Source organism: Castor canadensis, chromosome 3 (genome assembly GCF_047511655.1).
Source record: "Castor canadensis chromosome 3, mCasCan1.hap1v2, whole genome shotgun sequence".
Classification (NCBI taxonomy): Eukaryota; Metazoa; Chordata; class Mammalia; order Rodentia; family Castoridae; genus Castor; species Castor canadensis.
The window spans coordinates 133256947-133329035 of NC_133388.1; the positions used below are offsets into that span (position 1 = coordinate 133256947).

General features: G+C 38.5%; 1 protein-coding gene across 1 annotated transcript; it reads left to right on the forward strand.

The window, feature by feature from the left end:
• Window positions 1–9191: 9191 nt before the first annotated feature.
• On the forward strand, window positions 9192–42625 carry Lypla1 (lysophospholipase 1). The gene is made up of 9 exons (XM_020178030.2): window positions 9192–9367; window positions 10250–10281; window positions 26971–27036; window positions 27599–27646; window positions 29187–29257; window positions 34866–34939; window positions 36868–36969; window positions 38025–38201; window positions 40902–42625. The coding sequence occupies exons 1-9, from the start codon at window positions 9299–9301 to the stop codon at window positions 40953–40955; spliced, it is 693 nt and encodes a 230-aa protein (XP_020033619.1). The 5' UTR covers window positions 9192–9298; the 3' UTR covers window positions 40956–42625.
• Window positions 42626–72089: the final 29464 nt, after the last annotated feature.

Genomic DNA, 72089 nt, shown 5'->3' on the forward strand with positions numbered 1-72089 from the left:
TCCAGGTGGATGTCCCACGGCTTACAGACAAGGTGAGGAAGGCTTGGCTATGGCAGGGAGATAGACCCAGGCCTCACCACCAGCAGCACAGCCAGGATTCAAACTTGACTCTGCCTCCTATTATAAAACTAGTATTTTCATAAGTTGGATTTCTGTCTCAAATACACACATTATTTTAACTCCCAAAATAAGTGGGTTTAAAGATACTTGTCTTAAGGGGCCTTTAATGTAGAAAAGACTGTTTCTTTTAATTTTCTTTTGCTATTTCACTTTTTTGCAGGGGAGTTAGTCCTGCAGGTTCTTACCAGCAATCACAGTTAGTAAAGGTGAGACAGTTTTGGGAGGATGGCTATTTCTGTGTTTAACTAAACTTTCTGAAGTTACTTTAAATCAGGTATAAAATAGTATATAAAGAAAAGATTACATTCATTCCTTTAAGGAATATTTATGAGCAACACTAAACTTACTAAAAACATTAATGGGTGTGGGGTATGGTGGTACACTTCTGCAATTCCAGCACTCAGGAGGCAAAGACAGGACGATTGAGGCTTTCCAGTTCCAGGCCAGCCTGGACTTCATATCCAGACTCTTTCGGAAAAAAAAAACTTGAGTGCCTGCCTAGCAAGCATGAGACCCTGAGTTAAACCCCAGTATGCCCTCCCCCCAAAAGCATGTATACATACACACACATACACACACACACTCACAGGTTGTTTGAAGTTCAGTAAGGGAGAGTTTTTAATATCAGATGGGTTTTTACTTCTTGTTTTGTTCTGGTGAGATTGGGGTTTGAACTCAGCATCACATTTGCAAAGCAGGTGCTCTACCCCTAGAGCTACACTATTACATTTTGCTCTGGTTATTTTGGAGATAGGATCTCCCAAACTATTTGCTCAGGCTAGCCTTGAACCACAGTCCTCCCCATCTCACCCTCCCAAGTAACTAAGATTATAGATATGAACAACTAGTATCCAGCCAAAAAACATGTTTTTTAAATGTTATAAAAAGTAGGCTCTTGTAAACTAGCAAAATTAGAAGAAAAATATAAATATGAATTCTGTAAATCTGTCAGATGATATGAAGGTAAAGCCCAGACTCTATTTAGAAACAGAAAATAGAAAAAATAAAAGCTAGTTCCTGGAAGTCCAAATGGCCAAAAAACACATGAAAAAATGCTCACCATCCCTGGCCATAAAAGAAATGCAAATCAAAACCACATGAAGATTCTACCTCACTCCTGTTAGAATGGCTAACATCAAGAACACAAACAACAACAAATGTTGGTGAGGATGTGGGGAAAAAGGAACCCTCAGACACTGCTGGTGGGAATGTAAACTAGATCAACCACTTTGGAAAACAATATGGAAGTTTCTTAAAAAACGAAACATAGATCTGCCATGTGATCCAGCAATCCCACTCCTAGGGATTGCGACTCAGGTTATTACAAAGGCACCTGCACAGCCATGTTTATTGCAGCACTATTCACAATAGCTAAGCTATGGAAACAGCCAAGATGCCCCACTACTGACCAATGGATTAAGAAAATGTGGTATTTATACACAATGGAATTTTACTCAGCCACAAAGAAGAATGAAATTTTGTCATTCACAGGTAAATGGATGGAACTGGAGAACATCATCTTAAGCAAAGTTAGCCAGCCTCAGAAAGCCAGATATTGCATGTTCTCCCTCAAATGCAGATTATAGATCTAAAACAATGCAGTAATATTATTAGACATGGGTCACACACTAAGGGGAGAACGCAAACTTGAATATGGTTGATGCGCTCACTGCAGAGGAGCAAATAAAGTAATCTTAAACTGGCAGAGGCCACTGTGGGAAGGGAACCAGGAAGTAGGGAAGAGGTTTGGTAGAAACAAACCAATGTGGGTTGCAATACATAAGTGCATGGAAGCAACACTAGGAATCTTTTTGTATAGATATCTTTATCCCAAACTAGTAAAAACACTGTGTCTTTCATATTATCTCCTGTGTTTTCTCTTCAACAAAATCAGAGAACAAGAGGGCGGGCCAGGTTCTGCCTGGAAGGGGAGGGGATATGTGGCGGGACGAGGGGAGAGGTGGTGTAAACCATGTATACATATGTAAGTAAATGTAAAAATGATAAAAAAAAAACAGAAAAAAAAGCTAGTTCCTGCCCTTAATTATTAATCCAATAGCTCCCATAATCTTTTTTATTAGAACTTTCATACCCGTGGGAAGAACATTGCAAAATATAATTACAAACTGTGCCTAATCTACAGAAAGATACATGATTTTGTTCTCGCTACAAAATCATTATTTATATTGAATGATGAATTTCTGATTGAGAATTAATACCAATAATCTTTATCATGGTAAAAATTCATATTGAGTAAATGCAATACATGAAATGTAATGTATGACACTTCTCAGAGGTAGACATTATCTTTGTTGTGTGGGTTATGTAATATTATGGGTGAAAATAATAATTGTTTGCAGTTAATTGTAGGTTACATGTTTGTTTATCTCACATTCAATGTGTTGATTAAGCATATAAAATTCAGAATAGTTTGAAGAGTTTCATCTGTGTTGTAAGAATATAAATTAAGGGAGTACAGTAAAAAAGTGAGCAATCCTTTAAGTCTATGTCATCATTGTTATTGTACAATTAGTATTTATTACACACCCACATACTTGGGGTGCTCTAACCCCTGTTTAAATCAAATTAAGGAGGACTTGTAATTAGGAAAGGTTTGTTTCAACAATTAAGGTCTAGCCTGATTCCAGCCGCCCCAGTTAATAGTGACTCCTGAATCATTACATAAGAGAATGAAATGAACTGTGTAAAGATGACACAATTTAAAGTTCCTTGGGTAGGCCTCACACACTTCCAAATAATCTTTCCCCATCTGTACTAGTGCCTAATCCTTATTAACAGGGATCAATTCTTATGAGCTTATTTTTTAAAATTCCCAAAGTAAACAGAGAATGTGAGTGGGGGATTAAAAATAAAAGGGAGTAAGTTTGTCACAGGATGTGCTTTGCATGAACAATAATATACTACAAAATGAAGCATTATCTTTTATGTAATCCTCTGTTACTAAGATTTAAAAAAAAAAAAAACTGCGTTTGGTGGCACAGCCTGTAATTCCAGCACTCAGGAGGTGGAGGCAGGAGGATTGTGAGTTTGACAGACCCTGTTTCAAAAAAAAAAAAGACCAACAAGAACATATAATCCCCCCATCCCATCTCTCCTAAATCAGATAACTCATTAAACAATATCCAAACATTCTAACAGGGATATGAGCAGGAGGAGGAAAAGTTTTCAGTTGTTAGATTATTACAGAATATTACTATAAGCCAAGAACAAGGCAGTTGTAGAACTAGACCAAGAACAGGCTGGTTTGTGATAATCAACACTGAGGTGCAAAACAACTGGAGAAGTGATTGTTCGTTAGTGAAGGTAGGAGGAATCTGGGAACAAGAGAACAGTGAATCTCTTTGATAGTGGGATAAAACTAATATTGAGAAAGGGTCATGAAGAGGGCATAGAAAAGGCTAGAAGAGTTGGAGGTGTAGCTCAGTATAGAGCACTTGCCTTAGCATAGCACGCGAGGCCCTGAGTTTGACCCTTAGCACCATCAAAAATAAATAAATATGGAACTGGAAATACTTGTTATTATTGTAAAACCTACCTATTTTATCAATGATTGGTCCCAAGTTAAAGGTTGATTTACTTCTAGATAGGGTTTTGTTTTAATTTTTATTAAAATATGGTCATTGCTACATATATTATGAAAAAAGTCAAATAGTACAGAAGGGCTTATAATGAGAAGCAATAGTTCCTACCTCGTTTTGATTTTTATACCCCATAAAGCAATCACTTTAACTTTCTGTTTTTGCTTCTTCTGGTGGTTGCCTTTACCATGAGGTCCTCACCATAGCTAAACCAGTGCCGTGTCCTGGAACCTCCAAAACCGTGAGCTACAAAAGCCCATTTTCCTTATACATTAAAAGTAAATAAATACACTGAATACCTGTGTGCCTACCACCCAACTTATGAAATAAAATATTATATATATATAGTTATAGACCCTGTTATACTTCTATCAAGTCCTTGATAATCTGTCTTACGGTTTATTAACGCTATTGATCTCAAATAATCTATTTTTCATTTAATTAGTTTCTTTTTATTTTATTGATTTCTTCCTTTTGCTATTTTTTTAATTTTGATTTTCTTTTGCTCTTCTTATTTTAGTTCTTCCCTTGAGTTTAGGTGGCTGAATTGAGACTTTTTGTCTTTTCTAAAATAAGTGCTTAATGCTTTAAATTTCCCCCTTAGAATTGCTTACCTACAGCTCACAAATTTTGCTTTCATTTTCATTCCACAAATTACTAATACTAGGAATGAGAGCAGAGACAACACTGCAAAGCCTTCAGATATTAAAAGCATGAAATACACATTTAGTGGACAACTTTATGGTTTTATCAAGGTTATAAACACCATTAAGATGTGTATGGTTTTTGTCTTTCAGTATTTTTATGATGTCTTTGTGTTTTTAAAAAACTTGGTCCTTTGTTCTATTTGACTAAAGTTACTGAGAAATATTTGGGATGGGTCTGACATTAAATACAATCATAAACAGAGTATCTCCTCTTCCTTCCTGTCTTACTATGTGATCTTTCTCTCTTGCTTAGTGCTGTGCCACTGCAATGCCATCTACCATGAGGTCCTCACCATAGCTAAGCCACTGGCATGTCCTGGAAACTGAATCTTATTTTTAACACTATTAGAATTAATAAACAAATTCAGTAAATTGGCAGGATCTAAAATCAACATTGAAAAACTAGTTGCATTGCTAACAACAAACTATCTGAAAAAGAAAGTAAGGAAACAATCCCATTTATAGTAGCATCAAAAAGAATAAAATAAGAGTAAATTTAACCAAGAATGACATCTAAAACACTGATAACAGAAATGAAAGTGGTCACAAATAAATGGAAAGATGTTGCATGTTCATGGTTTAGAAGAATTAATACTGCTAAAATGTCCACACTACCTAAAATAATCTACAGGTTCAATGCAATCTCTATCAAAATCTCAATGGAATTTTTGTACAGAAATAGGAAAAACTATCCAAAAACTCATGTGCAACCGTGAAAGACCTGGAACAATCAAAGCAACTTGAGAAAGAACAAAGTGATTTTTCTTGATTTCAAATTACACTACTAAGACTAGAAGCTAGGCGGTAGGGATGGGTCAGGAAGGATTAGGGAAAAGGGAACTTAAGGGAATTTACCCTTGGCTGAGAGGCAAGAAAAACAGGATTTGGGAGTCTTGAGACTGCTTGCTGACACCTTGAAACTTCTGTAGCCCCGTGGACCACTCATGATTTAACCCCAGGACAAATTAGAGTTGGACAGAAAAGCATACATAGTGGACTGATGTTATCTACTAGTTGAAACAGGTATGTGATTTGAATGTGCCAATGGTATTGGGTCATGGTGAACTTCCCTTCAACCAGGACATAAGAATCTTTATAAAACACCTAGACAAAGGGGCCTCCAGCAGATCAGTCTTTCTGAGACCCTTCCCTTAAGGGGCTTTTCTTCTCTTCTCCTCTCTGCTTAATAAAACTCTGCTCTTCTGCTCACCCTGTTGTGTGTGACTTTCATTCTTCAATGTCATGAGACAAAGTTCCCAACTAGTACAGCACACGAGACCACTTTATCACTACAAAGCTACAGTTACCGAAACAGTACAATACTGAAGTAAAAATAGTCACGTTATCAGTGAAGCAAAATAGAGAGCCCGGAAATAAATCCATGCATACAAAGTCAATTTTTCACAAAGGGTACCAAGAATACACAATGGGGGAAAGGACAGTCGCTTTAATAAATGGTGTTAGGGAAACTGGATGTCTACATACAGAAGAATGAAATTGGACCCATAATGTATACAAGAATCTACTGAAAATGGATGCTAGTCTTAAATGTAAGATTTGAAATCATGAAACTTGTAAAACACGGGAAAGATGCTCGTTGACATTGGTCTGGGCAATGATATTTTGGATATGATATGAAAACACAACTAACAAAATAAGATTACACGGATGCATTTGCAGACCAAAGAAAATAACAAAATGAAAGGGCAACCTATAGAATAAGTAAAACTATTTGAAGATCATTTATCTGATGAGTTAATATCTAAAACATACAAGGAACCCAAACAACTGAATAGCAAAAATAACAATAAAAATAAACAAAAATTCATGTAACCCAACTAAATAACAGGCAAAAGATCTGAATAGACATTTCTCAAAAAACAGAATGTGAAGCTGAGTGATAAGAGTGCTTGTCCATGTTCAAGAGCTCTGGGTTGGATCCCTCACAAGGAGGGTATGAAAAGATACTCAACACCATTAATCATCAAGTGTATGAAAATCAATATAATGGGCTATCATGACATGCCTATTGGGATGACCATTATCAAAACAGCAAGAGACAACAAGTATTGGCAAGAATGTGGAGAAAAGGTAACCTTCGTATACTGCCAATTGGAATGTAAATTGGTAGTTCCAGTATGGAAAATGGTATGGAGAATCTTCAAAATAGAAGGGAGGGCAAAGTGGCTCAAGTAGTGAGGCCCTGAGTTCAAACTACAGTACTGCCAAAAAAATTAAAAATAGAACTATCATACTACTTCTGGGTATTCATCCAAAGGAATTGAAATCAGCATCTTAAAGAGATATCTGTAGTCCCATATTTATTGTAACATTATTCACAATAGCAAAGATATGGAAACAAACTAAATGTCCACTGACAGATGAATGGATTAAATTGTGGCATATACATTCTACCAAATTTTATTCAGCCTTTAAAAAGCAGTAACTCCTGCCATTTAAGACAATGTGGAAAGACCTAGAGGGCTTCATGTAAAGTGAAATAAGCCAAATACAGAAAGACAAATACTCTGTGATTTCACTTACATGTGGAATCTAAAATATTCAAGTCCACAGAAGCAGAAAGTAGAATGATGGGTGCCAGAAGCTGAAGGGAGAAATGGGAAGGTGATATTTAAAGGGCACAGAGTTTCAGTTACACAAGATAAATTAATTCTGGAGATATATATTACACAGTATAGTGGCTAATAATACTGCACTGAATACTTAAATTGTTAAGAAGGTTGATATTATGTTGAGTGCTCTTACTAAAACTAAAAGCCTACAATAATGCTAAAGAGGTTACTGGAAACATTTGGGAGGTGATGGATATGTCTGTGGCCTTCCTGATGGTGAGAGCATCACAGGTGTATGCTTCTCTGCAAAGCCATTGAAATGTATAAATATGCACAGCTACTTATATGCCAATTATACAATACAGTGGTTTCTTATCTTTGCCTGTGTATGTATTTTAAATCTTCTATTGTATTTTTTCTTCTATTAGATATACTGACCAGCTGTAGTTTTTACCTAGAAAACCTGAAGCAAGCTAGGAAATAGGGAAAGAAGTCATGGGACTTTCAGGTGCCACGTAACTTTTTCCATTTCATTTCATGTTAGACACTCTCAACTCAATTCTATCCTTTATAGTTGTAATTTTTTTTCAATTGTAAAATCTTAGCAGCTGTAGAGCCCTTTTCCATTGTAAATCCTCTGTGGTTGTAAGACAGGAAGCCTTGAGGAAACTCCTCCCTCTATTACCTCTCAGGTAAAAGCTCTTTGCTTAAAACATGAATATTGATCACACCAAATACATGCAATAAGATACCTGAGAGTTAACATAAGTGCATGCTCAGATGCCCCATATTGTAAGACAAGACCTTGTCAATCAAATCTGTCAATCACCCTAGCCCATCTAGCAAAGACCGCCCAGATTTTTCCAGCCATTTGCCCTCAATTTATAAAGGCCCTTTGAAACAAAGACCTCTTACCTGGCCGGAAGCACACTACTGTTTTTTAGTAACTTCCCCTCACTTTCAATAAACTTTACTACATCTTCGTGTCTTGCTTGAATTCTCATACAAGACTTAAGTGCCTAGGAGTCTTCTCACCAGTGCTTTATAGAGGACCATCCGGTAACAAAACCATTCTTCTTTGTATATTGTTTTCTTGTTAGTAACTTTAAAATTGCTTCTATTGAGTTTTCCTTTGTACACTTATATCGTGTAATAATTTTGCCTCTTCTCCCCTCCCCCCCATTCCATTCTCTTACCTGTGGAAGAGAGAGATCATTCAGAACAGTGAAAACAAGCTCCTGGGAGGTTGTAGGCCTGAGGCAAAAACAGTGAAGGAAGCAAAAGGTGGCACTGTGTTGGGAAGAGGTAGGTTACGTACCTCAGTTTGAGCTCTCCTACTCCCAACAGATGGAGTAAATTGACAAGAGTTGCTTTTTCTATGATGTAGAAAAATTCAACATAATAGTGATTTACAATATGTAAGCGCTAAAGGCAGTTTTATTTTCTCTTTACCATCACGATGAAATGTAAATGCATACTGGTACAAGTCATATGAGTTCCATTATTATCATTTTGAACAAAATATTTTTTGAATCCACAAAATTCTCGCTCTTCAGGTTCAGGACAAGACCCCAGATCTCGCAGTACAGTGGTTATCGTGTGGAGTGTGGTTTTTTGCTCATCAACTCTTTCTCAGTCTTACCCAATGCTCCCTAAGGATTGGATATAGCCTTGACGTTTCGTCACCAGTCTAATCTTGTGCTTAAATCGGTACTGTGGCGATCAATACCGTTCGCTAGTAAATAGTGATGACTAGGTTAGGGAAGTTGTGGGTTCTCGACTGTTGCCTCCCAACCCGACCCCTCTGACTTTAGGAATGAGTAGATTCTGGCAGAAGGAAGCAAAGGCACACGTGGAATCGGGGCAAAGGGCGTCGGGGCTCCCGCTCCTTGCTACAGCGCCTGCAGAGCAGAAGCCTAAACTAGCTCCACCGTCCAGCCCGCGGCCAGGGCTGCACAACGCCGGGGGCAGCGAAGGGCGACTCGGGCCGCCGCGCCGAGCATGCGCGGGAAAGAGAAGGGGTGGGGCAGGGGTCAGCTCTGGCCGCGCGCGGCCCCGCGCAGGGACCAGCGGGGACATTGTGACGCGCGGCGGCGGCCGTGGAGGAGGCGCAGGGCAGTGGGCCTGGGAGGCGGGCGCGCGGAGCCGGTGAACTGCGGCGCGGCGCCGCTTTGGCGCGCACGCGCCCGAGCGCGCGCCCGGTGGGGCGGGCCGGGACTCGCGGCTCGCACGCCCTTGGGCCGCGGCCGGGCCCCCGCTCTCCCTTCCGCTTCCGACGCGCTGTCCGCTGAGCCGGTGGATGTGCGGCAATAACATGTCTGCTCCGATGCCCGCTGTCGTGCCCGCCGCCCGGAAGGCCACCGCCGCGGTGAGTGGTGGCAACCGGGTCTCGTAGGGCCCAGTGGGCCGGGTGACCACCCCTCGCCAGCGTCTTAGGCCGGGCCGACCGGTGAATGGGGACGCCCAGGTTGGGCGGGTGGTGAGCGCGGCCCGGCCTGTGCTGTGGGGCCGCGGGGTCGCCCGCTCGGAGGACCGACCCCGGCTGCGGCCCAGCCTGGACACCGGGTCCTGCCGACGTTTCTGCACTGTTCGTGCAGCAGGAAATCCAAGCCTTCCAGAGAGCCAGTCGCCCGTGTCCTACCTTGCGCGCGTGTCCTGGATGAAGGAAGTTGAGATTTAGTGTCTTCAAAGATTAGACGTGCTGGGCTTTACAAACTCTCCTATGAGAATCTCAAACTTACTTTTGCTCCCGGAAACTCCTTTTTATGCCGTATATGTGAGACTTTCGTGGTTTGACTTGAAAAAGACAAACTAATTTTCTTAGAACGTGATGATTTGCACTTGAGATTGTCTTAGTGGGACCTGTAAGTGCTTAAAATTTTTTTTAATTATCTTAGGAAATAAAGGGAGAGAAATTAGTTGGAGTGGTAGGGCACGCCTGTGATCCCAGCATTCTGGAGGCTGAGGCAGGAGGATCCTGAATTCCAGGTCAGCTTGGACTATATAAAGAGATCTTGTTTCCCAAAAAGAGAGAGAGAGAGAGAGAGAGAAATAAAAAGTTGACTCGTATTTTTGCCATTTAAAAAGAGTTCTATAGAGATTAATCAGCTTGCCCAATATAATATTTTGAAATTCTGTCATAGATTTCAAACACCTTTATACCAGTTTTCTCCTTTACCCAGAGCTACAATGTGTAACAACAGTTCACTGTGTACTTACTTAGGCATTGATTATTTTTCTTCTCTTTTAGGTTATTTTTCTTCATGGATTGGGAGATACTGGGTAGGTACCATTACTAGTAACTAATGAAACGGGGTCATGCAACTCAGCTTACTGGTCAAAGGTTTATGTTTAAGAATGTTGAAACTGTATAAATAAGGATTGCTGCTAACATTTCTTACAATTCACTGATGAGAAAGTCTTTTCTGTTTTTGAAACTCCAACATTTCCCCCTCGTCTTAACTTTATCATTTTTCAGCCCCTGTTTTTGGAACATTTTAAAATTGTAAACTACTCCCTTGGTTACTTTGGTTATTGGATACTAGAAAAGAGTGGAGTGTTTGTAGAGGCAATGCCCAATTGAAAGCTTTCTAGGGGCTGTAAAATTTCAGATCAGGTTGAGAGGAACTAGTTGATTTTCTCAAGAGAAGTAGTAGCATCATAAGGCATGTAGAGTTCTGAGCAAGGGGTTAGATGATACTTTAAAAGGGAAAATCATTGAAGGGCAGAGGTGGTAATTCAAGATTTATTTTGAGGCTTATCAAACAAATTTTGTGTTGTTTTTGCAGTTCTGGGGATAAGGCCCAGGGTCTTTTGTGTGCGGGACATTTTATCATTGAGCTGCTTTATCCTGGCCCTTTATCAAACTTTGATGTACTAACTTTAGATTATGATTTATCTTTTACTCAGGCCTTTTCTACATCAAGAGCTTTTTTTTTTAGTTTTAAATTAGTGATTATGTGAATGTCTTTTAAAACTGCAGTTAAGGAAACACAGAGGATAAATTTTGATGAAGTAGCCTAAACAATACTAAATCCTCTTTAAACTGAGGCATTGAGTGGGCATGGTGCAGTGCAGGCCTATAGTATCAGCCACTCAGGAGGCTGAGGCAGGAGAATCCCTCAAACCTAGGAGTTTGGATCAGTCTGGGCAACATTTCCAGATCCAACCTCAAAATTAATGAATGGATGGGTGGATTAATGAATGAATGAGGCATTGGGCTAGATTAGTTCTGACCTCCACTCTGTTTACCTTGCAGATCAGGCAATATGAGATGTGTTCAAGATGATAGAGCTGTACATATGGGCTACACCAGTTCTCAAAAGTGATTTTTCATATTCTTTTATGCCTACCTAGTCTAGTACAGAGTTACAGAAATGGTTGTAGGACTTTTTGTCAGTCAATCAGATGAAAATGACAGGCTTATTTTACTGAAAGGAACAACTTAAACAGCAGAACTACAAGCCAGGGAGATGCTTACTACCTTATAACCTGGCCTATAACAAGAACTGCCAGGCCTGAAGGACCAATCCAAGTAAAAGAAACTTCAGTGTATGCAGATTTTTTGTGGATTTCAAAGTAGCCATATTCCATACTGAAGTTAAGAATGAAAATGGGGAAGAAAGTTAAGGTTAGATAGAAAATACCTAGGGGCATCTATGACATCTGGCTAGAGTTAAGTTTATATAAAAAAATTAAAGATTCTCCATTCTGAAAATACTGTGTGAGACATTGCTAAAGAAAAGCTGACTCTAGGTTGGCTCTATGAATACGTGATGAAACTCAGAACAAGCCAGTCTAATAAGTGGCAATTTGTTTAAAATGGTTTCAGAGAACACAAGTATTTATATTTATAACATGTATACCAAACTGTGAAGTTAGTATTCAGAGAAGTACATGTTGGCTATACTGTATTGCACAAGGTCAGTTTTCCTTCTTAAATAACATCTTTTGTGATTTTGAAATTATTACATTTGTATTGTAAAAAATTCAAAATGCAAATTGTCATAAAGAGAAAGAGATGAGTTGAAGTTATACAACCCAGAGATAGCCTATTTATTTTTATAGTGTTTAAAATGTTTTCTCTTGAAATATTTCCAAATTTATTGATGAGTTTCCAGAATAGATTCCTCAATACCCTTATCCAGATTTACTAATCTGTCTACTTGCTGAATATACGTTTTGTTTGTTGTACCCTATGAGGGTAAGTTGCAGATAGGATTCTTCTGTATACTTTACTATGTATTTGCTGTATACCATGTAAGTCACAAAACCTATATATAAATTGAATGCTATATGATTATATAAGGAAAGTCTCTCACATAATCGCAGAACAGTTATCAAATTCAGGACATTTAATGTTTCTAGTACACTGTGTATGCAAACTTCACCAGTGATATCCTTTGTAGCTGTCAGTTCCCTCCCTGAGGTTCAGTTCCCAGTCACACGCACATCTCTTTAATCTCTTAATCTGGCAGAAATTCTCAACTTTTTTGTCTTTCATGATACTGACATTTTTGCAGAGAACAAGCTTTGTTTGATATTTCTTGTGATTAGATTCATTTATGTATTTTGGTACGAATATTATGCAAGTGATTATATGTCTTAGTCATCACATCATATCAAGATGAATGATGCCATTGTCTCATTTTTTTTTTATCATTCATATGTGCATAAAATGTTTGGGACATTTCACCCCCCCTTTCCTTACCCCCTCCCTAACCTCCCCGCCCCATCCTTCTCCCCCCTAATCTCCTCCCACCTGGCAGAAACTATTTTGCCCTTATCTCTAATTTTGTTGAAGAGAAAGTATAAGCAATAATAGAAAGGACCAAAGGTTTTTGCTAGTTGAGATAAGGATAGCTATACAGGCAGTTGATTCGCATTGATTTCCGGTGCATGTCTGTTACCTTCTAGGTTAATTCTTCTTGATCTCACCTTTTCTCTAGTTCCTGGTCCACTTCTCCTATTGGCCTCAGTTGCTTTAGTATCTGCTTTAGTTTCTCTGCATTGAGGGCAACAAATGCTATCTAGTTTTTTAGGTGTCTTACCTATCCTCATACCTCCCTTGTGTGCTCTCACTTTATCATGTGATCAAAGTCCAATCCCATTGTTGTGTTTGCCCTTGATCTAATGTCCACATATGAGGGAAAACATATGATTTTTGGTCTTTTGGGCCAGGCGAACCTCACTCAGAATGATGTTCTCCAATTCCATCTATTTACCAGCAAATGATAACATTTCATTCTTCTTCATGGCTGCATAAAACTCTATTGTGTATAAATACCATTTTCTTAATCTATTTGTCAGTAGTGGGGCATCTTGGCTGTTTCCATAACTTGGCTATTGTGAATAGTACCGCAATAAACATGGGTGTGCAGGTGCCTCTGGAGTAACCTGTATCACAGTCTTTTGGGTATATACCCAAGAGTGGTATTGCTGGATCAAATGGTAGATCAATGTTTAGCTTTTAGAGTAGCCTCCAAATTTTTTTCCAGTGGTTGTACTAGTTTACATTCCCACCAACAGTGTAAGAGGGTTCCTTTTTCCCCCAAATCCTCACCAACACCTGTTGTTGGTGTTGCTAATGATGGCTATTCTAACAGGGGTGAGGTGGAATCTTAGTGTGGTTTTAATTTGCATTTCCTTTATTGCTAGAGATGATGAGCATTTTTTCATGTGTTTTTTGGCCATTTGAATTTCTTCTTTTGAGAAAGCTCTGTTTAGTTCACTTGCCCATTTCTTTATTGGTTCATTAATTTTGGAAGAATTTAGTTTTTTAAGTTCCCTCTGTATTCTGGTTATCAGTCCTGTGTCTGATGTGTAGCTGGCAAATATTTTCTCCCACTCTGTGGGTGTTCTCTTCAGTTTAGAGACCATTTCTTTTGTTGAGCAGAAGCTTTTTAGTTTTATGAGGTCCCATTTATCTATGCTAAGTCTTAGTTGTGCTGCTGGGGTTCCATTGAGAAAGTTCTTACCTATACCTACTAACTCCAGAGTATTTTCTACTCTTTCCTGTATCAACTTTAGAGTTTGTGGTCTGATATTAAGATCCTTGATCCATTTTGAGTTAATATTGATGTAGGGTGATAATACATGGATCTAGTTTCAGTTTTTTGCAGTCTGCTAACTAGTTTTCCAGCAGTTTTTGTTGAAGAGGCTGTCTTTTCTCCATCGTATATTTTTAGCGTCTTTGTCAAAGACAAGTTGGTTATAGTTGTGTGGCTTCGTATCTTGGTCCTCTATTCTGTTCCACTGGTCTTCATGTCTGTTTTTGTGCCAGTACCATGCTGTTTTTATCATTATTGCTTTGTAATATAGTTTGAAGTCAGGTATCGTGACACCTCCAGCATTGTTCTTTTGACTGAGTATTGCCTTGGCTATTTGTGGCCTCATGTGTTTCCATATAAATTTAGCAGTAGATTTTTCAATCTCTTTAATGAATGTCATTGGAATTTTGGTGGGAATTGCATTAAACATGTAGATTACTTTTGGGAGTTATAGACATTTTTACTATGTTGATTCTACCAATCCATGAGCATGGGAGATCTCCACTTTCTATAGTCTTCCTCAATCTCTTTCTTCAGAAGTTTAGTTTTCCTTGTAGAGGTCATTTACATCCTTTTTTAGATTTACACCTAGGTGTTTGATTTTTTTTTGAGGCTATTGTAAATGGAATTGTTTTCATATATTCTTTCTCAGTTTGTTCATTATTAGTGTATAGAAATGTAATGATTTTTCTATGTTGATTTTATATCCTGCTACCTTGCTGTAGCTATTGATGGTGTCTAGGAGCTTTTGAGTAGAGTTTTTTGGGTCTTTAAGGTATAGGATCATGTCATCTGCAAATAGGGATATTTTGACAGTTTCTTTACCTATTTGTATTCCTTTTATTCCTTCTTCTTGCCTAATTGCTCTGGCTAGGAATTCCAGTACTATCTTGAATATGAGTGGAGATAGTGGGCATCCTTGTCTAGTTCCTGATTTAGAGGGAATGGTTTCAGTTTTTCTCCATTAAGTATAATGCTGGCTGTAGGTTTGTCATCTATAATTTTTATAATGTTGAGGTACTTTTCTTTCAGTGCCCAGAAGATCTTACCCCAAGCTCTTCTTGCCTTTAATGTTTCTGTTGAGAAGTCTGCTTTAATTTTGATGGGTTTACCTTTCTATGTTACTTGTTTTTTCTCTCTTACAGCCTTCAATATTCTTTTCTAGTTTCTGTCCTTGTTGTTTTAATGATAATATGCCGTAGGGTAGTTCTATTTTGGTCTGGTTGTTTGGTGTTCTGGAGGCCTCTTCCATCTGTATGGGAATAGATTTCTCTAGATTTGGGAAATTTTCTGTTATTATTTTGTTGAATATATTTCGCTTGCACCTCTTTTCCTTCTTCAGTGCCCATGATTGTCAGGTTTGGTCTTTTGATGGAGTCATTGAGTTCTTGCATTTTCTTTTCACAGGTCTTGAGTTGTTTAACTAAGAGTTCTTTGGTTTTTCCTTTAATTACCATTTCATCTTTGAGTTCTGAGATTCTGTTTCTGCTTGTTCTATTCTGCTGGATTGGTCTTCCATTTTGTTTTGCATTTATGTTTCGTTTTTTTTTTCTGAGTTTTTCAATATCCTGAGTCACTGCCTCTTTAATGTTGTCTATTTTTGTCCTGAGTTCATTTATCTCTTTATTAATCGCGTTCTTTGTTTCACTTTGGTGTTTATACAGTGCTTCTATGGTTTCTTTTATTTCTTCTTGTGCTTTTTCAAATTCTCTATTTTTGTTGTCTTGGAATTTCTTGAGTGTCTCGTATACATTTTGGTTGACCATATCCAGTATCATCTCTATAAAATTCTCACTGATTACCTGTAGTTTTTCTTCCTTTAGATTGTTCCTGGGGGCTTCATTGGGTTCTTTGGCATAGTTTATCTTCATTTTTTCGGAGTCTGGATCTGAGTATCTGTTTTCTTCATTTCCCTCTGGTTTCTGTACTAATTTTTGGCTGTGGGGAAACTGGTTTCCCTGTTTTTTCTGTCTTCTCATCATTGCCCTTGGTGTTGTTATTGTCCCTGTACTGTGCGCAATTAAGTATTTTCTAGCTTGTAATAATAACAATGGTGATATTTAGAATGGGAGGGTGAGAGGAGATGGAAAGCAAAGAAGTTAAAGAAAAATGGAAAAACAAACAAGTAGAAAAAAAACAAACAAAAAAGTTTCAAAGATATAAACAGGGATAGATAGTGTACTAATCAAGAGTAAGCTGAACAGGCATTAGAGAGACAGAGAGCAGATTGAAAAAATAAATAAATGAAAAAAAAATCTCCAAGGTCAAATGCAATAAAGTTTCAGTCTTAATAATTTTGGTGTTAGTCCCACAGATTCCAATTCTGGAGATGGTGTCTCAGAAGTAGTTCTGTTGTTGTCTCATCTAAGGGAAAAAAACAAAACAAAACAACACAAAACAAAAAAAAAAACACCACAAAGTTTCCCAAGTTCAAATGCAATACACTTTCAGTAAGTTTTTCAACATGCAGGTGTAGTTTGGTTGTTGGCTCATCAAAGGGAGAAAGAAAAAAAAAAGTCTGGAGACAGGTCTGTGAATGTCTATGTGAGGCTGTGGGCTCATCTGCCCACTGCTGTCAGCTTGCTGTTGCTGGAGGTTTTATTGATTACAGACTCAGGAGTGAGCTTAACACTCACCTAGCCCCTCCGGCTTTGTTTACTTAGAGTTCTCCTGGGAGCCACCGCCACCACCAGTACAAGCTTTCCCCTTTCCAAGCACACTGGGGGAGGTGACACTGCACCAGCTTTCTCAGGCCTGCGTGTTTATTTACAGTTCACGTGGGAAGTGGGTCTTCCCCCCTCTCCTGTGGCGTTTTCCTCCCACCACCACTTTTACAAGCTTTCCTGCTCCTGATTGCTGGGCTTGTGCCTCTGCTCCTGCCTTCTCAGGCCTGCATGTTTATTTACAGTTCACTGGGAAGTGGGTCTTCCCCCCTCTCCTGTGGAGTTTTCCTCCCACCACCACTTTTACAAGCTTTCCCGCTCCTGGTTGATGGGCGTGTGCCACCAATCCTGCCTTCTCCAGCCCGCCTTGTTGAGAGGGATTTCCCCTCCCCCCTTCTTGGTGCTACATGTCTTTTTTGTTGTTATTGCTTATTATTCAGGTTTTTTTTTTTCTTTTTTCCCTGGGTTGGGGGTTGGTCTGTCTGGGGGCAATGCTGATCTGGCCCACAGTTGTCTGTGGGAGTATGGCATACTGCTTAGCTCACCTTGTGTTCTGTGTCTTCCTAAGCCGTCTGGGCACTGCTGTCTGGCGGTGGCATGGGGGCGCTCCTGGTTTCTCCGTTTAATGTGAAGTGGAGATGCTATGTGCCAGTTGGAGGTGTGGAGGAGTCAAAGTTTTGCCTCTTCTCAGTAGTTTTTCTTGTAAGGTGTATCTCTACCATCTCTCCAAGATTTTACTTTAGGAGGGATGCTTTCTGCTTCCTCCCTCTAGCTGCCATCTTGGAATCCTCCATTTGTCTCATTATTGAAGGTAACCTGAATTACGTGATGAAGGTGGTGTATTCCATGTTCCTCTACTTTAGCTATTTTTGTAACTTTGTAATTAAAAAGCAAATTGGGGGAGATACTTGGAGACTGTGTCAGTTTCTCATCAAACTTTGACCAGTATTTTTCGCTACTACTTGAATCAGTTATTACTATGATAAGATTTTCTTACTCCGTCATTCCTTTTACAACATATTAATTTGCTCCTACCCACTATTTTGTATGAACTAAGAATTATTTAATGGATTATATTCCATAACTGTTATGTTTCAAATTTTTTTACCTTTTAAAGTAACTTTGAGTTTATATAAAAGTCCCTGAACTAGAGATAGTTCCATACACCTGTCACTCAGATCACCCTAAAGGCTGATTTCAGAACCACTTACAAATAACTTGCAGACGTGTTGCTTCATTACTTCTGTTACTTTGGTGTATATTTTTAAGTATAAAGACAGACACTCCTGCATAATTACACTATAGTCACCAATCCAGAAGTAAACATTAATGTAATACTACTATCAAATCTACCATCTCCCTTCACATTTTCTTGATTTGACCCAGTAAGGTCCTTTGTCCAGGATACAATCCAGGATCACGTTACATTTGGTCATTATGTTTCTTTATTCTCCTTGTCTGCAGTAGTCCTTCCTTGTCTTTCATGATCGTGATACTTTTCAAGAATACTAGCTACTTTGTAGAATGGCCCTAAATTAGGATTTAGCTTAGGTCTCCATGTGAGTATGCCTTTCTATTAGGAACACTGCAGAATTGTTGCTGTGCTTGTCTATTGCATTATATCAGGCACAGAGTTTGTTGATTTATGTCCCATTATTGGTGATGTTATATTTTATCACTTGGTTAAGAGAGTGTATTAGTACTGTGACCAAAATTCCAGAGAGAACAACTTAAAGGAGGAAAGGCTTATTTTGGCTCATGGTTACAGAGAGTTCAGTCCATGGTTGCTTGGACAGAACATCATGGTGATGGGACATAGACAGAAAACAGAGAAAGAGAATACAGGAAGGAGTCCCAAGTTGGATAAAGATCCAAAGACACATCTTGATCACCAGCTTCCTCCAAGTAGGCCCCTACTGCCTCCTGATAATTCCATCATATTATGAATCCATCAAGGGATTATTCCATTGATTAAGTCTGAGCCCTCATGATCTAATTGTTGCTGGAAACGTCCTCACAGATACTGCCACCAGTGTGCTTTAGCAATCCCCTAAGTCATTTTTCAATCCAATGAAGTTAAAATAGGGATATTTTGTAGGAGTGTACCTTGATATTAATGAAGCTATTTGTTTCATCACCATGTTTTCACCCATGGATTTGGTGTCCATTAATGGTTTTAGCATGAATCTTATTGTGAATAGCCAAATATTGAAAGATAAAATATAACCTTTAAAAAAATTCCTTCATTCTAGACATTCTAGATTTATCCTTTTGCAATCTACTGTGGGATAAAGGCTTCCTGTCTCCCTCACTTATTAGATATGATGTGTTCATTTAGAAATTTTATTTTATTTATTTATTTGTAAATTTTTATTTTTTTATTATTCATATGTGCATACAATGCTTGGGTCATTTCTCCCCCCTACCCCCACCCTCTCCCTTACCACCCACTCCACCCCCTCCCTCTCCCCCCCACCCCCTCGATACCTGGCAGAAACTATTTTGCCCTTATCTCTAATTTTGTTGAAGAGAGAGTATAAGCAATAATAGGAAGGAACAAGGGTTTTTGCTGGTTGAGATAAGGATAGCTATACAGGGAGTTGACTCACATTAATTTCCTGTGCATGTGTGTTGTCTTCTAGGTTAATTCTTTTTGATCTACCCTTTTCTCTAGTTCCTGGTCCCCTTTTCCTATTGGCCTCAGTTGCTTTTAAGGTATCTGCTTTAGTTTCTCTGCGTTGAGGGCAACAAATGCTAGCTAATTTTTCAGGTGTCTTGCCTATCCTCATATCTCCCTTGTGTGCACTCGCTTTTATCATGTGATCAAAGTTCAATCCCCTTGTTGTGTTTGCCCTTGATCTAATGTTCACATATGAGGGAGAAACATACAATTTTTGGTTTTTTGGGCCAGGCGAACCTCACACAGAATGATGTTCTCCAATTCCATCTATTTACCAGCGAATGATAACATTTCATTCTTAATTGGCTGCATAAAATTCCATTGAGTTATAGATACCACACTTTCTTGATCCATTCATCAGTAGTGGGGCATCTTGGCTGTTTCCATAACTTGGCTATTGTGAATAGTACCGCAATAAACATGGGTGTGCAGGTGCCTCTGGAGTAACCTTTGTCACAGTCTTTTGGGTATATACCCAAGAGTGGTATTGCTGGATCAAATGGTAGATCAATGTTTAGCTTTTAGAGTAGCCTCCAAATTTTTTTCCAGAGTGGGTGTACTAGTTTACATTCCCACCAACAGTGTAAGAGGGTTCCTTTTTCCCCCAAATCCTCGCCAACACCTGTTGTTGGTGGTGTTGCTAATGATGGCTATTCTAACAGGGGTGAGGTGGAATCTTAGTGTGGTTTTAATTTGCATTTCCTTTATTGCTAGAGATGATGAGCATTTTTTCATGTGTTTTTTGGCCATTTGAATTTCTTCTTTTGAGAAAGCTCTGTTTAGTTCACTTGCCCATTTCTTTATTGGTTCATTAATTTTGGGAGAATTTAGGTTTTTAAGTTCTCTATATATTCTGATTATCAGTCCTTTGTCTGATGTGTAGCTGTCAGATATTTCTCCCACTCTGTTGGTGTTCTCTTCAGTTTAGTGACCATTTCTTTTGATGAGCAGAAGCTTTTTATTTTTATGAAGTCCCATTTATCTATGCTATCTCTTAGTTGTTGTGCTGCAGGTGTTCCATTGAGAAAGTTCTTACCTATACCTGCTAACTCCAGAGTATTTCCTACTCTTTCCTGTACCAACTTTAGAGTTTGCAGTCTGATATTAAGATCCTTGATCCATTTTGAGTTAATATTGATGTAGGGTGATATACATGGATCTAGTTTCAGTTTTTTGCAGACTGCTAACCAGTTTTCCAGCAGTTTTTGTTGAAGAGGCTGCTATTTCTCCATCATATATTTTTAGCTCCTTTGTCAAAGACAAGTTGGTTATAGTTGTGTGGCTTCGTATCTTGGTCCTCTATTCTGTTCTGCTGGTCTTCATGTCTGTTTTTGTGCCAGTACCATGCTGTTTTTATCATTATTGCTTTGTAATATAGTTTGAAGTCAGGTATCGTGATACCTCCAGCATTGTTCTTTTGACTGAGTATTGCCTTGGCTATTTGTGGCCTCATGTGTTTCCATATAAATTTAGCAGTAGATTTTTTCAATCTCTTTAATGAATGTCATTGGAATTTTGATGGGAATTGCATTAAACATGTAGATTACTTTTGGGAGTTATAGACATTTTTACTATGTTGATTCTACCAATCCATGAGCATGGGAGATCTCCACTTTCTATAGTCTTCCTCAATCTCTTTCTTCAGAAGTTTAGTTTTCCTTGTAGAGGTCATTTACATCCTTTTTTTAGATTTACACCTAGGTGTTTGATTTTTTTTGAGGCTATTGTAAATGGAATTGTTTTCATATATTCTTTCTCAGTTTGTTCATTATTAGTGTATAGAAATGTAATGATTTTTCTATGTTGATTTTATATCCTGCTACCTTGCTGTAGCTATTGATGGTGTCTAGGAGCTTTTGAGTAGAGTTTTTTGGGTCTTTAAGGTATAGGATCATTTCGTGACAGTTTCTTTACCTATTTGTATTCCTTTTATTCCTTCTTCTTGCCTAATTGCTCTGGCTAGGAATTCCAGTACTATGTTGAATATGAGTGGAGATAGTGGACATCCTTGTCTAGTTCCTGATTTAGAGGGAATGGTTTCAGTTTTTCTCCATTAAGTATAATGCTGGCTGTAGGTTTGTCATCTATAACTTTTATAATGTTGAGGTGCTTTCCTTCTATTCCTAGTTTTCTTAGAGCTTTCATCACGAAATGGTGTTGGATCTTATCGAAGGCTTTTTCTACATCTATTGAGATGATCAAGTGGTTTTTGTCTTTGCTTCTGTTAATGTGGTTTATTACATTTATTGATTTTTGTATGTTGAACCACCCCTGCATCCCTGGGATGAGGCCTACTTGGTCGTGGTGAATAATCTTTTTGATGTGTTGTTGAATTCAGTTTACCATTATTTTGTTGAGGATTTTTGCATCAGTGTTCATGAAGGAGATTGGCCTATAGTTCTCTTTTTTGGAGGTGTCTTTGCCTGTTTTGGGATAAGTGTAATAGTGGCTTCATAAAATGTGTGAGGCAGTTTTCCTTACCTTTCTATTTCATGGAACAGTTTAAGGAGGGTTGGTATCAGTTCTTCTTTAAAGGTCTGATAGAATTCAGCAGAGAATCTATCAGGTCCCGGACTTTTCTTTTTGGGGAGACTCTTAATTGCTGCTTCAATTTCATTTTGTAGATCTATTCAGGTGATTAATTTCCTCTTGGTTCAGTTTTGGATGATCATATGTATCTAGAAATCTGTCCATTTCATTTAGAAGTTTTAAATCAGTTCAGACCCTCAGATTCCTGTTTTACTTTGAGGGTTACAATCTGCTGCTAAATCTTTCATTTATTTTGAGGCTCAAATTATCTAATACTTGGCTGGCAGGAATGCCTCCAGACCGGCTCTCCTGTCCTTTGAAGCACTTACTTGATTACTTCCTTACTTTCTGGTACAAACAAGATCCTTTCCATTATCATCTTCTGTTTTACCTGTTTCAATTCTGGACACAGCCATTTTTCGTGGAGTCTTGGTTCCTTTGGTAGAGAATAGTATTTAGGAAAGAAGGTCTGGGTGCTATGTGTGCTCATTTCTTCTGTTACTTCTTCTAGGTCTTTTAAGTGGACAGAGCAAAGAATATGCCTACATACATATATTGGTTTTGATATTCATAAATATTAAAAATCTTGAGTTTAAACTGATTCATACAATTCCTGCCCACTCACAGGGTTTATTGTAGCCTTACCTCTTCCATATTTGTAGTTTCATTAGGAGCCAGTTTTCGCCAATAGTGTGGTTCTGGTATCCCCCCCCCCCCCCCCGTCCCCCGTCCCCCGTCCCCCGTCAATACCAGCATTAGTCCACAGTGATGTTTCCTGTAGAAAGACCCTTCCCCCAACTTTTGGAATGTGACATTTGAAAGCACAGATCCAATTATAGGGATTGGGAAGGAGGAAAAGCCAGGTGGAAAACATTGTCTAGAGCTGTTCCAGGAGTTACTGGTCTGTTGTACTGTTTCTGTAAGATTTTCAATTTGAAGAAATTGTAAAAGCATAGAAAAGAATGTTTTAAGGATAAAGAAATAATTGCTTGGGGGTGGGGGTGAGGGAGGATGGTTAAGAAAGAACAATATAGATTGGGTGAATTTGATCAAAGTACAGTATATGCATATTGTAAATATCATAATGCAACTCCTTATTTGTGCTAATAAATCTAAAATAAAGAAAATAAAATTACTGTTTAAAAACAATGATTGCCTCAATCAGATTTTACTGAAAGCTCAAAGTCAGGATTGAAAATAATACAGATTAGAAACGTGGATATGTTTTGTGACCTTAATAAGTTTGCTAGTTTTTCTTTAATCAAGAACTAGTAGAATTATAAAATGTGATTTTGGGATCTTTTAATTACCCAGAATAGAGAACCCTTCAACTAGCTTAAGCAAAAAGTGGAGCTTGTGACAAAGATAGCTCACCAGCATACAAAGTCTGTAAAAGCAAAGATTCTTTTTTAAAATAAATTTTATTAGATGGGAGATGTGGTTCAAGTGGTAGAATGCTTGCCTAGCACATGTCAAGCCTGAATTCAAACCCCAGTACTGCAAAAAAAAAAAAAAAGAAAAGTTAATTTTCATTGGATGGCTCATGCCAATAATCCCAGTTACTCTGGGGGCTGAGATCAGGAGAATCTTAAACCAGGGCTAGCCTAGGCAAAAAATGAGACCCTCCCCATCTCAGTCAATAAATCAGACATGGTGGTAGATGGCTGTAATCCCTATTGTATAGGAGGTAAAGGATAGGTGAATCAAAGTCTGAGGCTGGCTCTAACCAAGACCGTACCTGAAAAATAGCTAAAGCAAAAAAGGACTGGGGTATGGCTCCGTTGGTAGAATGCCTGCCTGGTGAATGCAAGGCCCTGAGTTCAAGTCTCAGTACTACCTGCCCACCCCCAAAATTCCTAGTTTTTTTTTCTTCTGTTATTAGAAAGTTATTTTGGGAGGTGTCCACTAGGCTAGAGCTGTTGACTAAATATTTTGGGGGAAAAACAGTGGTTTATGTAGTTAAAACACAAATTAATTAAGAATAGCAGTATAGCTTACAAAAGAGCCTAAAATAGAAATGAGTAATTAGTGCTAATAATTTGTGGGCACAGAGGGATATAGAATCATGAATACTTAAGATTTAACATGAATCAGTGCTGCAGTTATACATATGTTTAGATTGAATAATTGAAAGACAACTCTTCCACAGCCTCAAATTGGGCCAGCAGCTAGTGAGTAACCCAAAGGCCCCTAAACTGCATTGTGTACCCATAGGCATTTGCACTTTATGACAGTGGACCCCAGCTTTTTTATTCTTAGATGTATATGTGCATATTATGAACTACAAGGTCATAAGAATTTAAAAAGCTGGTAAAATCCTAGAGTGTAGAGTCCTAGAGTCCTTTAGTCTGAAGAAAGTGGCCAAAGTTTTATGTGTTGAGAACAATTCTAAAATTAACATTAAACTTAAAGATTTCTCTTACTCTGGCTAGTCATCATAGATTTAAGTCATCACTTCTCAAACTAGATAAAGTGGCTTTACTTTGTAAAATATAAGGAAGTAAGTCTGTCATCCATGCTAGCTGGTCTTGCTTTACTTACTTACTTACTTACACACACTGCAGGTCAACCACTTGTCTCTCCAAAGTTTTTTTTGTTTTTTTTTTTTTTTTTAATAAAATATTTCAACTGCGTACGTGGCTGTCCCGTTTTGGTCATGCTAAGTCAGGCGTTTATTATATGTAGTAATGTTTTGAGGAATATAATTGAACCTAAGTTCTATTTAGACTCTTAATAAGTGGACAATTGTTTTTCTAAATGTGATTTTTTTTTCCAGTGGCCATACATTCCCAAAGCTATAATTAGCTGAAGTAATACCATGAGTTTAGGGCTTATTTAGTTATCCCTGAGGTCGTTAGCACAAATCCTGAAATGGAAAATATACTAATGATATACTTAGAAATTAAAAAAACTGAAACAGCATATATAAAGTCAGCAATGGCAATGACCATGGCAAGAACCTTTTATAATGTGCTATATTGTTCTCTTTTGTAAGGGTAATAGATAGGTTTCATAATTCATTCATTCATTCATTCATTCATTTTTGGTTTTTTGAGATAGAGTCTTACTATGTAGTCCAGGCTGGCATCAAACTTATAATCTTCCTGCCTTAGCTTCCTGAGTGGTGGGATTACAGCTGTGAGCTCCTATGTACCTGACAGGTTTCGTATTTTATTTATTTATTTTTTTTACTTTTTAGTATTTCTTTTTTTTTTTTTTTTCCTTTTATTATTCATATGTGCATACAAGGCTTGGTTCATTTCTCCCCCCTGCCCCCACCCCCTCCCTTACCACCCACTCCACCCCCTCCCGCTCCCCCCCCTCAATACCCAGCAGAAACTATTTTCCCCTTATCTCTAATTTTGTTGTAGAGACAGTATAAGCATTAATAGGAAGGAACAAGGGGTTTTGCTGGTTGAGATAAGGATAGCTATACAGGGCATTGACTCACATTACAGGTTTCGTATTTTAAATGCTGCTTAGATCACTGTTGAAGTTCATGTGGCCAGAATTCTAGGCCAAAGGCCTAATTCCAGGAGTTCCACATGTCAGGTCCCGCCTCTCAACACAATACACCAAATAAAGAGGAGCAGTGGTGAAGGGCAGAGAAAGGAGATTTATTATGTTGCATGGATACTCAGGAAGAGGCAGAATAAGCACTTCAGCCCATCTTCCAGCGTCCAGACATGAGCATTAGGTTTAAATAGAGGAAGAACTGGGGTGGGGGGAAGAAGTATATATAATTATTAAACAGACCCAGTCAACGGTATGGTTCAGTGACCAGAAGTGTGGTCTGGTTAATGATCTCAGGATGGTTAGGGAGACCCAGTAAGAAAGTCATGTTGTCTAGGGGGTAGTTTCAATTCATGTTACAAGATGTTTATCCATCAGGCCTGTTTAGAATCAAAAGTGACTTCAGAAGACAATGGATCAGAACAGAGGACTCAGATGCAAAGTGGAAGCAGAGATGCTGTTTTTATTTACCCTTTGCACATTTGCAGACCCAATGACAAGTCACTGATTCTAGCAAAAGCAGTTTCTAAGTATCTGTTATATTCTGTAAATGTTCATCTTTGCTCTGAGGCAAAGAATGTCTTGATTGCTTGATAATTTCTGACCTGGATGCATGCTGGGTACTCATCAACACTGCATAACGTTGCTTATTGTACTACTTGCAGTACAAGTGTTGAGGAAGTGGATTAAAACTGAAAAATAGTTAAAAGTATTTAACATTCATGTTCATATAGGTTTACAAAAGAAAGGCCTAAATTACTTCTACTTAATCCTTTAGTAGAGGTAACTTGTAAAACAGCATCAGGTATAACATCAAGTGTAATTAAGCAAGAAACTGTGCAGGATGATCCCATTTTTGTCAAGTCTGTTCTCTATTTCTCTCTGTTGCTCTGTCTTTTTTTTTTTTTTTTTTTTTTTTTTATGGTGCCCAGGGATGGAATTCAGGCCTTGCTAGGCAAGTGCTTTACCACTGAGTGAGATCTCTAGCCCTTATTTCTTAATTGATACCTATGAGAAAAAAATCAGAAGAAAATTGATAAAAAGATTAACTGTTTATTTCTGGCTAGATGAATTATGATAATTTATATTTTTTCAGTATTTGTATAGATTTTTGAATATATAACCAAGGATATTAATTAAAGTTTTAATAATGTAAGCATGCAGATATATTAGAAAATGGATTTACTTTATTACTCTCAGGCTTAGTTTTTTTCATTTAAAATATGAATTACATTCTCTGTCTTGCCTACTAAAGGGATAAAGGGATAAAAATATCCAAGTATATTTTGAAAATTATGTAGTGCAGTGGAAATGATGAAGGAGCACACATATTATTATTCAGAAATCCTGAGAGATCATCTTATCTGTAGGTAAACATCAATAACAACTATTTGGGTTGTTTCCAGGTCCATGGTATAGTTTAGTGGCACTGATTGTCCACCCTTTTAAGATATCTTAATAAGCTAGCATTTATCCTTATTCTATTACTAATATAAAACAGTATCTAATAGCATTATTCAAATAATTTTTCCACCAGGCACGGATGGGCCGAAGCCTTTGCAGGTATCAGAAGTTCACATATCAAATATATCTGCCCACATGCGTGAGTATTTCTCATCTTTAGGTTTGTGATTCTGAATCTGGTGGGAGTGGGGTGGGGAACAGATTGTGATAGCTTTACTTTTCCAGAAAAGCAGTTGAATATAATTAATTTTTATCTTTCAGATATTAAGTTTAAAAATAACAGTTAGAACTCCTTAAAACTAAAATAGTCTATTGATTAAATTGAAAAAAATTACCTTTTTCTGTTTTTGAAAAATTTAAATATTGCTTCTTAGAGGTTAGTTGAACTTAAAGCCAGAAAAATTCTTTTATCTCGGTTCCCAGTTTTCCCTTCTCATATTGAGGAGTTTCAAGTATTTAAGTAAAGGTGTTAAGAAAGGGGGAAAAGATTATTTGCCAAGCTGAGTTCTTTACAGCTGCAGCTCCATCTTCAGAAAATAGTTGGTGGGGTAAAGAATAGAATGTCCAGGTGTATAAAACACGTTAGAATTGTACCGTGCAGTTTTGTGTGAGCCTCAAATGATGATCTATGTTTACCTGATGGAATTCAGCAGGTTTTTTCTTTGTTATTCTTATTTTGTTGTTTTTTCTTTCCCATGTAGGCCAGTAATGCCTGTTACATTAAATATGAATATGGCTATGCCTTCTTGGTAAGTAAGAATTTATTTATTCTTTAAGAACTTCTTAGTCTTTTATCAGAAATGCTTTTTTGTCAAACCATTTTTATATAGCTATTTTTAAATTGCAAAATTACATAATTACCCTTAAATTTAACCTTAAAGTTTTCATGCTTTAGATTATGGGCAAACTTAAGGGGCTGTACAAACAGGTAAAGTAACAAGAGAGAATGAATAAATAGAAGTATTGGGGGAAAATATCTCATACTGCTTGATACACTTTTATTGATTTCAGTAACTAAATATTTGAATTATCCCATGTGGCATTCATTCCCATTAAGTCACAGTCTCTTTATTCCTCTAACTTCTTACCTTCCTGGAGAGCTGACTGTTTTTAAGGAAATTGCTTCCCTTTAAGTTCTTTCAAGATATTCTCACATTCCTTGTGCACTTCATGGTCAGGAGGTAGGGTTAGCTTCTCATTCCTCTGTGTCACTTTCAGATTGTAATTTCTTCTCATCGCTTTCTGAGACTGCTGCCATCAGTATTTCAGAAAATTATGACTTTGACGCCTGATTTGTATTTTCCTTTCCCCTCCAGTTGCTGCTACTTTTTTACTGCTTTATTGGACCACAGGATACAATGTAAATGGTCCATCTACACAATGACTAGCTTGCTACTTTCTTCACCATTCTCATCCTCAGGGACACTTTTTTCTTTTCTCAGTTTTAGTCATCCAGCCATTCCTTGGGTCTTGTCATCTGGACCTGTCCCAACCCTGATCGTGTAATTGAGACCTGACTAAGCAAACATAATAATTGCACATCCTTTTAGTTTGCTTCTCTGTTTCCACATAGTTCATTTTGAGACCACATCAGACCTCCAGTCTGTTGTCTTCTTGTTCACACCATCCACCCCACCCCCACTTTTTTTTAAATACACTTTGGATTCCTTGGCAACTTTATGTTTTTACCCACCCATATCTTTAGTTCTTTCATCTTTTTTATCTGGAAAGTTCCCATTCCCTGAACTAAAATTTTGACTAGAAGTAGAAAGGGCCAAAGAAAAGCTTCTCTTGGTTTTTGGTTTGATGCTATAACACATAATGAAAAAGGTTTGCAGAATATAGTTAGCAATCAGTATAAATCTGTGCTTGATAGACTTGAAGTAACTATTCTACTGAATTGGCTTAGGATACAATAGAAGAGGAAATGACTACCTGCTATTTCAGAGTTTTCAGGCCAATTGAGTTTTCAGGATTAAGGGTGGAAATTCCTATATGAGTGTGAAATTAGACTAAGTAATTTTTTAAGCTTTTCTTACACCAAAATTGCATGACACTGACTTTTTAACATTAGAATCTGTATCTAATTGGTGTAAAAGGAACATACAGAATGTCAGATTTGTGTTTAGTTTAATTGTATGGCCTCTAGACATTTTGATGTTCATGTTCTAGACAGAATCTCTGATTAGTGCTTTTTATCCAGACTACCATGAGCTTAGTAAAACATGCTTACCAAGAATAGACTCTTAGAATCAAATGGGTCCTTTAAGATTTGGCCTTTGGTTTTAGGTTTGATATTATTGGACTTTCACCAGAGTCTCAGGAGGACGAATCTGGAATTAAACAGGCAGCAGAAAATGGTAAGTACAGAAAATGTTTATAAAGGAAAAGCATTCATAAATGTTTTTAGAAGATACAGTAGTTAAATTGATTCTGATTCATTATGACAGGTATGTTATCTCAACAGGTAATGCTATCTTCTACCTTTCTTTTTTTCATGTTTTGTTACTTTTTTGTGTGTGTGATACTGAGGTTAGAACTCAGGCAGGCCTGTCATGCTTGCTAGGCAGGTGCTCTACTGCTTGAACCATACCTCTACCTTCATGTCTTGTTTGTGGGTTGATTTGCTGGTTGGTTTTTGTTTTTGTTTTTTGCTAGGGATCGAACCCAGGGCCTTATGAATGCTAGGAAGCGCTCTACCACTGAGTCACAGCCCCAGCCCTTTCCTTTCTTTCTGATCCTTCTCATAACTTGTGTGTCACCATGTCCATATGTCTGTGGTCAGTGAAGGTGAGGTGGAGAGAAATGAATAGCATTTATCAATTTCATCTCTGTCAGATGCATAAGAATTTTGCTTTGGTTTACATAGGCAAATGAAGAAAATAACACATTATTTAATAGTCATGGACAGTTATCTTCATTCAGGAAATGTGAAGAAATGACAAAAATGGTGATACAAAGAATATAATGATGTAAGGATAATAAACAATGAAAGTGACATTAATGGTTAATTTTAGTGTGTTAATAATAATGCATACCAGTGATGAGATGCCTAACTACTTACAAGGTGGTTTCTTATTAATTGCCTCATTTAACATCCCTGTGAAGTATTAGTTATGTTTTATAGAAACACCGAAGTCTGTTCTCTGATTATTATTCCATTCTCCTTATTAAATATGCATGATAACTTGGCTTGTTTTGTGGGCGAAAGCATGGAAAACATTAAGTCACTGAGAGATAATGTCGTTTTTTAAAAAATGTACAGAAGCATCCTTTTCTTTTATATGTACCCAAATATTTACAAATAGAAGTGTGCAGTGACTGGAACAGACTTTGGAATGATCTTGATGGTGACTTGTGGGTGTGTACAGCATCGTGAAACAAGCCTGGCTAGGAACTGATCAGGTGCTGTGTATGCAAAGAGTCATTACACTGCTCTACTTTTATATTTGTTTGAAACTTTCCAATATAGTTTAAAACCCAAGACCTAGTGAGATACTAGAGAAAAGACAATGCATATTTAGGAATGTCAAACCATGAATACTGACTTTCTGGATCACCAAAATATAGATCAAGTGCCTGCCTAGCAAGCATGAGGCCCTGAATTCAAACCCCAGAACCACCAAAACAAACAAATAAACAAACCAAAAAAACCAGATCAAAGCTAGGATCCCAGAGGTGAGATTTTGTGTAAAAATAATAGATGACAAACATATGCTCAGCTGTTTATGGTAGCTAAGCTTTGGAAGCAGCCCAGATGCCCAGCAACTGATGACTGGATTAAGAAAATGTGACATATATACACAAAGGAATATTATCTTGCCATAAAGAAGAATGAAATTATGTTGTTTGCAGGTGAATGGATGGAACTGGAGAACTTCATGTTAAGTAAACCAGGCTCAAAAAGTCAAAGGTCACGTGTTTTTCCTCATATGGGGAAGCTAGACCTATTAATTAAATGTACATAGAGATACATATGTGATCATATGTATATGTATTTATATACACACATATATACATATACACATGAATATATAGTGAGAAGAGGACAGAAATGTATTAGTGGGTCTGTCTGAGGGGACTATGGGAAGCAGGAGAGGTAAAGAAAATGTTAGAGAATGGAAAATATTGAAGGAACCCATCTATATATGAATGTAATACAATGCACTGTGAGCTGTTGAATATTAGGGGAGCAGGTGATAGAGAAAGAGTAAGTAATGGGGGGGTTGGTTTGATTAAAGCACTACATATACAGGCCTGAAGTGTGTATCAAAGTACACTTTAAAAAAAGAAAGAAGGTCAGTAGGGTAAAATAAGTCTTTTCTGCGGGTACCAGTGGGAGGTGGGTGAGCCTAAGGAAAGGGTGAACGAGGGTACATAAGGTGGATGTATTTTGTATTCATATATGAAAATAGAAGAATGAAACTGTTGAAATTGTTCTAAGAAGGGGTGAGGGAGAGAGAACAACAGAGTGGGTAAATCTGTACTGAGATATATACTAAGGTATATTGTAAGTACAAATGTAAATATTGCAATGTATCCCCATGTACGCCTATTATATGCTAATAAATAAAAAAAAGAAAATACATGCTCAGGAATGAGAAGGACGTATTAGACCATGTGGAAGTCAGAAGAGGCCCTATGGAGAGGACAGGTGGGCCTAAGTGAGTTCCAGGATGAAAAACTTTTTCCTAACTGTACACTTGGTCTATAAAATACTTGTCCTTTCTTTCCTCTCCAAAATGAATAGTGAGGAGAATGAGGATCACATTGAGAGCTAGGAAAGAAAGTTCAAAGAACAAAGGAGAGAGAGAGGTCCTCGGAAGTACATTATACCCTTCCTCTTAGGTGGAGCACTGCTCCACAAGTGGCTGCTGCCATTGTAGTTTGCTAAAATGTCTTCAGCTAAGCAGCTGTGTAACTGTAGGGAAAAAAAACTTTGTGAAACTGCAGAGAATTGGCCCTGACTGCTCCCTGTCTGGTTGGCAGTCATGCTCCCCATTTCCCACCACAGATATCCTCCTTTCTCCTGTAGCCAGGCTGTTGTTTCCCTTTCTGCATCTTCTAATCTCCAACTTCTGCTGAAGATACTTCTCCATGGTTCTTTTTATTTCTTAAGCCTCCTTTCCTGTCTCCCTCTCCCCCGCTTTGTCAGTATTGGGGTTTGAATTCAGGCCTCAGGGCCTTGCACTCACTAGTCATGTGTTGTATATGAGCCATGAAACTATGCCCTAACTAAGAACTAAATTTTATATAAACCAAAAACAGGACTGAACATATGGATCAAGTGATAGAGTGCCTCAGAGTGCAAAGCCAAGTTCAAACCCTACTGCCCCCCAGAAACTTTTAATTTGGGTATTTTTTGTATTTTTTTTTTTTTTGTCGGGGGTATTTTTTTTTTTGTTGTTTTGGTGGTACTAGGGTTTGAACTCAGTGCCTTGCGCTTACCAGGTAGGCACTCTGCCACTTGAACCACATTCTCAGTCCCTTTTTTGCTTTAGTTATTTTGGGGATATGTTATGTTTATGCCTGGATGAGTATGGACCATGATCCTCCTGTGTAAGCTTCCCCGTGTAGAGATGACAGGTGTGCATCACCTAGTTGCAGTAGGGTCTCATTACTTGTTGCCAGAACTGGCCTTGAACTATGACTTACCTGCCTTCCAAGTAGCTGGAATTACATATGTAAGCCAGTTCACCTGGCTGTTTTTGATTTGTTTTGTTTGTTTATTTTGTGGTACTGAGGCTGGAACTCAGTGCCTTTGCCTGGGCTGCTTTGAACTGTGATCCTCCTGATCTCTACCTCCTGAGTAGCTAAGATTGCAAGTGTGAGCCACCAGCACCCAGCCTTATTTTTGAGACAGGATCTTACTGGGTAGCCTGGTCTGGCCTCGAAGTCAGTCCTCCTGCCTCAGCCTTCCAAATGTATGCACCAACATGCTGCCTAGATTTGTAGTGTTTTCATAAAAACAGGCTTTTTGTGGGGTTTTTTTCTATTTTATGAAAGGAAACAAAAATTGAAGCTTTTAATCTCAAAAAATTGAAACTTTGCAGGTATGTACAAACGTAAAGCTGGTGTGGGTTGTTCAAACTGGCAGTCCCAGCACTTGGTAGGCTCACAAGTTTGAAGCCAACCTAGGTTACACAGCTAGTGACCCTGTCTCAAAAAACAAAAAACAACTAAAAAAAATTAGAAAAATTTGTAAAATGTGCAGTTATTCTAAAAACATTAGAACTGTTAATAAGGAAAAAGAAAAAGCTAGGAGTTATCAAGATAGTTATGCTTATATGGAGTGTGTCATTATATTATTTTGTATAAATAAAAATACTCATTTGAAATTCTCCCTCTATCATTTATTATTTTTAATTAAACAGAACTCTACTAACTTAGGCTCTAGGAAAAAAACCATTGTGATTTTTTAAAATAAAGGATTTTGTATGATTTTATTTGTATATAATAGTTGTACAGAGGAATACATTGTGGTATTTACATAAGTGCTTACAAAATTAGATTTATTCCCTCCATCGTTCTCTTTCGTCCTCCCTCACCCCTCACCTCTTCTTAGAACAATTTCAACAGGACTCATTTTTCTATTTTCATATACAAATACAAAATACATCTGCCATACTCACCCTCATTCCCCCTTTCCTTGTGCCCACCCCTCTTCCACTGGTGCTCTCCACAGGAAAAGATTTATTTTTTCCTCTTGCCCTTCATTTTAAAAAATTAAGTATATATTGATAGTCCAAGGAGGTTTCACCTTGGTACTTCAGATCTGTATAATCGTGCTTTTATTAAATTATCCTCCTCCCCTCCATTACTTATGCATTCTCTATCACCATGCTCCCTAATATTCAATAGCTTATTGTACAGTGTATTATATTATATTCATATATAGATGGCTTGTTTTAATATTTTTCATTCTCTAACATTGTCTTTCTCCCACCTCCCAAAGCCCCCAAACTAGGTTCACTAATACAATTTTTCCCCCTCTGTCACTATATATATATATATATATATATATATATATATATATATGTGTGTGTGTGTGTGTGTGTGTGTGTGTGTATATATATATATATGTTTCTATATATACATTTAACTTATAGGTCTAGCTTCCACGTATGAGGAAAAACTTGTGACCTTTGATTTTTTTGAGCCTGGCTTGCTTCACTTAACATGAAGTTCTCCAGTTCTATCCATTTACCTGCAAACAACATAGTTTCATTCTTCTTTATGGCTGAATAAAACTTCATTGTGTATGTATATCACATTTTCTTAATCTGTTCATCAGCTGTGGGGCATCTGGGCTGCTTCCGAAGCTTGGCTATGTAAAGTGCTACAATAAACATGGGTGTGCAAGTGGCTGTATTATACTCTGGAGTACATTCTTTCGAATATATGCCTAGGAGTGCTATCCTGTGGTAGTTCTATTTTTAGTTTTTTTCAGAGACCTCTATATTGCTTTCCATAGTGGTTGCAGTACATTTTTACTGTGTAGAACTGTTCCTTTCTCCCCACATACTTGCTAGCATTTGTTGTTGTTTGTGTTATTGATGATAGTCAAAAACTTAACAATTTTAAGCAGCATAAGTCATGAGTCATCACATGTATTTAAGTACATACTATTTTAAAATGACAACGTATTACAGTAAAAATGCCCTATGGTTTATTGAAAAGAGAAATACAAAGTGTACATGAGTAGAACTAACCATAAATAAAAGAATATTTATCTCTTGATAAAAGAATTGCCATTATAACATATGACAATAAGTTATTGAAATATTAAGCACCTGCAAAATCTGAGTTTTATAATGAAAATACATTTAATTTATAGTTTAATGGAATATTTCATGTTTTTCACCCACTTCCATCTTGAGTATGCTTTGTGCTTGTTATTTTTTTCCTATTGTTAATTGTATCAGTGAACTGAACTTTGAAAGTATTTGTAATTTCTTGTTTTTTTAGTAAAAGCTTTAATAGATCAAGAGGTGAAGAATGGCATTCCTTCTAACAGAATTATTTTGGGAGGATTTTCTCAGGTAAGATAGTTTGAGTAGGATGTTAGTACTATCAGAATATTTATCTAAAAGTCTGGTTACGATCTTTTTTATAAGATGTACAGAATCTTGGCAGATAGAGCTGAACTAAGTTTGATTGGACTAGAACTAATTAATTTCTTGTCTTTCTAGTTTTCTATCTCCTTAACATTATCCTTTACCTTCAAAAATAAAGTTATTAAGTAACTGATTGGAACCTGGAATGTATTTTATTTTTGGTGGTATTGGGGTTTAACTCAGGGCCTCACACTTGCTAGAGCCACGCCCCTATCCCTTTTTGCTTCAGTTATTTTTCAAACAGAGTCTTGCATTTACATTGAACAGTGGTCTTCCTATTTCACTTAGCTGGGATGATAGATGCATGCCACCACATGCAGCTTTTATTGGTTGAGATGGGGGTCTCAAAAACTTTTTGCTTGGGCCAGCCTCAAACCACAAACCTCCTGATCTTTCCTTCCCAAGTAGCTTGTATTACACATCAGCACTGCACTTGGCATCTGGAATGTATTTTCTTAAAATAACTACAAAACACTCTAGTTAAGTTTCTAAGTTAACAGCATGTACCCTTTTAATTAAAGAGTAATACAGGCATAGGTTCCCTGTTCTAGAAGGAGGCTACTAGTAGCAACAGTATAGTAGAAGGTAAGAGAGAATTTCTTTCCCTTTTTGGTCAGTAAAATAATTTCAGTTATAAGCATGTGATGTTTACACTAGCATCTTCCTTCCTTTCTAAATTTTTTCTCTAATCGTCTATACTTTTTTAGCAGCCAATTTCCTTGTATTGACCTTACATTGTTTCTTCACCTTTTCACTGTTCCCATGTAACCCGTCCCCAGAATACTCTACTTCTGATGTCAAAATTGCCTAAATCAATAATTTAGGGAAATATCAGAGTTCTGGAGTCATTCAGAGATTACAATTCAATAGAAAGATACATTTTTAAGACAATATAGTAATAAGGTATTATTGATTTGATGTTCATTAAAATAATGTAATAACACATACCTTGATATAAACATAGGGACAGAAATAATTACTTGATTCAAAATAAGAAATATACATAGGAGTCTTATTATTTAAGATTCATCCATTCCTACTACCTTAAGGAATAAAAGAGCAAGTTATCAGTCTGTGGCATCATATCAAGGAAACTGTAAATGAACAAGCAAGGGTTCAGGAAATAGCTAGGACTTGGAAAGCCAATGACACTTTCTCTCCATCTTTATTTCTTATTGTCTGCTCATCTTGTTTCTTTTTCCTCTCTATCACCTGTTAGTCATGTCAACTTTTGCAAGGTGTAATTTTTCCAGTTCTTGAGTCTACATGTTGCCATTCCAGCTACACAAAGACACTCCTGGTAGTCACTGAATCCCAACTCCACAGCCCTGGGAGAAAGAACATCACCGTCTAAAATGAGAAAGACCCTCATTTCCCCTGTGGAGCCATGAGTCACAGCATGGTCAGAAAGACAGGGCGTCTAGATAGTTAACAAGAATGTAGTTCCTAGGACACAGGTGTGGCCAGCTGAGGAGCAGATACTCTTAACAGTGTCTGAATATAGTCCTTATCATCTTGAATTCCAGTTTTAGACAATAACATAATTGCAGACTAGATTGGATTTCATGTCTAAGACTTTTCAGAGAAGACAATGATGACTGTAAATTCAGAATATTCTTAAGGCACAATGTAAGTGCAACAGTTTGCTGTTAACTGTCTTGATGGATCAGGTGCTTGGTATGTTCCCTTTGGGGCTGAGAACCATGTCCTTTATGAGTATATGTTTCCACTCTGTCTGAATTGATTCAGCATTAGCCACCCAGTTTGTTTTTGTATAGGCATCATTCATAAAATGAAATCTCTCATGTGCTGTTGGCAGAATGTGTGTTCCAGTGACTCTGCTCTCTTTCCAGGGAGGAGCTTTATCTTTATACACTGCTCTCACCACACAGCAGAAACTGGCAGGCGTCACTGCACTCAGTTGCTGGCTTCCACTTCGGACTTCCTTTCCACAGGTACCCATGAGATCACAGAGGATGTTGGGGGAGAAAGTCATCCTTTGTATTTTAATTAATAAACTTTTTTTTTTGGCAGTACTGTAGTTTGGCCTTAGGGCCTCACATTTGGTACTTAGGCATTCTACCACTTGGGCCACTCTGCAAGCCCTTTTTTGTGTTGAGTGTTTTTGAGATAGAGTCTTGCAAATTATTTATTTGGATTGGCTTCAAACTGCAGTCCTCCTGATCTCTGCCTCCTGAGTAGCTAGGATTACAGATATGAGCCACTGGTGCCTGGCTAAACTTTAGTTTTTCAAGAGCAGCTTTAGGTGTATAGCAAAATTGATTGGAAAGTAGGTTCCCCTATCCCCCTATCCCCACACAAGCACAGCCTCCCCCCACTGTGAACATCTTACACCACTGTGTAACAAAGTTGTGAACTTTGTTACAACTGGTGTACCTACACTGACATATCATTATTACATCAGTCATCCTATTGTAGAAAAAATTTCCTTACACCTTTTTGTGATACATTACTAGGCTTTATCTGTATACCATAATGTCTTTGCCACAGATTACATAGAATGGAATAAGAAATAAGCCTTATTGTCATAAATCTTGCAGTTGAAGATTTGATACATTTTAGGATATGCATGAAAATTAGGACTTTTAATTCATAGAAAATTTTAAATGTTTAATGTGTTCAAGATTTGATAGCAGAATTTTATCATAGGATATAATTACTAAATAGTCAGCATAAAGTATACATGGGAGCTGTGGACATTATTTCAGACACTGGAAATACAAAGATGAATTAAGGTGTAAGTGGCTTTAAGAAACTAATTCATTGGGAACACATGTATTGTAATATAAGGCAAGATAATCATGCATCCTGGAGAAGTTTTAAGTAAAGGGATTGGGGGGGTATAGGGATGGAAGACATTTTGTTTGGCCAAATGTAACCTGAAATGTAAATAATAACCTGTTATACGTGTGTATCTATCTATAGTTTTAAATATCTGGCATGATGCTTTATATATTTAAATAAATACTTCTTTCTTTTTTTTTCGCAGGGTCCTATCAGTGGCACTAATAGAGATATTTCCATTCTCCAGTGCCATGGAGATTGTGATCCTTTAGTTCCCCTAATGTTTGGTTCTCTTACTGTTGAAAAACTAAAAGCATTGGTAAATCCAGCCAATGTCAGCTTCAAAATCTATGAAGGCATGATGCACAGTTCATGTCAACAGGTAGGTGTCTGGAAGCTGTGATCAGAGCTACAGCTTCAGTTTCATCCATGTGATATTTTCAAGATAGGTAACATTTGACTGGGAATTTAAAGGAGTTAATTAATGAATTCATATCAAATCACAGGTAGCAGTCTTTTAATGAAAGTTTATTCAGTTAGATTAAATAAATATTTGATGTCCTGTTATACATAAGCTTTACATAATTCAAAGAAGAATAATAAATAGTACCTTTTACTCATTAAAATTTAAGGTAGATTAATTGAAATTTAATAGAGAGGAAAGGTGTATATCCAGGTAACATTAGAGAAAGCAGAATGTGATATGTATTGCATTAGCAGTTTTTGAAAAGTGTCCTGGAAAAGCAAGAGTAGTGGTATTAATTATATCTTAGAAGGCACTGAGATAATGATGAAAGCTAAATTTTAGAGAATAGTAGGCACTGGGTAGTAGGTATGCAGGTAAGGTACTATAGGGCAGGAAAAGTAAACTGTCTATTTTGGTTGGGGTCTTAATAAAAAGCTAGGTGTCATAGGACAGAAGACATAAGGAACAAGGACTCTGTTGTAGAAGCTTTCATGTGCTGAGGAGAAAATTGTTCTCCGGGCAGTAGGAACCCATCTGTTTTTACTTGAAGTGACATGGGATCTAATTTACATTTTGGAACCAGGTAACCCAGAATCCAGTAGGATCTATAGGTTAATACTATGGGTAGGAAAGAAGGACATATCAAAGACAACTCAGATATCTAGCTCAGATGATGAAAAAGATGCAAAGTAGGTACAAGGAAGAGTTTTTAGAATAACAGAAAGAGAATAATCCTGAGTGTATGAATGTATTGAGATTCATATACCCCACCATGGTATCAAAATAGGATATTGAAAACACTGGTCTGAAGCTCAGGTTTATAAGTGAAGATGTGGAATAATTGCTACTACTATTGATCAGAGAAGGATTAATTTGGTAGAACATTATCATCAAAAAACAGATATTGCTGGTGTAGTGGCTGAAGTGGTAAGAGTGCCTTCCTAGCAAGTGTGAGACCCTGAGTTCAAACCCCAGTACCACCACCAAAAAAAAAAGATATGGATAGGCATAGTGATGCATGCCCTAATCCCCAGCTACTCAGAAGGCAGAAGTATGAGGACTGAGGTTCAAGATCAGCCAGGGCAAAAGTAAAAAATACTATCTGAAAACCAAACTAAAAGCAAGAGAACTGGGGACAAAGTTCAAGGAGTAGAGTGCTTGCCTTGCAAGCTCGAGGACCTGATCAGTGCATTCCCCCATACCAAGGAGAAAGGAAGGAAGGAAAGGAGGAAGGGAGGGGAAATCTTAAAGAGATCATAGGATAAAATTAAGACCATAGATGGGTTGTGCTACACAGAGAAAACATTTTTGATGGATGAATATAAAGAGGAGAGTCAAGAGACCTCTTGGGAGTTTACATTAGATGTTCTTTATGTTTTCAGTAAAATAGGAGCCATGGTCATTTGATAAGAGTGAAGAAGGCCTGAATAGGTTTAGAACCTATAAAAGACCTGGAATAAAAGTAGATTGCTAAGCAGTAAAGTAGTGCAAGCTAACATTACGTACATCCACTCAGCCTGGTTAAATTGGTTGCTTTAGGGACAGAAGAAGTAAAAAGTGATATGATTTATCCAGAAAGACAAGGGGCCAGTGATCCTACAGTAATGTCCTGTGAAATGAAGTACTGAATCCAAATGAGGGAGGGGCTGGCAACCTGAATGTACTCAGTGGGGACTGAGGGTTTAGAGCACAGAGTCTCTCGCATGTAGATGAGTGCTGTGCAATTGCATTTGAGGACACTGCATAGAAGGAGCAAGAGCAGTAGTACAGGGAGGTATCAGAAGCTTCTGGGAGTAGTGAAATAATTCTGAATGACTAGAACTAAGGTCAAAAGTTCTTTGCATAGAGAACAGAACTGATGAGGCCAAGGCCTGGAAATAACAAGAGCTGAAACTGGGTTTGAGGGAGGTGGGAAAACTGAGCCAGACATAGGAGGCTTCCTGGAGAAGTTTCTTCTCTAATAAATCCTTGCTGTATTTATGCTTGTTATCTTTCTAGACTTATCTTAGGTACATGCTTCCTTTCAAATGGTTAGTTCTATGTAATTCCTTATGAAAAGCACAAAATAGTGTTAATGCTATGGATTTAGTATTTCATTCTAATGAAGGAATAGTAAAAGCCAAGCTTTTTCACTGATATTTAGTTGTCATTAATTATACACTTACTGAGACTTCTTGGTCCCTGCTAAAATTCCTCACTCACCAGTGTTTGTTTATTTTTTGAGAATCAGAAAATAGGGCTGGAGGCATGGTTGAAGTGGTAGATGCAAGCCCTCAGTTCAGACTCCAGTACTGAAAAAAAAAAAAAAGAAATACAAACCATTATCATCTTAGTGTAAGTAATCATCACAGGGAATGTGATGAAATGTCATTGCTCTTTTCTTTCTTTTTTTGTTGTTTTCTGGGGAAGGAGCCCAGGGCCTTGCACATAGTCGGCAAGCACTCTACCACTGAGCCACGTCCTAGCCCTCATTTTTCTTCTATGCCTGTTTTATAGTAGTAAAAATGTACTTCCATTTTACCTATACACACCACATGAATTTCCTTAATGGCATTTTTGTGGGGATTGTAATTTCTGACTTAAGTATCTGCTTATGAAGTTACTTTTTCGAAACAGGAAATGATGGATGTCAAGCAATTCATTGATAAACTCCTACCTCCAATTGACTGACGTCACTGAGAGGCCTTGTGTAGAAGTACACCAGCATCCCTGTAGTAAACATGCCTGACCTTAAAACTTGTAATGTTTGCGGTGTTAAAAGTGTTTTGCAAATACACAGTGATACAGACTAAATGATGTCTCCTCATAGGAAATTTATGATCTTTTAAGTTTCTATACATGTATTTGTATAAGAAGGTCAAGAATACCTAGTATTAAAATAAGTGAAGCAGCTAGCTGCTTTTCTCAATTGTAAGTCAGCAAAATAATAAAATACTGCAACCAGAATTTTTATTACATGACTTGAAAATTACTAGTATGCTTAATGAAAATAAGTTCAGTTATAAACATGCAGTTAAAATATAAATGATTTATTAATACTGTGACTTAGTCTATGGATTTGTTCTACAGTTGCTTAGTCACTATGTCTGTATTTTTATATATGAATTCATATATACAAAATGATTATAATACATAACAATTAGATAGTATTACATTATTCCTAATACCAGGAATAATGCTTTTAAATGTCAGAAAAGAGTAATATTGCTCTCTTGAATTAATGGCCCTTTTATTTGATGGACTAGGCTTTTCTTTCCCCTGATATTATTTCTATTTAATATTCTTTTCTCAAGAGAAAATATTTTCTTTTCTTCTTGAATGTCCTTCATAGCAGACCAAATATTGCCTCCCTGCCATAGACATCTATTATTACTACATGCTGTAATTTCATACTCTGAATCACAAGCAAATGGTAATTAAAATCTATGTACAGTATAAAAGACATCAAACATTAAACTTCCTATGCTACATATTTCAAATGACAGTCCCTTAGTCTAAAACTAGACCTATTTAGTTACTAGGATCTTCAATCCAGATAGTAAGAATAATTATGTGGTTTTATTTTCCTATAGGCAAATGAAAGAATAGTTAGATCATAGTGTAGTATGTTCAGAAATATTTAAGACTGATATTAAAAATAAATTTGTAAAATGATTGGTTCTCTTTGTAGCATAGAGTTTAAGTTTACTTTTTCTGTACATATATTTGAAACCAACTACTGTAGAAAATGGACAATCCATTTGAAAATACTGCTTTATTTTTATCTGCTTATGGACTTATTTGAAATTTTCACTTCAGTCAACTGATTTTTTAAAAAATTAGCCCCATTGAACAAACAAAATAGCAATTATTTGATTTTAAATAACCAAAATTGTCACATTTCTGGTAAAAATTATGAAAACAAATTTATGGGTAACAGAGGTTAATCAGAACCCTATACATATCCTGTAGTCACCACACAGTTTAATAGGTAGCAAAAATGTGTGCTTGGTATTTCGGAACTGTTAATTTTCCTACTGTATTCCAACTGACCAAAACAATGTTAAGAATGCATCTTTATAAATGGGTGCTAACTGATGATAGAAACAATTTAGTCATGGAGCATATAGGATGTTAATAATGAAGCCATATGTTTATGTCTAGATTTGAAATTTTTAAATGATCATTTAGGAAGTCATTTATCTTGAAGAATATAAACTTATTTCAGTTATACAAATCAGTATAAGGTCTTATTTATGAAGAAATATTCCGCTGAAATATTGTGGTGTGTGTAACATGGGGAAAATGTAAATGTTTTTCATGGTTTCTATCAATGTGAAATAAAATTTAATTCTGATTTTTCTGTGACTGTTATTAAAGTATTTTTTGTTTTGTTTTGTTTGTTTTCAATCTTGCTGTGTATATATAGCATAGGCTGGCCTCAACACAATGCCCAGCTTTGAGTATTATTTTAACATTTGAGTTTTACCTTTGAATGTTTGTCTATAATGAAAAGGAAGAAAATAATGTAATTATAAGGAAGTACACTGGAAGAGAAATGTTGATGATGGTGTGAATGGCTTGGAATGGAACCAGCAATGAGAAATAATCTCATGTTATTCTATTTCAATCTGCTAAAAGAAGAAAGAAAAAATCCCCAAATTTTATTGTCAGTATCCTTAGTCTATTTAAGAAGTTTTAGTTAGTGTTTTTCTTTTGTCTTTATCTTTAATATAAAATTCACTGGGATTTTAACAATCACATAAGCCATATTCATTTTTGTCTATTAAATGAACACAGTTTTATAAGCCAATAACAGTTTAGAAGAATTAAGCACAAATATGTCTGATTAATGTATAATCATATTTATCAGACAATGACACAGTTGCTTTTCTTTTGTTGTTGGTGATGGTGTTGGGACTTGAACTCAGGGCCTTGTGCTTGCTAGGAAGATACTCTACCATTTGAACCACACCTCCCTACCCCTTTGTGCTGTAGTTAGTTATTTTTTAGGTAGTGTCTCCATTTTTTGCCTGGGCTGTCCATGTAGCTTGGATGATGGACATGTGCTACTATGCCCAGCTTTGGGATTTTTAACTTAATGTTGTAAGTTAATTATCTAGTTTTTCTTCTTATATTATTGACTTCTGACTTTTGTCAGTACAGGAATTCTTAAATTGACCAGCTCACCTTTTTTTGAGTCTGCTTGTTTAATTTTGGCATAATCCTAAATACAAGAGTTCTATAACAAAAATATTGTGTCTAACTTCCACTTTTTTTACATTTAACTACCATAGCAACACCTTATTTCCTATGATAACTTTTTTTTCCTTTTTTTGCAGTGCTGAGAATTAAATCCAGGCCCTCACACATGCACTGGGCAAGCACTCTACCACTAAGCTACACCCCTATCCTTCATGTGGTGATCTTTTATTATCTGTATAAAAAATATGTTGTGTTCACAATTAGTTGTGGTCAGAGCTTGCTAATGTTACCATCTGTTTACCAAGAGACAGCTATATGAGGCTGGGGATGGAGCTCAGTGGCTGAATGTTTGCCTAGTATGCATGAAGCACTGGGTTTGATCCCCAGTACCATTCACACGAAAGGTGAATGGTTATCTATATACATGGATATACTATGGTTATCTATATACATAAGTAAGTGGGAAATTTGCCAGTTATTACAGTCTTGTCTTACTGCTTTTCTCACATTCTATTATTTATTGTTCTTAGCTAGTGATTCACTGATCATTTTAACCTTTATTTTTAAAATACTTAAGTGTATAATGTCCATTGATCATATTCCCCCTCCCCCTCCCACTAGTAACCTATCCCTAACAGGACCTATTTTACATTCCTGTTATTACTACTTTTAAAAACTAGATCTATGACACATTTGCCATGCTCCTAACAGTAGCATTCTAGTTTGTAGAAAGTCCTAAAAAGTGAAAGTATTTTATATATTTCAGGTACCATCCAAGCATTTTATAGCTTTAATCATATAATCCTCTCATCAGTTTTATCCATTTCACAGGAGACAAAACAGAATGGAGATAGATTGTGTGCCAATGATTGCAGAGCTGTTATGATTCAAATTAATGTGCCTAACTCCATGGTCTTTACCAAATTTTGTTCTGTGCCCAATTGGGAAACATAACTTTTTATTTATTTATTTATTTTCTGGTGGGACTAGTTTGGACTCACAGCTTCATGCTTGCAAAGTAGGTGCTCTACCACTTGAGCCACACCTCCAGTCCATTTTGCTCTGGTTATTTTGGAGATGGGGGTCTCATGAACTATTTTCCTGGGCTGGACTTGAACCACAATCTTCCCGATTTCAGCCTCCCAAGTAGCTAGAATTATAGGCATGAGCCACCAATACCTGGCTAATATACATGTTTTTAAGTACAAAATATTTCATATAATACAAAACAACTAGAAATGCTGAGTAAGATTATGATGCAAATCATCTCACCATACAGAAATTGTACTCTCCAGTGGCCAGAGACAACTATGTGAAGCAACACATATGGCACTCTTAACTAGGCTCGGATAAAGTAAGGTAAGTAATTCATCATTGTGAAGCTAGGGCCCTTCTAGGAGTTGCACATAGGTAAACTAGGAAAAGTCTGGCCTCTGACCCAGGAGACCAGGGGAAGCTTGTCTCTTTTGGCCTAGGTGCTGGATGGGGAAAGATGAGAGATGCTCCTGAGATTTTTTACCCAGAAGCATGACTTCACATGCCTTTAGATTTTGGATGTATACATGTTTGTGGCTGGAAACACATAAACTTAAAAATTACTATCAAGAACTTCCCTGAACCAGCTCTGCCCCTGGAGCATGTGGAAACAAACACACTTCATGGAGAGTGGCATCTTTAAGATTTAAATTTAGAATCTATATAAGTAGCCCTATTGAAAGTGAGCTTGACACCCCCAAATTACAAACCAATTGAGGAAACAGTCTACCACAAATGAACACGAGGTGACAAAAGAGGAAAGGGTGATTATAGCCTCCCAGAAATTTATGAAATACAATTTTTAGATTCAATAGGAAAATGTTAAAGTGAAAAGAATACATTTTAAAAGACAGCATTAAAAAATGCAGATTTGAGAGCTGGTCGAATGGCTCAAGTGGTAGAGCAGCTGTCTATCCAGTCCTGAGTCCAACCCCTAGTACCACCCCCTTCCCAAATGCAGATTTGAATAAAGAAAAGGTCTAGAAATGAGAATTAGCCACTCCAAAGAAAAAATCTCAGTGGACAAGCAGCAAACAAAAGTGGACCAGCTAAATAAACAAGCTACACAATGGAATAGTATTCACTTACTAAAAAAAAGAAAAGGAATGAGTGTGCAGTATGCATTCTCAGATTTAAAAAAAGTTAAATGTTGAAAAGGGTGGGAGAAAAATAAGACTACATGTTTGACTTGGCTAGAGTTTACATTAAAAAACACACACTAAAAGGATAGCAGAGTGTAATGATTATGGAACATATATAAGGAAGAGATGAGGGTGGGAAAGGACAGAAATGGGAGAGAGCCCAGTTAGTATATATTGTTTATTAAACTTCAGATTTGTTTATTATGTTAGAACATAGATAAAGTTCATTTTAATTACTCTTAAGTGTATATTCAACAGCATATACAGTTCAGCAGCATTAAATACATTCACAGTGATGTGCAGCTATCACCATCATCCACTGCTAGAACTTTAGCATATCCCCAAACAAAAACACTGTACTCATTCTTCAGATTTCCAATTGTGATAATATATGACCTATTAAAAAGACTCAAATGGGAGAGGAGGAGTAAAATGGCACATGAGACCATTCCTCAATGTGACTGAATGAAGAGTCAGGATAGCAAAGGAGACTATATTCCAAAGAGAAAGAAAGAGCATTGAATAGGACAGCTGAAAACCACAGAGAAACAGAAAGGCAATGCAAAGAAAATTAAGAAACAGCTCACAGTTCAAACCATACCTCTGCAAGAGAAAGGGGAAGCTGAAAGCATAATTACAAGGAAAGTTAAGCAAACCTGATGACAACAGACTGGCAGACCTAGCCACAGGCCAAGCTCATACTTCCCTCAAAGCCTAAAATCCAATGTGGGAGCCTGGTGCCTGTGGCTCATTCCTATAATCCTAGTTACTCAGGAGGCAGAGAACAAAAAGATTGAGGTTTGAGGCCAACCTGGGCAAATAAGTTTATGAGACCCTATCTTGAAAATACCCGGCACATAAAAGGACTGGTGTAGTGGCTCAAGAGCATCTGCCTAGCAAGCATGAGGCCCTGAGTTCAAACTCGTCTCACTAAAATTTAAAAAATCCAATGTGGGGATTTGGTGTCAAGCAGCTTCTGGATGGCAGGCTAGCACTGGAGAGGAAGAATGGTTTATCACTGCCAGTATCTTGGAGAGCCATAGCCAGGTGTGACTTTCAGAGAGGGCCTATTGTTTGGGACTGAGCTATTCTAGAAACCTGAAAACAAGAAGCAGTCATGCCTCAGAAAGTCTAGGGACACTCTGCTTTGCTGTCTGGGTAGGAGGAAGCCTTGAGAAGTGTTCGTGGAAAGAAAGAAAGTGTCTGATGTGGACTTGTTGAGAATTTTAAGCAGCAAGGAGCTTGGGCACTGACAGGCATGATTGTTGGTCCTGCACTCTATGGCAAGGAGTAAGCCTCATTGCTTGAGAATCACTGTGGAAAGAGAGCTCCAAGCTAGTGGCTGGCAAATGCTCAGCCTCCAGGAGCTGTCTCCTGCCTGTGTAGGTTTCACTGCCAGATGAGAACTGTAACCTCCAAGCCCAGGAATCATGGTTCTATTTCCCCAGCCTCTTCTCTCCCATAGAGTGGTAAACTATGGGGCAGGGTGCCTGATTCCCTCAGGCTTCTCCCCCCACACCCCACAGTACAGAACTCAGTGTTCTGTTTACTTCCCCCACTCTCTAACACATTAGGTGGACAACCCTAGCTACACTTGGATTATTACTGCTCCTGGGGACATAAACTGGGGGGCCTATGGAGCAAGTGAGAAGTTGCCTAGTCTGTACCCTACAAAAATCCTTGCAACCAGCAGAGACTTCTAGTACACAAAGAAGGGAAGCTTCTAAAGTGAATGTAGCCCTGAAGCACACAACTGGCTCTTGACTGGATGTGGCTTTAGTCCACATAGAGCATCAACCTGTACACTAGGAACTACAAGAAACTCCATGTAGTCTTCTTCTCTCTAAATGTTGCTGGGAATTGGGCCCAGTGCCCTGAGCACCTGGGCAAATGTTTGGCTACTAAACTGCACCCCCCAGTCCAACCCTGCCTAAATATTGAGATTACTTCAACTAAAAGAATACAGATGATTAAAACCTCCAACCAACAATTTGGTGTCAGGTGTGCAAATCCTAAAGCAGAAGCACAAGAAGTATTTAAAAGACAGAGCAAGATGATTCATTTGAAGGTCAAAAATTCCACAATAATGAACTTTAATGATAGTAGATGAAATCCCAAAGAATTAAAAAAAGTAAGAATGATGAATGAAATTAAAGAAGACACCAATAAACACCTGCATAAATTCAAAGATAGTGCAATTAAATAGCTGAATGAAAGAAGGAAGACTGAAGTATATGAAAAAGGAATTCAACAAAGAAATAGGAATACGATATAAGATACAAAATTAATCTACCAAAGTGGTAGCTTTTCTATACACCAACAATGAACCCACATGTTCATGCATTGGCCTAATAAATATTGTTACAATGACTACACTACCAAATGTAATTGTCAAGAAAATTTCAATGACATTCTTCAGAAATACAAAATTCTTCAGAAACAGGAAAAACAAACCTAAAATTTCTATGGAAGCACAAAAGTTGCTCAATAGCCAAAGCAATCTTCAGTAAAAAAAGCAATTCTGGAAGAATCACAATACCTGACATCCAAGTACACTACACAGCCATAGTTACGAAAACAGCATGGTACAGTCACAGAAATAGACACATAGATCAATGGAATGGAACAGAAGTTCCAAACAGAAACCCAAGCAGATGCAGTCATCTGATTCTTGACAAGGATGCCAAAAACATACACTGAAAAACTTTAACAAGTGGTTCTGGAAAATTTGATATCCACATGTAAAAGACTAAAACTAGATTCATTGCATCCTATACAAAAATCAGCTCAGATGGATCAAAACCTGCATCTAAGATCTGAAACTTTGAAATCACTAGAAGAAAATGTAATGGAAACACTTCAAGATATAGGCCTAGGCAAGGAATTTCTGAATAGGACTTCAATAGCTCAGGAAGTAAGAGCAAGAATTGAGAAATGTGATTTATCAAATTAAAAAGTCTTTGCATAGCAAAAGAAACAATGAAGAGACAGTGTATAGAATACACTATACAGTTTGCCAGATGGAGATTAATACATAGAATATATAGAAACTCAAAAAATTGAAGAGCAAAAAAATGATTCAATGAACAAATAGGCAATAGAACTAAACAGGCAGTTTTCATTCAACATCCTTACCCATTAGACAGATTCCACCTCCTCCCAGTCAGAATGGCTATCATCAAGAAAACAAAGTGCAGCTGGGGATGTAGCACAGTGGCTTAGTGTTTGCTAGCATGTGCAAGGCCCTGGGTTTGATCCTAGTACCACAAAAAAAGGAAAAAAGAAATAACAAATATTGGTGAGGATGTAGGGACAAAGGAACTTGTATTCACTGCTAGTGGGAATGTAAGGTAGTCTAACCACTATGGAAATCAGTATGGAGGTTCAACAAAAGAGTAACGATAGAATTTTCATATGATCCAGCCATATCACTTCTGGGAATATACCCAAAGACACAAAGTTGACTTACTATAGAGATAAGTGCATACCTATGTGTTTCACAGCATGATTCACAAAGTGGATGAGTGAAATAAGCTATCTGCACAAAGACGAATATTGCACATTTATTTTCTCTCATTTGTGGATGCTAGAGGGAAGAAAACAAAGGTATGGAAGTAAAAGAGGAAATACTAAGAGAGATAGAAGGGGAAGGGAAAAGGAAGAAAAGGGGGATGTAATCAAAGCACATTACTTGCATGTATGGAAATGTCATGATTAAACCCTTTATTATGTACAATTTAATACATGCAAATAAAAAAGTTTAAGATTTTCAAATGGATGACTTAAACTGTCTAGTAGACCCAAGAGAATTGAGATATCTCTGAAGAATTTACTCAGAAGTAAGCCTAACAAGCAGAAGGAGAGGTAAGAGACAACAAAAAAAAGTTCAATATAAAGTTGAATGGAAATTGCAGAAGGAGAGAACAGAATAAAAGAGGAATAATATTTAATGGTAAAATGGCTGAAAAATTTCCTGACTTGAAAGGCAAGAAACCTGAGATTTAGGAAGCAGAAGTTAGTTACCCCTAACAGGATAAACAAACTCTACAAAGCTGCCACGGTGAAAAGCAAAATAGAACACCATACAAAAAAAGCTCTTGGAATTTTATGCAGCCATGAAGAAGAATGAAATGTTATCATTCGCAAGTAAATGGATGGAGAACATCATTCTGAGTGAGATTAGCCAGGCTCAGAAGACCAAAAATCGTATGTTCTTCCTCATATGCAGACTTTAGATCAAGGGCAAACACAACAAGGGGATTGGACTTTGGTCACAAGATAAAAGCAAGGGCACACAAGGGAGGTATGAGAATAGGCAAGAAACCAAAAAAAAACAAGATAGCATTTGATGTCCTCAATGCAAAGGAATGAATGCAGAAACTTTAAAGCGACAGAGGCCAATAAGAGAAGGTGATCAGGAGCTAGAGAAAAGGTTACTTCGAGAAGAACTAATTTAGAATGTAACACATATTACGTGAAAGCAATGTGAAGTCAACTCCCTGTATAGCTATCCTTATCTCAACCAGCAAAACCCTTGTTCCTTCCTATTATTGCTTATACTCTCTCTTCAACAAAATTAGAGATAAGGGCAAAATAGTTTCAGCCTGGTATCGGGTTAGAGGGGGTAAGGGAGGGAGCAGGGGAAGAGGGGGGATGACCCCCCTGTATGCACATATGAATAAAAAAAAGTAAAAAAGTATTCAAGTCTGTCAAAACAAAAAAAAAAAAAGGCTCTCAACAGCAGGGATGCATGGTGATAGTTAATTGAAACCTAACTGAAAATTAATGAAGGACAACTTAAAACTAAAGCCTTAGGAATCAAACTTCCCCTGGAAACTTACAGACTTTTAAGGCAGAAGCGTGCAACTCCACGGGATCGAGAACTCTTTCCATGGAAGTACAATTGTGAAGATCTGGATCTGATTCGGCAAATTCCATCCGGCAGAAACTATCGCACTTCTCCTATGAGGAGCACCATGCATTACATAAGCAGAGGGTCATTAGCTACATCATGGGAACAATGACGGTGGTAAACATTTGGGTAACTACACAAGCATTGATGACTGCTGGGTTGGTGACATGCCTTGCAAGTGGAAGCCCTGAGTTCAAACCCCAGTACCATCAAAAAAGCAAAAAAACCCTACAAAATGTTAGTGAAAGAAATTAAGATCTAAATAAACGGTGTTTATGTATCATGCCATGGCTTGGATATGATCTGAGTGTGTCTCCAAGACTGATTTGTTGAAACTCAATTCTTATTGTTGGGTATTAAGATTAAGAGAGTGGAAATTAATCTGACCAATAAAAGGCAGGCATGGTGGTGTGCACCTGTCATCCCAGCCATTCCAGGAAGTGTAAATACGAGCCAGCTGGGGCATAAACTCAAGACCCTATTCAAAAAATAAGGAAAGCTGCCATGCATAGGTGCTATAATCTTATAATCCTGGCTACTCAGGAGGCTGGAATCAGGAGGATCATGGTTTGAGGCTGGCCTGGGTGAATAGTTTGATAGACCCCCATCTCCAAAAAATAACCAGAGCAAAATGGGCTGGAGGTGAAGTTCTGGTGGTGGAGCACCTATTTTACAAATATATATAAAAAAAAAAAGGAAAGCAAAAAGGTGAGGGTGTGGCTCAAGAAATAGAGCACCTGTGCAAGGCCCTGAGTTCAAACCCCAATACTGCAAGAACAAAAAAGAAAGAAATTAAATCTTTAATCAAAACGTCCAACAAAGAAAAGCCTAGGATCAGAGGTTTCAGTGGTGAATTCTATCAAATAAGGAAGAATTAACACATGTTAAGTAAAAATGATAGGAGGCCATTGTTTTGAACTAAGCTCCTGTACTACAGCCCAATAAGCAGGCTAAAAATCAAAATGGAGTCATTCATGATAAAGTTCTAGTCACCAAACTAGCAGGAAACTGTTTATCTGAATTTCTCAAACATCAATGGTAGAGAAAAAATAGTAAAATTTCACAGCCTTTTCAATTAGCATGATAATGAAGCTTCCTCTGAGTAATCCTTACACAAAAGGTAACCTAATTTACCCAATCAGTTATTTTTTTTTTATTGTTCTGTCTCCCTGTCCCACCTTTTAAGGGAAGTAACTTTGCAATTAACAATCTGCTTTTTGCTCTTTAATTTCTGCTTTCTTTAGTTTCCTTTTTTTTTAATCTATAAAAGTCACCTGTTCTGCTCACCCTATTGGACCATTCATTCTACAAAATTATAGTGGAAAATAAGGCCAATTATGATCCTTAAACTCTTTTAAAATTTTGAACTCTTTTAAAATCGAAGAGGGAAGAACACCTTCTGATGCATTCAATGAGATCAGTATCACCTAGGTAACAAAATAATACAAAGAACTACAAACCACTATCCTTTATCAATACAGACACAGAAATCTTCAACACAATACTAGCAAACCAAATCTAGGAGCATACTAAACAGATTATATTCCACAATAAAGTAGGACAGATAAAGCATTTGACAAAATCCAGTATCAGTTGAGAAACACTCAACTGATAAAAACAACAAAACAAAAGAAAATAAACAAAAAATTTCAACATGCTGAAGGATATCTATGAGAAACTAACAGCTAACATCATAGTCCATGGTTAAAGACCAAATGCTTACTTCCTAAGGTCAAGACCAAGAAAAAGATTCCTGTTTTTACCACTTGTGTTTAACAGTATACTAAAAGTTCTAGCCAGAAAAATTCAGTGAGAAAAAGAAGCAAAAGGAATTCAAATTGGAAAGAAACTAAGTAAAAGTTTCACAAACTGCCTTATATAGAAAAATCTATTAAAATTCTTTTTCTGTTTTATGGTGATACTGGGGTTTGAACTAAGGGCCCCATGCTTGCTAGGCAGGCGTTCTACCTCCTGAGTTCTCTGCCAGTCCAAAAATCCATTAAAATTCTGTTTAAAAAAAAATTATTACAGCTAATAAACCAATTCAACAAACTTGAAGGATGAAACATTGCCAAAAGAAATTAAAGTAGATCTAAATTAATGAAAAGGCATCCTCATTGTAATAGACTGGAAGATAATATTGTTAAAATGGCAAGGGTTAATCTTCAGGGCCCTGGATTTGGCAATTGTTTCTGAATATTTAACAGTAATAGGACAAATAAAAAAGAAAACAGAAGAATGAACTTTGATAAAATTTAAAAGGTTTCGGGGCCGGGGGCATGGCTCAGAGAGTAGAGTGCTAGCATAATGCCCTGAGTTTAAGCCCCAGTACTGCTAAAATAAATAAAAGTTTTGTGAATCAAAAATTACAATGAAGATTGTGAAAATATAACCCATAGAATGCGAAGCATTCTTTCAAATCACATATCTAAGGATCTAGTGCCCAGAAAATAAAAAGTTTTACAACTCAACAAGAAAAAGACTAGTTAACAATTGGGCAAAGTATTTAAATAGACACTTCTCCAAAGAAGAGATACAAATGTACAATACATGAAAATATGCTCAGCATTATTAGTCCTGTTGCTAATGGTAAATCAAAACTGTAATTAATTTTCCAAAAAAAATGGACAAAACCAATTGTTGACAAGGATGTGGAGAAGTCAGAAGTCTAATACACTGCTGGTGAGAATGTAAAATGTTAACATGCTGTAGAAAACACATTGACAGTTTCTAAAATTTAAATACAGAATTAGTGTATGACTCAACAATTCCACTCCTAGATATGTGCCCCCCAAAAAACCAAAAAGCAGATATTTAGAAAAAAATCTTGAACAGCAATGTTCATAGTAGCACTTTTCACAAGAATAAAAATGTGGGAGAACAAGATGGCAGACTGCAGCCTGAAAGAAAACGTCAGGTTCATGGTAGCGAGGCTAGCGGAATCCGGCAACTCTGTCAAGTAAGGTATTGCCAATATATAGGCAGACCAAACATACAACGACCAACATTTAAATTAGCTTTTTATAGCAAAATAGCCCCAGACTCCTAGGCACTGCTGCTGCTGCCGCCAGCTGCTACACTACTGAACCCCAGCAGTTTCCCTTTCTTTTTTTCCCACTTCCTCTCTCTCCAAAGATCAAATTGTCAATGCAGAAGACTGCAGAACAAGTTCTGAAAGTGGCCAGGTTGTCCTGGACCCACCAAGAATCACAAGCACAGAAGCTGTGACTACTGCTTGCAACCCCAATCCTCTGACCTCCAACACCCCCAGAGAACACTACAACCCATTCAAATGAGCTTGCTGCATCATTTCTGGAGAAAACCACATAGTCCAGTTCAGCTTGCAGGCATTGATTGCACCCTTCCTGGACAAACTGTTCCACTCTAGCTCCCAGGATTGCCCAGTGGGTGGGGGGAGAGGGGTCCCCTTGCTCACACATCAACTCTTCACAGGACCACCTCAGAGAACCCACCTACCCAAGAGGAGCATGAGCTTAAACAACCTGAGTGGAACCCCCCAAACCTGTTTGTAGAGACGGGTACCACAATTGCACTCAACCCAGCATATTGATCTTAAGGAAGGGCAGGGACCCAGAGAAAGCCCCTGTCTAAAGGGACAGCATCCAGAATAAGAGAAGTCTAACACCTAAGGATTAGAAATTGGAAGGGAGTACCCAGTGTACTCAAACCCAGAGGAAACCCACTCCTTTCCACAGCAAGCAAGAAATTTGGAATATATTTATATATTTCCTTTTCCATTCTATTGAAATTTTAACTTGATTAGCCCTTTTTGTTCCATTTTCTTCTCTCCCCCTCACTCATTTTTTTTCCTTTTTTTCCTTCCTTCCCTCTCCTTTCCTTATTTTCCTCACCCCCCCCCCTTCCACTGTCCCTATCTCCTCCACACAAACCACTCACTGAGTAGGCTATTATACCAACTTTACACATCACTCCCATCCCTCCTACCCCTCCTCAATCCCTGACAATAGCATCCTCTTCCACAATGACTGAACTGCAGCTTTACACACATTGGGACTTGTTATCCCATAGCTCCCACACTTCACATCTCTTCTCTCCTTCTTCCCATCCAAATGGGATGGGAAGTTGTTTTCCCTGAAAAATTTGTTGAAGAGGCTATCTTTTCTCCATCATATGCTTGTCAAAAAACAGATAGACCCCAACATAGTATAGTGTGAGACTTTAATACTCCACTATCACCAATAGATACATCATCCAGTTGAAAAAATCGACAAAGAAACATTAGAATTAAATGACACTGTAGATGAAATGGACCTGATAGATAATCTACAGAGCATTTCACCCAGCAAGAGTACAATATTCATCCTTCTTAGCAGCCCATGGAACTTCATCCAGAAGAGATCATAGTTTAGGTCATAAGGCAAGTCTTAACAAATGTAAGAAAATTGAAGCTGGGTGCCAGTGCCTCATACCTGTAGTCCTAGGTACCCAGGAGGCAGAGATCAGGAGGATTGTGGTGTGAAGCCAGTCCAGGCAAGTAGTTTGCAAGACTCTACCTTGAAAAATACCCAACCAAAACAGGGCTGTTAGAGTGACTCAAGAGGCAGAATGCTTGCCAAGCAAATGTGAGGTCCTGACTTCAAATTCTGGACCACCAAAAAAGAAAGGAAAATTGAAATAACCCTCTGTATACTGTCTGACCACAACAGAATAAAACTAGAATTCAGAAACAAAAGAAACAGCAGAAAATACTCAAATACCTGGAGACTGAATCAGTAGGTTATCAAAGACATAAGGGAGGAAATAAAAAAGATCCTGAAATTTAAAGAAAATTAAAGCAAAACCTACCAGAACATACAGGACACAGCAAAGGGAAGCTTTATAGCCATGAATGCTTATATTGAAAACACAGAAAGATCTCAAATAAACATCCTAATGCTGCATCTCGACTCCTAGAAAAACAAGAACAAGCTAAACACAAACCCAGCAGAAGGAGAGAAATAATAAAAATAAGGGAAGTAATCAACAAAACAGAGACCAGAGGAACCACAAATTAACAAAACAAAAAGTTGGTTCTTTGAAAAAATAAATAAGATTGATAAACCCCTAACAAATCTGACTAAAATGAGGAAGGAAAAGACCCAAATTAATAAAATTAGAAATGAAAAAAGGGATCACCACAAATACCAATAAGATCTAGGGAATCATTAGGGATTACTTTGAAAACCTATTTTCAAATAAACTGGAACATCTCAAAGAAATGGATGTGTCGAAACACTATGATAAACCAAAAATGAACCAAGAGAATATAAATCACCTAAAAAGATCTATAACAAGCACTAAAACTAAAGCAGCAATAAAGTGTCCACCAAAAAAAAAAAAAAGTCCAGGACCGGATGGATTCTACCAGACCTTTAAAGAAGAGCTACATGTTTTCTTTCATATGTGGAATATAGATTTAATAAAAATACAAGCAATACTATGACCTATGAAAAACAGGTCATGGTAATGGGAGGTCACTAATGGAAGGGGAAGGGTAAAAGAAGGAAGTAAAGAAGGTGAATATAGTCAATGTACTTTCTATACACAAATGAATATGCAATATTTAAACTTGTTGAAATCACCATAAGAAGGGGACTAAAGTAGAAAGGAGAAAAATGCAAGGAAAGAACCAATTTGGGTTATAATACATATATACATGGAAATGTCATAATGAAGCATAAACAAAAATGTAACACAGCTTCTGTCTGGGGGTTGGTACCAGTGCAAGGGGGGAATATGTAAGGAAAAGGTATAGAGATGTGATTATGGCAGAAATACTATGTACTCATATATGAAGAATGAAAAATGCTATCTGTTGAAACTATTCTAAGAATGAGGAAAGGGGGAAGGGAAGAAAAAGGAGAATGATGGAGGGGTGAATTTAACTAAGATATAGTGTAAGTAGTTTTGTAATCAAACACATTAAAAACTGCAACAACAACAACAACAACAAAGCCAGACCACAGTGGCTCAAGCCTGTAATATAAACTATTAAGGAGGCAGAGATCAGGAGAATCTTGGTTTGAGGCCAGTTGGTACCTATGTATCTTTATATCTTAAACTGAGGCATTTCTTTGTTTCTCTTTTTCTCCTCCCTCCCTCCTTTTCTTCCTTCGTTTTGCCTTTTTGAGACAGGGTCTTGCTAACTTTGCCCCAACTTACGTCAGTGCTTGTGCCTCCACCTCCTGCGTAGCTGGGATTGCAGGCATACTCCACCATGCTCAGCATGGTGTGTCACGTCTCACTTCCTGACACAATGTTGTGTGATTTTTTTTCCTAGGGAGACATAAAAGATACATCTGTCTCCAAACTAGGATGGCACAGACAGCCCAAAGGAATGATTCTTATTAAGTTCAGCTTGATGAGCAAAATGACTTTAATAGGGGTTATTTATGGGACAGTGGATGGCTATGGAGGGCTGTATGTACCTGAAGTCATCAATACCATGTCTACCAAGCTCCTATTTTATATGGCTGTAAGTCTAGGGTTAAAATTGATACAAAACAGGACTTAGATCATCACCTAGTATTAAAGCAGCAGAGGTGAGTATAGGCTCAGCAGTTTCATTGGTACATCATATCCATTTAGCAAAAACAATGGCAGTGGCTTCCCTGCTGGGGCCAGTGACTTTCCCAGCCATAGGTTTCTGTCCCCTCCCATGGAGCAGGTCTAAGATCCAGCTAGAGTGTGGTTGGTTGCACCAACACAGTTGTGCCACTATTGCATATTCTGCAGGGCTTGATGATAATAGCACATGAGGCCTATAGCCAAGAAAAATCATTGGTGACAATTCTCCCCTGGCAGCCTAATGCAGGCTAGTCGAAAGGAAGTTTCCAGTTCAGTACCAACTTGATTTCTCTGTATCCAGCATCCAGAGCATGGACCTCATACATGCCAAGCATGAGTTCCACCAGTGAACTACACCTCCAGCCCCTCATCCTGTACATTTCAGCTACTCCACAGAATGCTCCATCGTGCCCACACTGGGGATGTATATTACACTTGATGCAAAGTCTCTTCTTCTATGAATATATTCACTGAATCCAGGTTCTGTCCCAGATAAAGGACTTACTCAAATGAGTAAGTTGCATTTGTGTTGTGAAGAAATGTCATGTGGTCTCACCACATGTACATACCTTAACTTTGTGAAGCCTTCTGTAATATTCTTGAAAGTATGCAGAGCTCCCAATGTTTGAAAGTAGTGGCCCACAAGAAAAGTTATGTCATAAAGAAGGAAGGGGAGGAAGGAAGGGATATGACTGCATGTCTTCAGCTTTGGGAGGAATGTGTCCTCTGGTCCATCAAATGAATGGCAAATGAGTAGCAAAGAAGGTGTGCAATTCCAGTTCCCTTCATCCCTCATTTAAGGAAAAACATCCCTTCCATATACTCTTACTCCCTCCCCTACTCTTCCTCATCAGTGATGTGGACTCAGAAAGATTCAATAAGAACAGAAAACCAAATGTTTTTGTGATCTATAAAATGGTGGATCCACAGTTCTGACCTTAAAATGTTTCCATCTCTATTCTTTTTTCTTCAAAAAGTAAGTTTAGTGTTCTCTGCTGTGAAACACAAATATCATTATTTACCTACACATGCATATGCTCACAATTCCTGCATGCTCTATCTACCAAATGCTCTCCCTAACAAATAGTGAGAAGCAAAAGTATTCTTTATAAGTTGTTCTCCTTCTCAGAACTTTGGGGTTCTATGATACCCTGCTAAACAAAAAGTCTGTGTTTTCAAACACCTGTTCAAGGATACTGTGCTTGCTTTAAAAGTGTAACTACTTTTCTGTCCTTTCTTTTCACCTGAGGTATTCATGATAACTGATTGGGAAAAAAATGTTCTGTATTCCCTCACTAGGGCCAAATCTATTTTTCCCTTTGTTCAAGAGAGGAAATATGTAATAGCCAGTCTGAAATCACATGTCAGTATAAACAAGTTTATAGAGAAGCTTAATGTTGTATCCTTATATTGGTCTACTGCTTCACTCTGGTGAATAAAGGCACAGATGAAGTCACATGAGCTTTCACAATGCTCCAGTGACACCAGCAGGTCTAGCTGATGTCATGTTCTTTAGAAGAAATGCCATGCTGTCCTTACCTAAGTTAGACTAGCTAAGGTGTGCTTTGGCCTCACAAGTCGGGGGGACACTTAAAGTTACTTTACTTTATCATTATATTTCTATGTTAAATTAATGCCATCTATTGACATTTGACTGAATTCAGTGAATATTATTATATAGACCAGGAGACTTCATCTTTTCTTCCCCTGAAAACTGCCCCCTCCCTCTCTCTACTACTGCTCTACCATTCTGTCTGTGTTTTCCAAAGACACATACTTACTTTCTCTTTCTTCCTTCCCCTTTCTCCTGCATTCTCCTTTGGAGGATTCCTTTAGCTAAGTCACCTAGGAAAGGAATGGGCTTTTCTGTTTACAGGTTCTTATTTTAGCCACAGGTTAATCTGGTAATTTAGAGTGACCTAGTAGACTGCTATACTTTTCATCTGGAATGTACTCCAAAGGCCTCTGTATTGAAGGCTTGATCACCAACCTGTGGTGCTATTGGTGGGGGCCTACTAGGAGGAAGTTAGGTCAATGGGCACATGCTCTTGAAGGAGCTATTGAGATCCCATCTCCTTCCTCTTTTTCTTTTCTTCCTTTCTACAATGGGGAAACTGGCCTCCTCCACCATACACTCCTATGAGGATGTACTGTGCCACCACAGGCCCAAAGGAATCATGAACTGAAATCTCTGAAACCATAAACCAAAATAAAACTTTCTTCCTTATAAATTGTTACTTTCAGATATTTTTCACATGAGAGAACCCTGACAAATACATCTTCTAGATTTCATTTATAAAATGTTCACCCTCACTTATGATGTGACAGGTCCTGGGTAAGTTACACGAGTCCATTTGTCCCTGTAGCTAATGATTCCTTTTGATTTGTGGACTTTATGTGGCAGGAAGCAAAAGAAGACATAACACATATCTCAGTGGAGTCCTCAAATGACATCCTATAGCAAGAATGTATAACCTAATCATGACCAGCAATGCCTACAACTGGTGACAGGCCTCTGGGCAAAGAGGCAGGAACCACAACCAACAAGGCAGAAATAGTATGTGTGTCTATCCTAGAAGAGAGACAGCTCCTCCCTGACCAGAGAACTAGACCTGATGTAGGGAAGGAGGGATGGCTCTAGAAGAATGTTCTGGATTTTCACTTCTGCTCTCTCTGCTCCTAGTCAGGTGGTTTTGGGGAAATCAACATTTTTTGTGAACCACAGTGGCTCATCTCTAAAATGTAATAGTTCTGCTTGTTTTCCAGGGAAGTTATTATCAAATGACATGAAATGACTTAACATTAGTAGGACACTTGATAAAGTCTTGTGAAAAGTGACTTGGGACCTCATTAGTGTCTCTTTCTTATTGAGTGGGCTGAGGAACATTGCAATAAATCAAGGCTACATACATCCTTCCCGCCATTTATTCTAGTATCGTCTTGACTCATTGAGTTTGATCAATTACCTATCCTGCTGATTTTATCATTGAACTGTTTCTCAATTCTCTATTGTCTTCTCGATTTCTTTTTCACCACCATATTTCAGGCCTCAGTAACTATTTTCCAAATAAATATAATAGTTTCTAATGGTCTTTCTGCCTCCTGTCTGCTTCCCGTTAAAGTCTTCCTAGGAGCTGGGGATGTAGCTCAGAGGCAGAGTGCATAGTTAGCATGGGGGAGGCCCTTGATTCAATCTTCAGGATGTACATAAAAGAAAAATCTTAAATTTATACATGTACCAGACAGTCTCAATTCTAGCCTGTTCAAACTCCAATGCTTGACACCTTGGCCCTAGTATTAAAATGCCTTCCAGTTTCAAGAACTTACTGATATATGCCTAGCCAGTTTCACTCCCACCAAAATGATTGGTCTCTTTCTGTTCCATAAGAAAGTTCCTTTACTTCTTCTTGTAACTCATACATCTGCCTCCCCCCCCAGACACTCCATGTTCCTTCCTGGACTTTCCCTGTGCCTTTCTCAGTCTTTGGATAATAATTTCTCTTCCAGAGCCCTTTTGGAATCTGGACAGCAAAAGGGCTTATTAAATGCTTTTGGAATAAAACAATGGATGTCTAAATGGTAATACACCATTTTCTAGGGATTTTTCTCCCACCTAAATATAAAGTATTATAAGAAATAAGTTGGCTATGTTATCCTTTGATATTTTCTTCCATGTTAAACATCTAGTTAGCAACTGCTGAGGACAAGATCTCACATTTGTATATCTTTTCATATTTGCATATGACATGAAAAAACTAGGACATTTAAAGGCCCTTTTCAAATAGTATGTGAATGTTCATCTTTAGAAGGCCTTTGAATTTCCACTGAGTTTCGGTTTCTCTAGAATATCATTTATTTTTATTTAGTAGACTTGAGAAAAAAAAATTGAAAAAATCTGACTTGATTCCCAATCAGCCTGAAAGCCATTTCTTAGCTTTTAAACTGTCCTTTCCATAAACAAAGGCTAAGGAATTTCAACCTGGAAGCAGCCTCCTAGGCCTTCCAACAAGTTGGATGTCAGAGGTGAGAGTGGGAGCACTGGGAAGAATTCACTGACAGAGGGACCTAGTAGGCTTTTCAAAGATAGTCCAGGACACTAGAAGGTATCCAGCTGCAGGGCTCAGTCCTAACCTACCTCCCTTTGGCTTTGGTTTTGTGGTGCTGGGGGTTGAACCCAGGGTCTTGCATATCAAAGGTATCTTTCATGCTTAGAAAACCTCAGATATGTCTAAAACTCTAATCTAATCCATTAGTAGCTCTTCTACACATTAGGCTTTCCTCTTAAACATTGTTAGAAAGAAAAGTTCAACAGATTTATATTAGCTCCTCAAATAATATTTCCAGTTTATATAAAAATACAAACTTGGTAAATGATCATCCAGTTGTGTAGGCATCCTACATATAGGCTAATGTCTCGTAGACAGTCCTGTTCTTTTTTGGAAGTAGAGTCACATCACATATGCATCTCATTATACCTCCATCACCATGGTGGTGGGCTCTGACATTTTCAATGATCAGTGGAAAGAGTAAATCAAATTTTATCAAATTTTCAGCTTTAATTTTATCTTTAATACTAAAGATAAAGGTGACTGGGAAAGCATTGCAGGGACAGGATGGCAGGGACTGGGATGACAGAGACTGAGGTAGCAGGGACCAGGCTGGGGCAGAGCCCTCATCCCACTCCTCCAAGCCTGTGAGTTTTCTCCACAGTCATCTCATCTTCTCCTAACCTGGGTAGAATAGGGGAAGTACAGGGTATCATTGGAGCCTGCACATCCCTGGGCGTTCTGGGTCTCACACTGCCACTGCATGACCTGCTGCATAGAGAGGGTCTCAGGCATGAAGCTGCACCAAATTCTTATTCCTCAGACTCCACATAGCCAGTGAAGACAATTGCTATAAAAGTCACCTTGCTCACAGAGAGCTTTAAGTTCTTCTTGGGGGCCCTGGGGGCCTGAGGTGGGCTCACAGCATGGCTCTGAGCAGCTGACAGTAACTTGCCCTTCTTCTTACGCTTGTCCTCAAGCTTGATCTCCAGCTCCTGAAGCTCCCACATTATGTCCTCTTTGTCTTGAGCCAGCCAGCTGATGGTTTCTGCCTTCTCATCTTGAAGCTCCATCAGCATGGCTTTGTGGGTTTCGTAGATAGCAATGAATTCTGCAGTGGCACCCATCTTGCTGGAGAGCTGTATGTAGAGGCATTGTAGTCCTTCATGCTTCATGTCCTCCGACATGACCTCCAGGAAGCAGCTCTCCCCAGATACACTGTCCTCCCCTGTTCTCCAAGGCCAGGACCTCATTCTCCATCTTAGTGTGGAGCAGGGCTGGCAGGTGAGCCATGCACCATCAGGTTGTCTTCAGCTTCCTTGGTTGCCCGTGTTGCCTTACCTTCTCTTCCCCAGCCATTGTGACTGCTGTCATGGATAGATTGTGCCAAGGAGCCTCCTCATTACTTTCTTTGTCTACTCCATCTTCTTCCCCAGAGAGACCCAAGAGGCTCAGCTGGGCCTGCAGTTGTTGGTTCTGCTGGCTGGTGGTTCCCAGGTGCTCCTTGGGTCTCTTGTACCTTCTGGAAGATCATCTCAGATGCCATGTTGCCCTCCACTTCCACGTGCTGCAGCCGGTCAAGGAGCTGGACCTACATAAGAAGCTGCCGGTCTTTGGGTGCTCCTTTCTTGCAGGTTGGCTGCTGGTAGACAGCCATCTGCTTTTTATCAGCACCATGTCCTGCTGCTGATAGGACAGGCACTGGTCTTGCTACTCCTGCAGACCTGGAGCCTCTTGGCTTTTCAGCTCCACCACTGCTTTGAGCCTGGTAAAGGTTTTCCTGCAGCTGGCCCAGCTTCTTGGCCAGGTCCTTCTTGATATGCTGCTCTGACTGCAGGGCAATGGTCAGCTTCATGTTGTCATTCCTCAGCCTGAGGAAGCCATCCTACAGTTGGCCAATTGCTCTTTGCACACCGAGTTTGGCAAGATCTCCTGGATGAAAGTATGGTCATTCTCCCTGCTCTCATGTCCTTCTTGCAATCCTCCACCTGCTCACCCAGATTTTGGCTGCCTGCTCCAGTACCAGCAACTGTTCCTGCTTCTAGTTGAGAGGGCTCAGTCTCTCATTTTCCTGCACCTGTGCATCCAGCTATCCAGCCAGGCTCTCCAGCTCCTTCCAAAGCTGCTGTGCCTCTTCTTCCAACTGGTAGTCTGTCTCAGTTGGTCCAGCTGGTGGTTATAGGAGCAGTAGCTCCAACAGCTGGCTCTTGGGTTCTGCCAATGTGGTCTCCAACTGTAGTACTTCTCTGGAGCTGCACTCCTTAATACTCTTTCAGGGTACACATATGCACCAATGTTTACTGGATCTTGCTGGAGGACTGGAGCAGCCAGCCCTCAGACACCTATAGTTTATTCTACAGTTCCTCCATGCTGAGCTGCATGGCCCATCAGTCAGAAGGACTTGAAGCTTCTATAGCTGTGAGTTCTTCTCTTTCAGGTCTTCTTCCGTCTTGTTCTTGCATAGGTCAAGGACATCTTGCTCCAGATCCTTCTTGTTCGATGTTATAGCTTCCCAGCTGATAAAGGGTAGGGCCTCATATTCGAGCCTTTGATAGTATCGATGCCAGTGTCTGAAGAAGGGACACTGGAAGGTAACACAGCTTTATGAGCAGTTGGTGCAGGAGCAGTGCAGTCTAGGGGCACATCCTCAGGGGTGTTACATACACCAGCAATGGCTGTCTCAGGGTTACCAGAAGTTTTTACTTCTTCTTCTTCTACCCTCCTGCAGGAACCTCAGGGATGTTCCTCTGTTGATATTCTGATTTTCTCAGCTGCAGCCAATTTCTTCTGTCTAGTTTCTTCAGAGGTGTGAGAGCTGGGACAAGGAAAGTGGCAAAATGACCCCAATCCCAGACCCCACCGTGATCTCAGCAATCACAATGATCCTTTCTCTTCCAAAAATCACCACGATCCTCCTCCAACTCCTCGTAGAGGTGTGATACAGAAGAAGCAGATCCAGCATGGAAAGTGGGATGTGGGCATGGCCTACATTGATAGATGAGAGAAAAGAAGGAGAAAGGGGCATGAGGAATCAACGGGGTCACAATGAGAGCTGGTGCAGCCCCTGTCCCCTCAGCTCTCCCTGGGTGCCTATGCACAGCACTAAAGGCAATAGTTCATGGCCTCCTTCACAGAGTTCTCGCTACCTGGAGGACCTAAGCGGTCCCTCTCTGGCCATTGCCCTGGACTCTCCTGTACTGCAGACTCCTGACCAGGGGGCCTCAGACCCCAGGCCTCATGATGTAGGTGACAATGCTCACAGGGGACACTGTATCACTTTCAGTGCCTCTCCTGACTCCTCACAACTGTGCCCCACACTTTCATGGTTTAGAAATCTCCTCCAGGATATCCCTCATTCAGTCCTCCAGACAGTCCTCTTTCCACTACTCCCCCTTTCCTGAAGGTCCCTGATCCTGTCCCAGCTGGATCCAGTCCTGGTCTCCTACTTCCCAGCTGCTTTTCCTCCCACACCTCCAAGTTACTCCTTTCCTTTCAGAGTGACTTTTGGTTCAACCAGCCATTCTTCTTGGATTCTTTTCCAGGACCAAACTAGAACTGAACCAACAGTGTAGTGGGGCCTTCTGATCCCCTGTGAGTATGTCTGTGCCCCTCCCCATCCCTTGTCTTCATCCCAAGAACAGCCCATCCACCTCAGCTCTTAAGGTCTTTCTCTAGAAGATCTGAGAAACTCCAGGTCATTTCTTAATCTTTCCCCTCATCTTCCCTTCCTCCTAGCCAGGAGAAAAGCCTTTAAAACGCAAATCATGAGACAACAAGGCTATTGATCTCTAAAACGAACTTGATCTCCATGGGCAACCTAGATCTCCATGAGAAACCTTAACTATGCTGGACAATAATTCAGACACTTTGTGTCCAAATGAGCCCGAAGGGAAAGAAATAGGAGAGACAATTTCCCTTCATAGGTAGGGTCTGCTGCCCCTTGTAGGCTCAAAGCAGATACTGAAGTTGGACCACCCCCTGTCAGGAATACCCAAAAAAGATTTTTTTGGTATATAGTCTCTCGGGGAATTTGAGGCATGCTAGAAGTAGGAAAAGTTTGGGACTCATGTAGGTTGCCCAGGAATGGCCCAGACCACCAGCAACTGGCTGGGAACCACCCATGCCCTTCCCCACTCTTTCAATATTTGGTGGGAATCTCCTGGGTCTGCCCTCCCCATGGGTTAGTAGGTTTTAAAAGCACCTGAAAAAGGAAAGCACATTCTCTCAGCCAGTGGACTCCACCTGCACCCTACCATGCTCCCTTTGTATTTCCCTTTCCCTAACTTTTCATAAATCCCATTTATACCCATGTATTCTGCATGGATTCTTCAATGCTGAAACGCAAGAACTAAGGTCTTATGAAAACACCATTTGCTGTTAACACAGGCTCACCTCAAACTTGTAATTCTCCTGCCTCAGCCTCCCATGTGCTGGGATTATAACAGAAGACCCAGCTCCTCAGTATGTTAGTTTGGGAGTTTGGGGGAGGGGAGTTGTTTTGGTTTCTAATTTTGTTTTTGTCTGAGACAAGGTTCTCACTCTGTAGTCCAGGCTGACCAGGAACTTGGGATCTCCTACCTCAGCCTCCCAGGTGTTGGGATTACTGGCATGTGCTATCCTGACTGGCAATTTGGTTTTTTTTTTTTTTAATGTCCTGATGTGCTTGACTTCCAGAAAGCATTAGCCATATGAAGACACATGAAGCAACTAAGATTAAATTTATCAGTTGTGAAAGTGATGCTCTCTCAGCACTGGCTTTTTCTTTTGGTTACACTTGTTCTTCCCAACTGCCACACCTCTTATCTGTAAGCTGGAGTGAATTTTGGCAGAAGCTTTTCAGAAGACAAGGTAAGACAAGAGGACAGGGGAAAGGAATGGAAAATTCACTCACAATTTGCTTTACTGATGAAATGACAGCAGCAGCCATAAAGAGATTTGAGAATAGAGTGCTTGTGTGTGGGTAGTAGTGTTTGTATTTAACCAAAGTAAACCTCCCAAACAGTAACTGATATTCAAGATGTTTCACTGCCTTAAGTGACTTTTTTAATGAGAGAAAACATACTAATTTGATTAAACCTATGATTAAATCATATATGAGACAAAAATTCCTGTTCACTTTGTTTTTTATTTTTGCAGTACTGAGGATTGAACCCAGAACCTCCTGCTTGAGTGCTTTACCACTGGAGCCATGCCTCCAGCCCCTTGTTCACTTTAACAGCCCTCCTTTGATTATCGCTTAATTATTGTCAGTTAAGTATTATGTGAGTCAACTGGGGGGAGAATAAAAGCTCAACCCACTCGCCACTTGATTGAGAGGGCTTTTGACAAAAGAGTCCCAGAAAACTGCTCATCTGACCCTGAGGTTCTCCATTCATGAATGCGTCTATGAGTTACCAAGTATGCTGGATTTCTGTCCCTTGAACAAACACTAGCCTGATTCTACCTATACATAATTAAAAGTAAAGGACAGGACTGCTACAGATGCATCACTGTTACTTCCAGAATGATAGATACCTACAGAACATTGAAACATCTGAGTGGTGATAGCAGGAGAGCAAGGAAAACCATATACACTGCTCAGATGCCATTCATTAGTGCTCATTAGCTAAAACAAGAAATGAAGGACGTAGTCTGCATGTATGATTGGTGGTAGTCAAATCATACAATTCTAAGCAAGCCAATTTAAAAAAACCAAAATCTAACATTGAGTTGCAATGAATCGAAAACTAAGGAGGCTGCAGAAGTCCTTAAGGAGCCTTCAACTATGTCAAAGATCCTAGACTCTGAATTCCTCTAGGAAATGTACCATCCTGTTTCCAATTCATATTTAAAAGCTTTAGCAAGGCACCAGGCCTGTGGCAGGAGGCTCAACAAACACTTGAGTTAATGCTGTACACTATGACAGAGACTCTTATATCCAGTCTCCACTTCTTCCATAGTAATAAAAAGCCAAGTTTTTAGCTGATACAGGAATTTGCAGAATCAAGACTACATTTCCCAGGCGTCTTAGATTAGTTGTGACCACGCAATTAACTTCTGACCAAAGGAATAAAAGCAGAACAGAATCCTCTGCTTTGTTCTCTCCGTCTTCCTTCCTGCTGGCTGGGTCGGAAACATAAAACATGGAGCTCAACACCCATCTTGTGACCCTGGGGATGAAAGTAACCCTGATGGAGACACCAGAGGGATGGAGCCTGGATCTCTGGGCCAGGGGAGGTTCTCACACTACAGGATTAACAACCTTCAAACTTCTGCATGTGAAATAAGCTTCTATTTTCCTTAAGTTACTGATAATAGAATGTTATCTGTCTTAAGTATTATTATTAAGAATGAACTTCCTACTGTGTGTTTAGCTAGTTTTTCATTTGAACCTCTACAGATAGTGTCATAGCCATATTTCATGACAGAGGCCAACACGCTTTTCCTATAAAGGGCCAAACAGTGAATATTTTAGGCTTTGCAGGCTACATCAGATCCCAGGTCTCACATATTATTCTTGTTCTTTTCTTTTGTCTTTAAAACAACAACAGCAACAGGAGGGAAAGAGAGAGAGAGAGAGAGAGAGAGAGAGAGAGAGAGAGAGAGAGATTGTTTATAGACTATGCTTTTTAAATTTTCAGCTCATGCTTTGAATTGCAAAGAATGAACATCCAGAGATGGTGACCTATTGAATAGGACATCTTAGCGAGTTTTTGGATATTTGAACATAATAATGGAGATGGTTTATTTAGGCTGAGAACCTAAAACTATGTAACATAAGAAATGCATGAAGGGCTGGACATGGTGGTGAAGGGCTGGACATGTGGTGCATGGCTGTAATCCCAGCTACTCAGGAAACAGACAGACAGGAGAATCCTGGCTCAAGACCAGCAGGGTAAAATTAGTGAGGTTCTGGCTCAAAAACAAAGTGAAAAAAAAAGGGCTGGGGGTGTGACTCATGAGGAAGTCAAACACCCTTAGTTAAATCCCCAGTACTAAAGAAAAAGAAAAAAAGAAATGCAGACAAATTTTAAGAGTGTTCAGAGTTCTTCATATAAATGAAAATGAGAGAAAAGAAAATGACTGGGGGAAGGCCTAGGTGAAAATATGCAGTGAGAAAGTACCAATGGCTATTATTTATTTTCCATTCTGGGGATTGAATCCAAGTCCTCACATGTACCGAATGCGCACTCCACTACTGAACTACACCACAAACTTCAGATGCTGGAATTCTCCTTTGCGGGAAGAGGTGGCAGTACCGGGGTTTGAGTTCAGTGCCTCCCTCTTTCTAAGCAGATGCTCTACCACTTGAACCATACTCCAAGCCCTTTTTTGCTTTTATTTTTTGAATAAGGACTTATGTTTTTGCCCAGGGCTGGCCTTACAGAAATGAACAGCCATGCCTGACTTGTTCAGATAGGGTTCCTGCTAACTTTTTGCCCAAGTTGGTCTCAAACCTCAATCCTCCCCAATCTTTACCTCTCAAGTAACGGGGAATACAGGTGTGAGACACCAGCTGGGCATAGATGCTAGAATTCTTAAGAATAAAGATGCCCATTGTAAATTTTCTATTGTATGCTAATCTGTGCTGATGTGTAGCCCCTCTTCCATACTGCTGCTATGGTTTAGAAATGGTTTCAGTGTGTCCCCCAAGAGTTCATGTGTTGAAATTTAATCACTATTGTGAGATAGTAAGAATGGAAGCTTTACCAAACTCTGTGTTTAGAGGATGGGCTTTGGGGAACTGATTAGGGTTAGATCAGTTCCCATTATTGAATGCAGAGAGTTTATAAGGAAAGGGAGAGGAGATGGTATACACTTTTTATCCTAGCACTCAGGATATAGAAGCAGAGTTTGAGGACAGCCTGGGATACATAGGAAGACCCTGTGTCAAAAAATAGATAAATAAATAGGAGAAGAGAGACCAGAAGAGACATGCACCTGCTCCCTGTCTTTTGCCATGTGGTGCCCTGCACTGTCTTGGGACTCTGCCGTCAAGAAATATCTTGGGATTATGCCATCCACAGATGTGAGCCCTGAGACCTCTAGAATTGAGAGCTAAATAAACTTTTCTCTATAAAGTTACTCAGTTTCAGATATTTATTATAATATTTCAAAGCAGACTAATACAGCTCCTAGCTTTTGATAAAACAAGTTATGTACAAATCTATAATGAAAAAGTAAAGGGAAATAAAAGGAAAAGGTGATAACATTATATTTTATGGAATATGTGAATAGGTTAGAAGTGAGAGAGAGAACACTTAAGATGGTAAGATGCAAAACAGAACAAGCAATTAATGAGAGCAAGCAATGAGAGGAGGAGTCCTCTGATTACTCAGAGACATGTTGGGAAATACTGAGGTGGGGGTGAACGTAGTCATTTCTTTAATATTAATGGGAAGATGACTCCCAAGCCCTACAGAACTTTTTAGTTCATTTATGCTACATACACACAAATTCTATCTAACTTATTTTTCACAAAAACACAATCATAATTTTATGTGTTGTTCTGAAGCACCTTTATAAAACATTACATATTAACTTTACATATTTTATTCATTCATTCATTCATTTTTGGTGCTAAAGATTGAGCTCAAGGTTTTGTGCTTGCTAAGCTGGTGTTCTACCACTGAAGTACATTCCCAGCCCACCTCTGGTACAATATTTTCTAAGTTCTTCCCTACTTATGTGAAATTTAGAAACACTGATGGCTGGGGCATGGCTGAAGTGGTAGAGTGCCTGTCTAGAAAGTGAAGTGCTGAGTTGAAACCCAAATACCACCAAAACTAAAGCAAAATAAAGCAAAAAAAAATTGACCTCAGCCACAATTACAATTCAAAATTTGGAAAAAAAAATATTTGGAGAGCCACTTAAGAGGACTAAGATTACTGAGACGGAAGAAGAAATTATTAAAGCTATCTCTAAACACAGGAAAGTATTCTTTCCCTTGGGGTTGATGGTAAGCTGTTCTCTCAAAATGCTTACATTAGTGATACTGAGCCTTTGAGCAAGTGTTCTAGAACTGGAGCTTGAGCAATGTGAAAACACTGTAGTCAGACACTCCAGCAGACACTGGCAGTTGCCTGTATTTACATTCGACTCCACCTGTTTCCTTGCTAACAAAATCTTGATTACATCTCAGGTAGCATATGACTGTTTCAGAAGATCCTAAACTCTTTCCTAATCACAAGTGGCTAAAGTGAACCAATAAGAGACAGGGCAAATTTGTCTGTCTGTCTGTCTATCTGTGAACATTTTTCAGCATTGCCTTCTTGACCTTGAAAGCCTTTTGGGCTATGGCTTTGGAGAAGCAGAAACCTCATACTTCAATTTTAGTGTTATCCTGTTGAAAAGAAGGGACCATGTTTTCTCCTCTTCCTCCTTCCTCTGCTCCTCCACTTACAATGCTGGGGATGGAACCCAGGGCCTCATGCATGCTAGGTAAGTGCTCTACCTCTAAGTCATATCCCTGCCCAATCACATCTCCAGCCTTCATTTTTCTTATGTTTAGGTCAGTTGAGGCAGGATTTCCTGCTAGCATCCCAAATCCCACACTCCATTCGAAACGCAAGAGTTACCTGTCCCTCCTATCACTGTACATTGGCAAATCTTCCTTTTAAATTCTCTCTTCAGCTAGCCCTTCTCCTAACCTTCCCCACTGCCAAGCCACACTCTTCCTTCACTTCTGAGTTACTAACATAACTTCTTAGCTCATCTCCAGCCTCTAGGCACACTGGCTTAATGTTTCTCAAACACAGTGACTTCCCATGGCAAACACTTGAGGACTCCCAATTTTGCACAGCAGCTTAATTCTTAAGTTGCATGTGGGTTGTATTCTTCAGCTAGTTTTCAAAGCCTTCCAGTAGATTTTTTGGAGCATCAGGTTACACAGCCCAGCTTCATTTCAGGAAGCAGATGTAACACACACCCAATGCCACTGCTGGGCAGGTCCTGAAGACAGCTGGCCAGCACTGCAGAGGGTGTTTCTGGGAGTCAGGAGCCCTTTGCCCTGAATTAGAAGCTCAGGCTACCTCACATTTCAATTGCTGGTTTGTTTCCCTCTTAAGTTTCTTCACCATTTAGATTTCTTCATCCTATCTTATCTTTTCTCCTTTATATTAAATTCTTATTTTTTTCTCTTTTGAAAAATTATTAAAATTTGTTTTTTCTCATTTTTATTATAAATTTTTATTAGGATATATTTGTTAAACAGAGGGAAATTCATTCAATTCCAAATAGGCCTACCACCTTTATTGTCTCTCCTCTTCAGCCCCCTCCCAGCTCCACTTAAAGCAACTGCACAAAGTTTCTTTGTTCACCTTCATATAAGTATATGAAGTCCATCAGCCATATACCCTCACCTTAATCTCCTCCATTCCCCCTCCCCCCCCAACAGTACCCCTCACACACACTGTACCTATTTTATAGTCCTGTCTTTCATAATTAATATTTAGGTAGATGTTCAAAGGGGATTTTCAGTGTGTCCCTTCTCTAAGTATACTTTAGTTTGGTTTGTTCAACCCTTTCCATTACTCTCCCTTACTCCTTTACCTCCCACCCCACATTTTTCAACAGCTTTCAGTACACATCCTTACATCCTCTACCTTCACAGATACTATGATTTATGATATTATTGATGCTCTATCATTCTGTTTTCCTTTCTGTCTTTCCCTGAGTTCCATAGAATAGTTCCACTATACGAACATGTTCTACATATGAATTTGCATATTAGCATGTTTGGTTTTGTGTATATGTTTATCTTTTGGAGCTATCTTCCATGTTTGAGAGAAAATATACAGGTGTCTCTATTGTATCTTACATTCCTTTGGGTGTATGTCCAGGAACGATATCACTGGATCATATGGCAGTTCCATCTTTAGCTTTTTGAGGACTCTTCATACTGCTTTCCATAATGGTT

Coding starts and splice junctions, on each gene's coding strand:
- Lypla1 (XM_020178030.2), top strand. CDS start 9,299: ATGTGCGGCAATAACATGTCTGCTCCGATGCCCGCTGTCGTGCCCGCC. Junction 10,282..26,970: donor CATGGATTGGGAGATACTGG/GTAGGTACCATT, acceptor TTTTTCCACCAG/GCACGGATGGGCCGAAGCCT. Junction 36,970..38,024: donor TTCGGACTTCCTTTCCACAG/GTACCCATGAGA, acceptor TTTTTTTCGCAG/GGTCCTATCAGTGGCACTAA.